Source organism: Elephas maximus, chromosome 3, assembly GCF_024166365.1.
Source record: "Elephas maximus indicus isolate mEleMax1 chromosome 3, mEleMax1 primary haplotype, whole genome shotgun sequence".
NCBI lineage: Eukaryota > Metazoa > Chordata > Mammalia > Proboscidea > Elephantidae > Elephas > Elephas maximus.
Window position 1 is genome coordinate 154,705,575 of NC_064821.1, and position 55,641 is coordinate 154,761,215.

Sequence of the window (55,641 nt, forward strand, 5' to 3'; positions counted from 1 at the left end):
AGCATTTAAGACCCCGGACGCCACATCTCAAAGTGGAATGCAGAATGTTTTCATAATAGAATTATTTTGCCAATTGACTTAGAAGTCCCCTTAAACCATGGTCCCCAAACCCCCACCCTTGCTCCGCTGACCTTTGAAGCATTCATTTTATCCCGGAAACTTCTTTGCTTTTGGTCCAGTCCAATTGAGCTGACCTTCCATGTATTGAGTGTTGTCCTTCCCTTCATGTAAAGCAGTTCTTAGATAGTAATTAATCAGTAAAAAACCCTGTCCCTCCCTCCCTCCCTCCCTCCCCCTCATAACCACAAAAGTATGTGTTCTTCTCAGTTTTTACTATTTCTCAAGATCTTATAATAGTGGTTTTATACAATATTTGTCCTTTTGCCTCTGACTAATTTCGCTCAGCATAATGTCTTCCAGGTTCCTCCGTGTTATGAAATGTTTCACAGATTCTTCACTGTTCTTTATCGATGCGTAGTATTCCATTGCGTGAATATACCACAATTTATTTACCCCATTCATCCGCTGATGGACACCTTGGTTGCTTCCAGCTTTTTGCTATTGTAAACAGAGCTGCAATAAACATGGGTGTGCATATATCTGTTTGTGTGAAGGCTCTTGTATCTCTAGGGTATATTCCGAGGAGTGGGATTTCTGGGTTGTATGGTAGTTCTATTTCTAACTGTTTAAGATAACGCCAGATAGATTTCCAAAGTGGTTGTACCATTTTACATTCCCACCAGCAGTGTATAAGAGTTCCAATCTCTCCGTAGCCTCTCCAACATTTATTATTTTGTGTTTTTTGGATTAATGTCAGCCTTATTGGAGTGAGATGGAATCTCATTGTAGTTTTAATTTGCATTTCTCTAATGGCTAATGATCGAGAGCATTTTCTCATGTATCTGTTAGCTGCCTGAATATCTTCTTTAGTGAAGTGTGTGTTCATATCCTTTGCCCACTTCTTGATTGGGTTGTTTGTCTTTTTGTGGTTGAGTTTTGACAGAATCATATAGATTTTAGACATGAGGCACTGGTCGGAGATGTCATAGCTGAAAATTCTTTCCCAGTCTGTAGGTGGTCTTTTTACTCCTTTGGTGAAGTCTTTAGATGAGCATAGGTGTTTGATTTTTAGGAGCCCCCAGTCATCTGGTTTCTCTTCGTCATTTTTGGTAATGTTTTGTATTCTGTTTATGCCTTGCGTTAGGGCTCCTAGGGTTGTCCCTATTTTTTCTTCCATGATCTTTATCGTTTTAGTCTTTATGTTTAGGTCTTTGATCCACTTGGAGTTAGTTTTTGTGCGTGGTGTGAGGTATGGGTCCTATTTCATTTTTTTGCAAATGGATATCCAGTTATGCCAGCACCATTTGTTAAAAAGACTATCTTTTCCCCAATTAACTGACACTGGGCCTTTGTCAAATATCAGCTGCTCATACGTGGGTGTTTTTATATCTGGGTTCTCAATTCTGTTCCATTGGTCTATGTGCCTGTTGTTGTACCAGTACCAGGCTGTTTTGACTACTGTGGCTGTATAATAGCTTCTGAAATCAGGCAGAGTGAGGCCTCCCACTTTCTTCTTCTTTTTCAGTAATGCTTTGCTTATCCGGGGCTTCTTTCCCTTCCATATGAAATTGGTGATTTGTTTCTCTATCACCTTAAAATATGACATTGGAATTTGGATCGGAAGTGCGTTATATGTATAGATGGCTTTTGGTAGAATAGACATTTTTACTATGTTAAGTCTTCCTATCCATGAGCAAGGTATGTTTTTCCACTTAAGTATGTCCTTTTGAATTTCTTATAGTAGAGCTTTGTAGTTTTCTTTGTATAGGTCTTTTACATCCTTGGTAAGATTTATTCCTAAGTATTTTATCTTCTTGGGGGTACTGTGAATGGCATTGATTTGGTTATTTCCTCTTCGGTGTTCTTTTTATTGATGCAGAGGAATCCAAGTGATTTTTGTAAGTTTATTTTATAACCTGAGACTCTGCCAAACTCTTCTATTAGTTTCAGTAGTTTTCTAGAGGATTCCTTAGGGTTTTCTGTGTATAAGATCATGGCATCTGCAAATAGAGATAATTTTACTTCCTCCTTGCCTATCCGGATGCCTTTTATTTCTTTGTCTAGCCTAATTGCCCTGGCTAGGACTTCTAGCACGATGTTGAATAAGAGCGGTGATGAAGGGCATCCTTGTCTGGTTCCTGTTTTCAAGGGAGATGCTTTCAGGTTCTCTCCATTTAGAGTGATATTGGCTGTTGGCTTTGCATAAATGCCCTTTATTCTGTTGAGGAATTTTCCTTCAATTCCTATTTTGGTGAGAGTTTTTATCATAAATGGGTGTTGGACTTTGTCAAATGCCTTTTCTGCATCAATTGATAAGACCATGTGGTTTTTGTCTTTTGTTTTATTTATGTGATGGATTACATTAATGGTTTTTCTGATATTAAACCAGCCTTGCATACCTGGTATAAATCCCACTTGATCGTGGTGAATTATTTTTTTGATATGTTGTTGAATTCTATTGGCTAGAATTTTGTTGAGGATTTTTGCATCTATGTTCATGAGGGATATAGGTCTGTAATTTTCTTTTTTTGTAATGTCTTTACCTGGTTTTGGTATCAGGGAGATGGTGGCTTCATAGAATGAGTTGGGTAGTATTCCGTCATTTTCGATGCTTTGAAATACCTTTAGTAGTAGTGGTGTTAACTCTTCTCTGAAAGTTTGGTAGAACTCTGCAGTATAGCCATCCGGGCCAGGGCTTTTTTTTTGTTGGGAGTTTTTTGATTACCGTTTCAATCTCTTTTTTTGTTACGGGTCTATTTAGTTGTTCTACTTCTGAATGTGTTAGTTTAGGTAGGTAGTGTTTTTCCAGGAATTCATCCATTTCTTCTAGGTTTGCAAATTTGTTAGAGTACAATTTTTCGTAATAATCTGATATGATTCTTTTAATTTCAGTTGGTTCTGTTGTGATGTGGTCCTTCTCGTTTCTTATTCGGGTTATTTGTTTCCTTTCCTGTATTTCTTTAGTCAGTCTAGCCAATGGTTTATTAATTTTGTTAATTTTTTCAGAGAACCAGCTTTTGGCTTTGTTAATACTTTCAATTGTTTTTCTGTTCTCTAATTCATTTAGTTCAGCTCTAATTTTTATTATCTGTTTTCTTCTGGTGCCTGATGGATTCTTTTGTTGCTCACTTTCTATTTCTTCAAGTTGTAGGGACAGTTCTCTGATTTTGGCTCTTTCTTCTTTTTCTATGTGTGCATTTATCGATATAAATTGGCCTCTGAACACTGCTTTTGCTGTGTCCCAGAGGTTTTGATAGGAAGTATTTTCATTCTCGTTGCATTCTATGAATTTCCTTATTCCCTCCTTGATGTCTTCTATAACCCAGTCTTTTTTCAGGAGGGTATTGTTCATTTTCCAAGTATTTGATTTCTTTTCCCTAGTTTTTCTGTTATTGATTTCTAGTTTTATTGCCTTGTGGTCTGAGAAGATGCTTTGTAATATTTCGATGTTTTGGACTCTGCAAAGGTTTGTTTTATGACCTAATATGTGATCTATTCTAGAGAATGTTCCATGTGCGCTAGGAAAAAAAAGTATACTTTGCAGCAGTTGGGTGGAGAGTTCTGTATAAGTCAATGAGGTCCAGTTGGTTGATTGTTGTAATTAGGTCTTCCGTGTCTCTATTGAGCTTCTTACTGGATGTCCTGTCCTTCTCCGAAAGTGGTGTGTTGAAGTCTCCTACTATAATTGTGGAGGTGTCTATCTCACTTTTCAATTCTGTTAAAATTTGATTTATGTATCTTGCAGCCCTGTCATTGGGTGCATAAATATTTAATATGGTTATGTCTTCCTGATCAATTGTCCCTTTTATCATTATGTAGTGTCCTTCTTTATCCTTTGTGGTGGATTTAAGTCTAAAGTCTATTTTGTCAGAAATTAATGTTGCTACTCCTCTTCTTTTTTGCTTATTGTTTGCTTGATATATTTTTTTCCATCCTTTGAGTTTTAGTTTGTTTGTGTCTCTAAGTCTAAGGTGTGTCTCTTGTAGGCAGCATATAGACGGATCGTGTTTCTTTATCCAGTCCGAGACTTTCTGTTTCTTTATTGGTGCGTTTAGTCCATTTACATTCAGCGTAATTATAGATAAATACGTATTTAGTGTTGTCATTTTGATGCCTTTTTATGTGTGTTGTTGACAATTTCATTTTTCCACATACTTTTTTGTGTTGAGACGTTTTTCTTAGTAAATTGTGAGATCCTCATTTTCGTAGTGTTTGACTTTATGTTTGTTGAGTCGTTACGTTTTTCTTGGCTTTTATCTTGAGTTATGGAGTTCTTATACCTCTTTGTGGTTACCTTATTATTTACCCCTATTTTTCTAAGTAAAAACCTAACTTGTATTGTTCTATATCGCCTGGTATCACTCTCCATATGGCAGTTCTATGCCTCCTGTATTTAGTCCCTCTTTTTGATTATTGTGATCTTTTACATATTGACTTCCCTGATTCCCTGTTATGAGTTTTTTTTTTTAATTAATCTTAATTTGTTTTTGTGATTTCCCTATTTGAGTTGATATCAGGATGTTCTGTTTTGTGACCTTGTGTTGTGCTGATATCTGATATTATTGGTTTTCTGACCAAACAATATCCTTTAGTATTTCTTGTAGCTTTGGTTTGGTTTTTGCAAATTCTCTAAACTTGTGTTTATCTGTAAATATCTTAATTTCGCCTTCATATTTCAGAGAGAGTTTTGCTGGATATATGATCCTTGGCTGGCAGTTTTTCTCCTTCACTGCTCTGTATATGTCGTCCCATTCCCTTCTTGCCTGCATGGTTTCTGCTGAGTAGTCTGAACTTATTCTTATTGATTCTCCCTTGAAGGAAACCTTTCTTTTCTCCCTGGCTGCTTTTAAAATTTTCTCTTTATCTTTGGTTTTGGCGAGTTTGATGATGATATGTCTTGGTGTTTTTCTTTTTGAATCAATCTTAAATGGGGTTCGATGAGCATCTTGGATAGATATCCTTTCGTCTTTCATGATGTCAGGGAAGTTTTGTGTCAGGAGTTCTTCAACTATTTTCTCTGTGTTTTCTGTCCTCCCTCCCTGTTCTGGGACTCCAATCACCTGCAAGTTATCCTTCTTGATAGAGTCCCACATGATTCTTAGGGTTTCTTCATTTTTTTTTAATTCTTTTATCTGATTTTTTTTCAGCTATGTTGGTGTTCATTCCCTGGTCCTCCAGATGTCCCACTCTGCATTCTAATTGCTCGAGTCTGCTCCTCTCACTTCCTATTGCGTTGTCTAATTCTGTAATCTTATTGTTAATCTTTTGGATTTCTACATGCTGTCTCTCTATGGATTCTTGCAACTTATTAATTTTTCCACTATGTTCTTGAATAATCTTTTTGAGTTCTTCAACAGTTTTATCAGTGTGTTCCTTGGCTTTTTCTGCAGTTTGCCTTATTTCGTTTGTGATGTCTTGAAGCATTCTGTAAATTAGTTTTTTATATTCTGTATCTGATAATTCCAGGATTGTATCTTCATTTGGGAAAGATTTTGATTCTTTTCTTTGGGGGGTTGTAGAAGCTGTCATGGTCTGCTTCTTTATGTGGTTTAATATGGACCGCTGTCTCCGAGCCATCACTGGGAAACTAGTTTTTCCAGAAAATCCGCTGACTGGGACGCTGGCTCCAGGCTCTGAAAACAATCGCTGCTTCCCCGTATTTGTTCGTTTTCCGTCTCTAAATCTGTGTTTGTTGTTCAGGGTTCGTAGATTGTTATGTACGTGATCGATTCACTTGTTTTTCCGGGTTTCTCTTGCAAGAGGGATCCGAGGTAGCGTCTACCTAGTCCGCCATCTTGGCCCCGCCTCCCGGAGTTGCTTTTGCCAAGTGTTTTTCTTTTTTCCACTTTGTTTACTTCTACTATTATTTATTGAAACCCTGGTGGTGTAGTGGTTAAGTGCTACGGCTGATAACCAAAAGGTCGGCAGTTTGAACCCACCAGGCGCTCCTTGGAAACCCTGCGTGGCAGGTCTACTGTGTCCTATAGGGTCGCTATGAGTCGGAATCGACTCAACATCAACAGGTTTGGTTTTGGTATTACTTATTTAACCCTTTCCATATACTTTGGAAATTAAGTTGAGTATATGGTTTTATGGACAAAAAGAAAGTTGTAATCACCATTAGCTATCTGTTTACAATCCCTCGTTCTGTGTCTTTAGCAACCCTGACTTACACTCCCATTAATTTCAGAAATCCCAGGAAATGGCAGCGGTTCCCACCGTCCTTCATAAAATCGCCACCACAGAATGCTTGGAGGATGCAAGGACAGTTCCCATAAGTCTATTTCTCACAGACTTGTTGAAGGTTACGTCTTCCTGATAATACCTGGGGCTATAGATGTGGGTGAATGACCATGTCTTACACGGTCAATTTACTGTAGCTTTCTAATCCCCCTGAGGCTTTAGATATTTTCCACTACAAGAAATGTATCAAAGACGTTGTGCCATTTCAAGTTCATTTACTGTAGGCCTCCTCTGGGTGCACGTATTTAGTGAAGTGGTTCAAGTGAACAATGTAGAATTGCCGACAGCTGCTCAAACTAATACAGTGGCTCCAGAATTTCTACCTAGTGCACCTGTATCAATCAGTAAACCTGGCCGTATCCATTACTACATTCCTTCCGCCCTGCTTCTACTCCCTTAGGATCCATTTCCATAGACGAACCCTAGGATTTAGGTTCATGTAAAGTGACAAAAACCTTGCAGTACTTCTGGCGGTATTGCACCTTCCTACCGGTCATCACAGTTTGTGCATTTCCCTCTGGGACTTTCCGGGACTCGTGTCTGATTCTAGATCTAAAGCAATGGGGAAAAGTAGCAATGGGCTCTGAGGAGTAAAACAAGCAACTGTTTCCGCCCGGTTTCGAACCGGGGACCTTTCTCGTGTGAGGCGAACGTGATAACCACTACACTACGGAAACCCTGAGGTGCACATAATCTAAGGAACATCCATGAAAACTCTATGGTGGCCTTCTTGACCTTTTGTGACTTTCAATGTACCAAATTCAATCCCATTTCGAAATTGGACTGGCAGCAGCAAAGTCCTGGAAAGGGCCTCAGTAAGCACCAAGCGAACCAAGGCTCACTGCATTTGCCTTGACTGGTCATTTCTCTCAAGACTTAGCTTTAACGCCTTTCTTATCTCTTTCTCTTGTTCCTGCCACTTCAGTTTGCTTTTGATGTGAGATGTCAAATCCAGCGTGTGGGGCCCCATGGTCCTTGTTTCCAGGGTAGGCGAGGGACCCTAAGCCAGGGCATATCGGGAGTCTCAGTCTCCTTTGCCTGAAGGGTTCCCTCGGTGCTTCCTGAGGCCGTTTTCTTCTTCAGTGTCAGCCTGTGGAGAAGGTTCAGGTGATAGAAGAGAACAAAGAGAACCTTTACAACTCTCTGGAACTAAAACTAACATAAAGCATGTCTAGTTTGGTGCCCCGCCTCCCAAGAACCAGATGAGAATTGTGTCCTGGTCTCCCATCTGACTTAACGCAGAGAAATGAGGTCTGGCTTAGGTGCTCCGTAATGAAGTCCTCCTGTTATTTTTTTTTTTTTCTCCTTAAAGGCTATTGGCAAACGCTTAACCCTTCAGGAAAAGAAACCTGTTTTAGCCCGCCTTCTAAACAGGGACCCTTCCCGCCTGAGCCGAACGTGAGAACCACTACCCTACGGAAACCACGTGACTGAGCTAGCCTAAGAATTTGTCCAGGAAAATCGTAAGCCCTGCAGTCTCCAAGTACTTTGGCTTGCAACATCCGAAATTCAACTACATTTGAAATTCCACTGCCAGCAGCTGGAAAAAGCCCTCGGGGAAAACACCAACAATCCCTTCAGGCAAAGGAGCCTGTGGCTTCCCTTAGACCTTAAAGTAGTTTTCTGCACCTATCCCGGAATTTTTTTTTTTTTTTTATCCCGGAAGCTAGGACTTCGGGAGGGGGAGTGGGGTGGGGTGCTCCACCGAGGTTCAGGAGCCCAAAGTTCGCTAGAGCTCCCATTTCCAGAACTAAGCTCCTCTCGGGCTCTCCAGCTCCCCACAGCCCAGGAGCTGTGAAGGCTCTCACCCTGGGGCTTCGGACCAGCGCCTCCGTGGCCCCTTTAAGGGCGCTGGTGTTCCAGACAAATGATCCGTGTTTCCATGAAAAGATGTTCAATGTCGTTACTCCTTATTCATCCCCCCACTTGGTGTTAGTTGCCATGGAGTTGATTAGGACTCATGACCATCTCATGAGTGCAGTGCAGAACTAACTGCTCCATAGGGTTCTGAAGGCTGTGACTTGGTGGTGCACTGGCTAAAGCGCTCGGCTGCTAACCGAAAGGTCAGCAGTTTGAATCCACCAGCCCCTCTGTGGGAGAGAGATGTGGCGGCCTGCTTCTGTAAAGATCACAGCCTCGGAAAGCCTATGGGGCAGCTCTACTCTGTCCTGCAGGGTCGCTATGAGTCAGAATTGACTAGATGGCAACGGCTTGGAGTTTTGGATCTTTCAGGAGCAGATCGCCAGACTTGCCTTCCGAGGCGCCTCTGCGTGGGTTCCAACCACAAACCTTTCAGTTAGTAGTCGAGTGCTCAACCTTTTGGCATAAACCAGAAAACAAGCATTGCTGAGGATGTGGAAAATTGGCACCCTCACCCATTGCTGGTGGGATTGTAAAATGGTACAGCCTCTGTGGAAATTCGTTTGATGGTTCCTCAAAACAGTTAACCATAGAATTCCCAAATGACCCAACACCTCCATTACTAGGTATATACCCCCAAAGAATTGAAAGCAGAAAGGCAAACAGATCTTTGTACACCAATGCTCATTGCAGCGTTATTCACAAGAGCCAAAAGGTGTAAACAACCCAAGTGTCCATCAACAGAGGAGTGGATAAACAGAATGTGGTATATCCATACAGTGGAATATTATTCAGCCATAAAGAGAAAGGAGATCCTGATCCATGTTAAGACATGGATGAACCTAGAAAAATTATGCTGAATGAAATAAGCCAGACCCAAAAGGACAAATATTATATGATCCCACCTACTTGGAATCTCTAGAACAGCAAATGCAGAGAGGCCAAAGTTTACTAATGGTTACCAGGGGCAGGTGGGAGGGAAAAGGCAGGAATGACGGCTTAAGGGGCACTGGATTTCTGTTAAGGGTGATGAAAAACTTTGGAAACGGATCGTGGTGATGGTTCCACAACATGGTGAACCTAAGCACTCTCATTGAAGGTTGAAATGGCAAGTGTTTTGTTTCCTATTTTATCACACACACTCAAAATGATCCAGACTTCCCGTCCACCCAGGAACAGTAGAACCCTCCCTGCAGGCCCTGCCGCGTACTCTCCCTGGGGCCTGACCTGCGCTCTCTCCTCTCAAGCCCTTTTGCCTCAGCACCTCTCCACTGCGCGGCTGGATTTCAGTCCACTACTTTAATCACGCCTTCATGTTTTAGCCGTGCCTTATTTTTTAGCAAAGGCTAAAACATGTGTCTTAGGACATTTGGCTCTTTGAAAATATCGAACAACCAACACATACCAAGCCAGCCTTGAAGGCCTGCACTGGATTCCTTTGGACACCGGACCAAGAAGCCGAGTATAAACCGCAGGACCCAGGGGAAGTTCATGCAGAATTCACAATTGCTTGATTTCTTCCTCCTCGCTCTTGGAGATTCTTTTTCAAGGGAAGTTTTATTTCAATACTGGAAACTCATCTCCGTTTGCCTTTTTTTATTTTTCTGCTCAACAGATCATGGAGTGCGAAAGTTAACGGAGGCGGTTTGCGCAGGTTTTTCACCTTCGCCTCAGGGCAACCGCCAATAGGCAAAGAGTTTCTGTAGCTCATAGGCTTTAATGTTATTCTCCATAGGATTTCCTTTAGAAATCAAGTTAAAAAAAAAAAAAGTTTGGGGGCAAGAATGTGCCCTTTTCTCCTGCAGTTGCTGCTCTACGTGCTGCGGTTACAGCGCTGCCGTCACACCGGAAGTTCAAGTGCTCCCCAGGCCTGGGGAGAGCACAGATTACTTGCTGGACTTTGTTTTTTGGCTCGAAGTAGAGATGGGGACACGCTCTTCAGCGACCTAGGGCCCTGTTCCAGACGAGGCTGCCTTCCCGGTAGCTTTAGATCAGGAAATTTCATAACGTGCGTTTCCCCTTCCCTTCTGGATCAATCTCCCGCCTCCCCGCCCACCCAGAGGAGAGGGTTCACCGCCTTTCTGTCGGGTCACGACCCTTTGAGATCCCCCCTGAATTGGACAAAGAGGGCGGTTGTCCTTCCCTTACACAGTGGGGAGAGAAGAGAAGGCTACTGGAGAACCACAAACTCACCGCGTGCGCCCCCGCGTATCGCACATCTGGGCGCGCGCACTTCAAGACTGGGAAAAAAAGCGCCTTCGGATGCTTCTCTGCAGGAGGAACCCGAAGGGCGTTGGTTTCTTAACCTGCAGGGAGGAGAGGAGAGGAGGGGTCCCAGGCATGTCCGCAACTCTTCAAGACAGGCCAGAAACAGGCTGATTTTGAGGGACAGAGCCAAAGAAAAGGGGCAAATGCAGCCGAATTCCACGCCCGGAAATTAAGGGTCTCGAACCCTAAGGTCTGAGCGAGCCGAGGGCTACGCCTTAAATTGACCTCCCGCCTTTATCAGGAAAGTCGTCGGTGCAGATTCAGAGCTCAGGAAAGGGAGGAACTGCGTAGACCAACGTCCACATTTGACGGACAAAAACCAAAAGATCCGTTGCGGTCGAGTCTATTACGACTCAAAGTGAGCACAGTAGAACAGCCCCATAGGGTTTCCACGGAGCGGCTGGTGGATTCGAGCTACCGACTCTTCACCATTGTACTACCAAGGAGAACACGTAAATCCCTGAGTAATTAGATATGTGGTCTGAGGAAAAGACCGTTGCCAAGGAGAACTCGCAGTTTTTTGCCTGAGCACAGGGAAGGATGGAGTGGCCATCAACAAAGACCGGGAAATGGCAGGGGCAGAGGACTTTAGGGGGGAAAATCCGGAGTTCAACTCGGGGTCCCGGGGCGCTGGTTCCAAGAGTTATTCATCCAGGCTGCCTCCGTTTCTGCATCCGTCTGAGCCCTTTTTGATATTGGAGTTTTCGGGGGCTCGTGCTCCGTCCCCTTCCCACCTTGGGCGCCTCCTCCCTGCAGACTTGTCCCTTGCGCTGGACCCGGCCACCGTCTTTCCACACGCTGCCGCGCGCAAAGGCGCATCTCTAGGTTAGATCTGAGGTGCGGCAGGGCAGAGCCGCCTCGCTCCGAAACTTGGGAAGACCTGACAGCGCTCGGCGTGTGGCAGGCTGTCTCGCGTTTTGGAGAAGGCGAGGAGGAAAGGGCCTTGGGGGAAGATCGCTAAAGGAGAGGGCAGCATGCAGGAAGGTAGGCGCGTCCAGGCTTCCCCGAGTTGGGTGCAAAGAGATGTACGGTCTGGAGGCCAGAGATAAGAGGCCTCTGGGAGTTCCCTGGTGGTCTAGTGGCTAGGATTCGGCGCTTTCACCGCTGCGGCCCGGGTTCGATTCCCGGTCAGGGAAAGCTGTTTTGCGACATCTCCCCTCCGCAGGAATCTTCTTTACCCTTGTTTGATGCAGAAGAGTCCCCAGCATGGCCCAGGCTTGGAGAGGTGAGAGGCGATGAGCAGCTCTTCAGCGGCTTGGAGCCCCCAACAGCTGTATTCTGCTCTGAACCAGGAGGAACCGTCAGCGCTCCTGTGGTCCTCATCTTTCAGAATGTTCATCTCAAGAGAACAAAGTAAAACCTGCCACAAGAGCTCCCAATCTTCCTTTTCAAAACAATTATAAACATAAAAAAGTTGAAAGAGTAGTGACTTTATCTATTCTTCATGTCCATTTACCAATGAACATTTTCACATTTGCCTTTTCCATCTCTCCATATATATGTATTTGCTACCCAATTTCAGAGTAACTTGCTGATATCTCAAGATCCTTTGGTTACTCCTTTCTTTTGGCAATATCCCTCTAAACCAGCCTCTTAGGGACTTTTCCTCTTTGTCCTCTCAATCAGGCCCCCCTTGCCCCTTCAGCATAAACTCTCAGGTGTGACCTGGAGCCCCTCCAGAAATTACAAAGACTCTAGTCACTGGGAAAATCTCAGGTGTTTAGAGACTACCTCTCAGAAACCAGGGGAAAAGTCCAAATCCTTTGAGTAAAAATTAATTGTATACTCCACAGACATGGTCTTTCGCCCCTACTTTTATCCCCTGGAAAGGTCCAGAAGACACTACCTTCAACAAGGCTGTGAGAAATAGATCCTACAGAACTATTTTCACATCCTCAAAGAACTCTGTGGTGGCTATTTTATGAAAGACAGTGGGAACTGCTACCATGGAACTGGGATCATTGAAATGAAGGGGGATGAGGGGAAGACGGGATTGGAAGGGTCAAGTCACAACAGTTAAGCCTAAAAGACAAGGTGACCTTACTTCCTACATTGAATACACAGCTGAAGCAGTAATCAGAATGGTCTGTCCATCAGACCTCTTTGGCATGAACTCCTCAGTCAGTGTCTCTAGAAATGCAGTACATGGACAACTTACTTGATTTGTATAAGCAGAAACACTCTAGGTCTGGTGAACATAGTCTGACTTGAATCACAGCAATAGACAGTCGCAGACCCTCAACAAATTCACAAGCACAGAGCTCTTCGAATGAAAAAGAGGTAGATCCCCTCAAGGAAGAACCTGTTATACAGTCAGAAAGAAATTGTCTCAGGCCTTTAGCCAAATGGTATTCTCCCACCAAAGTTACCTGAGTAAAATGTCCTCTTATTAAATATCATTTAATACCAGAATATTTGGAATTTACACCATAATAGTATAAACACTTAAACACTTAGATGTGTTATTAGCTCATTTTCATAATCAAAAAATATTTCAGAAGGATTGTCATCAGGGTAGATCATCAGTGAAACCAGAATGAGGCAAATTTAGAATGTGAACATCTATTTGACTTCGACTGTCATGAGATTTACCTTTCCTAGGAAGCGAAGGTAGAGTAGATGAATGTATATTTAAACAGGACTTAACACTTTCAGAGGAGTGGATAAAATTATTTGTAGGCTGTTTTAGCTACCGGTTGGGAAAATTATTAAGGTAATCACTGGGCTTGTAACGTGTGGTGGTTAACGTTGTGTGTCAGCTTGGCTGGGCCATGATTCTCACTGGTTTGTCAGTTATATAGTGATGTAGTCATCCTGCATGATGTGATCTGATATGATCAGCCAATCAGTTGTAAGGGGATTTTCCTCGGGGGTGTGGCCTACATCCAATATATGTATAGAAGTTTTGGCAAAGTTTACTGGATTGCTCTGGATCCTGCATCCAACTGGTTATCATGTGACCTCCAGTTCTTTGGACTTTAGCCAGCAGCCTGCTTCCTTTTCTGCCGAACTTGGGTTCCTCTGCCCCTGCAGGTACGCGAGACGGGAGAAGGGAGAAGTCTTCAACCTGATGTCTGACCCTTGGACTTGGGACTTGCTAGCTCTACAAGCATGTGAGCAATTTACTTGACATAAAGCTCTCTCTCTCTGTATATACATATACGTAGTTATATGTACATACATACATAACACACACGAACACACACACACATTCGTACATACGCTCCACTAGTTTTGCTTCTCTTGAGAACCTGGCCCAAGACTCTTGTTACTGAGAGTGATTCCAGAGAAACAGAATCATAAGGATGAGTTTTGTCAATTGGTTCTCAAGTTTGACTAGTCCTAAAAGTGCTGACGACTCTACCTCCAGTGTAAAAAGGGTGCTGCTAATCCATGGCAATTTTAATATGCCAAATATTATCAGAAACACATCAAGTATTGGTGAGAAGCGAGTCTTTGGGTGATCACATGTTTGGAAATTTTCCACAATTTTGTCAGGAAAGAAGGAAGCTGGTTGGTTGGTCCTACCTTCATTAGACAAAGTGGTGAGAGAGATGAGCTCAGGGCTTCAGAGTCACAGTACAAGCGCCTTGTAAAATACCTCAAAGTTGCAACTTGTACCCTAAAAGAAAGCCTTATTTCTTGTTGTAACAGAGCTGATATTGGTGAAAATCTAACAAAGAGTCTTACTGTAACAGTGTCTGAATAACAATGTAATTGACTTCCCAACCTCGAATGGTATCTGAAGTTAAAGCGAGGCCATTGATTGAGGAGAAATGAGACCCCAAAACTTGGAATGGGAACATATAGGCAGATAATCAGAGAGCTGCGGACACCAAGGCTCTAAATTCTGCTGAATCATTGCTGCCAGGAGAATCAGCACTCTTACTCCCATCTGAAGAGATTACTCCATCTTCTTCTGCTAAGCCACCAAAACAAATAAAACAAACAAACAAAAAATATTTCCGGCTAATAGGGTGATTCCGACTCATAGTGACCCCATACAACAGAATAGAACTACCCCACAGGGTTTTCAAGGAGCTTCTGACAGATTTGAACTACTGGCCTTTTGGTTAGCAGCCAACTCTTAACCACTGTGGCCCCGGGGTTTTGGCGAAGCCACTGCCCTCCAGTAAAACAGTTATACCTTCCACCCCCGTTTGATGAGAATAACCCAACTGTGTCTGAAGAGTCTTCGAGATATCACCTGAGGAGGCAGCTGGTCTTTGCCTGAGGCATCAGCTTAGGTAGATGTCTCTCAAGACATTTCTGAATATTCCCGTGACTCACCCCCACTACCTATTTTTGTTCTAGGTCTATAACTAGACTGAAGTCCCAAATCGTGAAGTACAAAGTGTGAACAAGGAGGAGGCACGCCACACTCCAAAGGAACTGCTTGACTTTCCTAATATGTACAAACAGAAACCTGGGGAATATGTGTGAGAATGGCTATTAAGGATGTGGGATAGTGGTGCAAGGAACATAAACATGGATCAGTGTGAGTTTACTGATATGGGCCCACTAAGCACAGATTCTTCATTCAGTGTTTCTGCTCAAGAGGTTAGGAAAAGATCTAATAGTTTATTTGGTTGGGTTGATGAAGTACAGATTACATGGTGGCCTAGAGTAAATCAAGTTGAAGTACAAGACCTGCCCTGGTATACTGTAGAAGAAGGTATTCAAAGACTTAGGGAAATCAGGTTAGACCCACATGCCCACACATGGAGTGCCAGAGGACACACCATTTACCGCAACAGTGAGAAACAAATTTGCGAAGGGAGTCACGGCATCCTTGAAGACTGCTGTGATTGCTCCTTTACGTGAGTAAGTTTCGACAGTGAGAACTGCCCTAACTGAATTAAAACACCTAACTACAATGGGGCTGATTGGCCCAGTGGTGTTAGGGGCCAAGTGTCAGCATTCGATTGATAAAGAGAAGGTGGGAGTGGTTAGCGGTTACCACAATGGACAGCAGAGTCAAAGCAGTAATCAGAATAGTCTGACTTGTATGGAATTATGGTGTTGACTAATGAGTCAAGCGTCCTCGGGGTGAAATAGACAAGAAACCTGCTAAATGTTTACTTGATCTCTACAAGCAGAAGAATTCCAGGCCAAGTGAATGGTAATCTATCTCGAATCACCAGAATAGAGAGTTGCAGCCTCTCAATCAATTCCCAGCCTAGAGCTAGTTTACTGACCCACAACCCCTTGAATGAAGGGGAAGCCAGGTCCCCTTGAGGAAAGACCCCCTACACGGCCAAAAATTTATGCTGTGAAATTTCTCCCAGCCTCCCCCAAAGTGATCTACAGGCTTTTATGAGAGGGACTGTTCATTGGGGAAAGGAAACAATCAGAATTTTCTGGCATTACTGGATACTGGGTCTAAACACACACTAATTCCAGGAGACCCAAAACATCACTGAGGCCCACCAGTCAGAGTAGGGGCATATGAAGGTAAGATTCTTATTGCACTCTTAGCTCAGATTGGTCTCACAGTGGGTCTCGTGTGTCCCCAAACCCATCCTGTAGTGATTTCCCCAGTTCCAAAATATATAATCAGAATAGATTTACTCAGCAACTCCTGGAACCTCCACACTGGATACGTGACAAGAGGAATAGGGGCTCTCAGGGTACGAAAAGCCAAGATGAAGCCATTACAACTGCCTCTATCTAGCAAAATAGTAAACCAGAAGCAATACTGCATTCTTGGAGGAACTGCAGAGAGTACTGCCACCATCAAGGGCTTCAAGAATGCAGGGGTAGTGATTCCCACCACAGCCCCATTCTACTCTCCTATTGGGCCTGTGCAGAAAACAGACGCATCTTGCTGAATGGCAGCGGATTACCGTAAACTTAACCTGGTGGTGACTCTAGTTGTAGCTGCCATTCCAGATGTGGTTTCATTGCTTGAGCAAATTAGTATATCTCCTGGTTCCTGGTATCCAGCTATTGGTCTGACCAATGTTGTTTTCCTATTTTCAGTTCTGAAGAAACATCAGAAACAGCTTTTCCTCAGCTGGAAAGGCAAGCAATACACCTCCACTGTCCTGCCTCAGTGATATATCAGCTCTCCAGCCCTATGTCTTAATTTAGACCTCAGGGACATTGATTGCATTTCCATTCCTCAGGCCATCATACTGGACCATTGCATTAATGACTCTATGCTGATTGGACATAGTAAGGACGAAGTGCCAAAGACTCTGGACTTATTGGTAGAACACTTGCGTGCAAGGAGTTCGGAAATAAATCCCACAAAAATTCAGGCTCCTTCCACCTCAGTGAAATTTCTAGGAGTTCAGTGGTGTGGGGCAGTGGTGTGGCCCATGCAGGAAGAACTGTCCTTGCCAGTAGTCCCTGGTATCTCCTGGCGTTCATTGGTCTGTGAGAGACTCTCACATGTTGTCTACCTCCCAAGCCTGACCCTCTCTACATGTCTCTTCTCTTTTATGAAACAACACTCAGAAAGGTTTAGGACTAGGACCCACCCTTCTCTGGTATTACTTAACTGATGCTCTCCCCAAAGAGCAGGAGAAAGATGTGGCAGTTGGCTTCTACTCTGTCCTATAGGGCCGCTGTGAGTCAAAATTAAGTCCACCCACAGTGGATTTATCTTCAATGAAAAACTCTATCACTCCCAAAAAGGCCACATTCACAGGTACAGGAGTTAGCAGTGTGATCTTTCCCTTTGGGGGACACAATTCAATCCCTAACACTAGAGGGAGAGAGAATTCCATGGCTCATGCTCTTTTTTTTTTTTCTAATTAATTTTTATTGTGCTTTAAGTGAAAGTTTACAAATCAAGTCAGTCCCTCACATAAAAACCTATATACATCTTGCTACATATTCCCAATTACTCTCCCCACTATGAGACAGCCCGCTCCCTCCTTCCACCCTCTCTTCATGACCATTTTTGATGATCTTCTTAATGTTGGTAAAAAAAAATTCCTGTGTTTTCATAGCCAGAAGATCCTGAAAGAACTTCTAGTTGACAAGAAGGCATTTCTTCCCCGGCTGTGAGTGCCCCTATCGGTTTTATCTGATTTTTCATCGCCTATATTGGTGCCAAGAGTTTTATCTTTGATATCACTAATTCTGACCTCCGTTTCCTCAATTCTGCTCCTCTGATTTTCTTTGAGTTGTCTAATTCCAGAATTTTATTGTTAATGTTCTGACTTTCTGATTGCTGTCTCTCTATGGATTCTTGCAGCCTGTTAAATTTCTCATTATGCTCTTCAATAACCTTCTTATTTTCCTCGAGTGCGTCATCTGTGTGATCCTTCTTTTGTTCTGCATTTTGCCTGCTCTCCTCCCTGATCTCTTGAAGAGTTCTGTATATTAACTTTTTGTATTCTACCTCTGGTAATTCCAGGAATATATCTTTGTCTAGAAGATTCCTTGATTCTTTGTTTTGGGAGCTTGTTGAAGCGAACATGTTCTCCTTCTTTATGTGATTTGATTTGGACTATTGTTTCTGAGTCATCTATAAGTTATTGTCTTAATTTATTTTATGCTAGCTTACCGTGTCTTATCTTCTTGCTTTGTTTTGTTTTCATATGCCCAAATAGGCTGCTCAAGTGAGCTAGCTTGATTCTTGGTGCCTTTGAAGCTCTAACGTCCTGTCACCAGATGGCTAGAGCTGTTGCAGGGTATATAAGCCTAGGAGTCCATTCACTTTTTTTCTTGTATGGATTCAGCTGAGGTGTCCAAGTAGTTGATGCAGGCTCTCACCTACAGTCTTAGAGGAGCAAGGGTGATCGGTGTAGGTGCAGATATCTGGTTGCAGCAGGGGGTCACACTCTGAGCAAGGCAGGGGCTGGCAACTGTCCCCCGAGTGTCTGTGAGGAAAGGGAGTCCCTGTGCCCTAGAGCTCACAGTTCGGTGGGTTCTGTAGCTGGACAATGGGGACCCAGTCCTTTTGGCTGTGAGGATTAGCACGCAGCACTTATCCTTGGGCCCCTATTGTGGGTGGCTAGGTGCTGTGGGTGAGCCACCAATCCTTGGGCCCCTGATATGGATAGGTGAGGACCCTGCTTAATAGGCAGAGCGGTGTCAAATGTCAAAATTCAGCCTCTCTGCCCCACAGCTGAAACAGTTGAAGTCAGACCTCAGGCACGAGCACTGTTGCACTATGTCAACAAGGGCCTAAGCTGCTGAAATGGGCCCACACAGGTCCACCCAGTGGGAAAGGCATTCAAAGTCCATAGACTGCTTGTGCCTGGATAGGAGCTGCTTCCGCCCTGAGTTCCCAGGTTAGGGGAACTGGCAGTTTATTTTTCCTCCATTTGTTAATTTATTCCTTCTCCAAGGCCAGGAGAATGGCTCATGGTGCACAGCAGGACCTATCTCAGGCCCAGGGAAATTGGCCACCACTGAAGCCAGCTCAAGGGCTGGGGTAGTGGTGGGAAGGACCAAATAAATGGGAGAGGCTTCTTTCAAAAGGGGTGCTTTTTTTTTTTTTTTTAGTTTTCATGGTGTTTTCAGTAAAAGTTTACCAATTCAAGTCAGTCTCTCATAGAAAAATTTATAGACACCTTGCTATATCCTCCTAGTTGCTCTCCCTGTAATGACACAGCACACTCCTTCTTTTCACTATTTTCGTGTCCATTCGGCCAGGTTCTGACCCCCTCTGCCCTCTCAACTCCCATCCAGACAGGAGCTGCCCACATAGGCTCATGTGTCTACTTGATCCAAGAAGCTCACTCCTCACCAGTATCTTCTTCTATTCTATAATCCAATCCAATCCCTGTCTGAAGAGTTGGCTTTGGGAATGGTTCCTGTCTTGGGCTAACAGAAGGTCTGGAGACCATGACCCCCGGGGTCCCTCTAGTCTCAGTCAGACCATTAAGTCTGGCCTTTTTACACGAGTTAGAAGTCTAAATGCCACTGCTCTCCCGCCCCTTCAGGGGTTCTCTGCTCTGTTCCCTGTCAGGGCAGTCATGGGTTATAACCAGGTACCGTCTAGTTCTTCTGGTATTAGGCTGATGTAGTCTCCGGTTTATGTGGCCCTTTCTGTTTGTGGGGCTCATAATTACTTTGTGTGTTTGGTGTTCTTCATTCTCCTCTGTTCTAGGTTGGTTGAGACCAACTGAAGCATCTTTGATGGCCCTGTGCTAGCATTTAAGACCCCAGATGCCACTCTCCAAAGTGAGATGCAGAATGTTTTCTGAATAGATTTTATTATGCCAATTGACCCAGATGTCCTCTGAAGCCATGGTCCCCAAACCCCCTCCCCTGCTACTCTGGCCTTGGAAGCATTCACTTTATTCAGGAAACTTCTTTGCTTTTGGTTTAATCTTGTTGTGCTGACCTCTCCTGTATTGAGTAGCATCTTTTCTTTCGCCGAAAGCAGTTTTTGTCTACTATCTAATTAGTGAATACCTCTCTCCCTCCACACTCTCGTAAGCATCAAATAATATCCTCTTCTGTATTTAAGCTTTTTCTTGAGTTCTTTTTAATAGTGGTCTCATACAATATTTGTCCCTTTGCAACTGAATACTTTCACTCAGCATAATGCCTTCCAGATTCCTCCATGTTAGGAAATGTTTCACAGATTCATCATTGTTCTTACCAAGGCATAGTATTCCATTTTGTGAATATACCATAATTTATTTATCCATTCATCTGTTGATGGGCACCTTGGTTGCTTCCATCTTTTTGCTATTGTAAACAGTGCTGCAATGAACATGGGTGTGCATATATCTGTTCATATAAAGGGTCTTATTTCTCTAGGCTCTATTTCAAGGAGTGGGATTGCTGGATCGTACAGTAGTTCTAGTTCTAGCTTTTTAAGGAAGTGCCAAAAGGATTTCCTACGTGGTTGTACCATTTTCCATTCCCACCAGCAGTGTATAAGTGTTCCAGTCTCTCCACAACCACTCCAACATTCATTGTTTTGTGTTTTTTGGATTAATGCCAGCCTTGTTTGAGTGAGATGGAATCTCATTGTAGTTTTGATTTGCATTTCTCTAATGGCTAATGATCGTGAGCATTTCCTCATGCATCTGTTAGCTACCTGAATGTCTTCTTTAGTGATGTGCCTGTTCATATCATTTGCCCATTTTTTAATAGAGTTATTTGTCTTTTTGTAGTTGAATTTTTGCAGTATCATGTAGCTTTTAGAGATCAGATGATGATTGGGAATGTTATAGCTAAAAACTTTTTCCCGATCTTTAGGTAATCTTTTTATACTTTTGTTGAAGTCTTTGTATGAACATAGGTGTTTGATTTTTAGGAGCTTGCAGTTATCTAATTTCTCTTTTGGTGTTTGTGCATTGTTAGTAATGTTTTGTATACTGTTTATGGTGTGTATTAGGACTCCTAGTGCTGTCCCTATTTTATTCTTCCATGATCTTTATCATTGTAGATTTTACATTTATGTCTTTGATCCATTTGTAGTTAGTTTTTGTGCATGATGTGAGGTATGGGTCTTGTTTCATTTTTTGCAGATGGATATCCATTTATGCCAGCATGATTGTTAAAGAGACTGTCTTTTCCCCATTTAACTGATTTTGGGCTTTTGTCAAATATCAGGTGCTCATATGTGCTTGAATTTCTGTTTGGAATCTCGATTCTGTTCCATTGGTCTATGTGTCTGTTGTTGTACCAGTAGCAGGCTGTTTTGACTATTGTGGTGGTAAAATAGTTCCTAAAATCAGGTAGAGTAAGGCTTCTCACTTTGTTCCTTTTTTTTTTTTCAGTAATGCTTTACTTACCCGGGGCCTCTTTCCCTTCAATATGAAGCTGGTGATTTGCTTCTCCATCTCATTTAAAAACTTCATTGGAATTTGGGTGAGAATTGCATCGTGTGTATACATCACTTTTGGTAGAATAGACATTTGTACAAGGTTAAGCCTTCCTATCCATGAGCATGGTATGTTTTTCCACCTATGTAGATGTCTTTTCGTCTTGGAGGAGCGTCTAGCACTTTTCTTGGTATAGGTCTTTTATGTCTCTGGTACGATTTATTCCTAAGCATTTTATCTTCTTGGGGGCTAATTTAAATGGTATTGATTTGGTGATTTCTTCTTGGATGTTGTTTTTGTTGGTGTAGAGGAATCCAATGGATTCTTGTATGTTTATCTTGTATCCTGACAATCTGCTGAACTCTTAGCTTCAGTAGTTTTCTTGAGGATTCATTAGGGTTCTCTGTGTATAAGATCATGCCATCTGCAAATAGAGATACTTTTTCTTCTTCCTTACCAATCTGGATGCCCTTTATTTCTTTAGCTAACCTAATTGCTCCAGCTAGGACCTCTAGCACACTGTTGAATAAGTGTGGTGATAAAGGGCATCCTTGTCCGGTTCCCAATCGAAAGGGGAATGCTACAGGCCCTCTGCATTTAGGGGTGATGTTGGGTTTGGGGCTTTGTATAAATGCTCTTTATTATGTTGAGGAAGTTTTCTTTTATTCCTATTTTTCTGAAAGTGTGTATAATGAATGGGTGTTGGACTTTGTCAAATGCATCTGCATTAATTGATAAGACCATGTGGTTCTTCTCTTTTGTTTTATTTGTATGATGGGTTACATTAATTGCTTTTCTTGTGTTGAACCATCCCTGCACACCTTGTATGAATCTCGCTTGGTCATGGTGAATTATTTTTCTGATATGTTGTTGAATTCTGTTGGCTAGAATTTTGTGGAGGATTTTGGCATCTAAATTTATGAGGGATGTAGGTGTGTAATTTTTTTTTTTTTTTTTTTTGGTGTCTTTACTTGGTTTTGGTATCAAGGATATGCTGGCTCCATACAATGAGTTTGGAAGTGTACCGTCCTTTATGGTCTGAAATACCTTGAGTAGTAGTGGTGTTAACTCTTCTCTGAAAGTTTGGTAGAACTCTGCAGTGAAGCCCTTCGGTCAGGCCAGGGTTTTTTGTCATTGGGAGTTTTTTTTTAATTACCTTTTCAATCTCTTCTTTTGTTATGGGTTTATTTAGTTGTTCTACCTCTGTTTGTATTAGTTTAGGTAGGTAGTATGTTTCCAGATATTCATCCATCTCTTCTAGGTTTTCAAATTTGTTAGAGCACAATTATTCATAGTTATTTGATATTATTCTTTTAATTTCAGTTGGGTCTATTGTAATATCGCCCATCTCATGTCTTATTTGGGTTATTTGCTTCCTTTCCTGTTTTTCCTTGTCAGTTTGGCCAATGGTTTATCAAGTTTGTTAATTTTTTCAAAGAACCAGCTTTTGGTCTTGTTAACTCTTTCAATTTTTTTTCTGTTGTCTATTTCATGTAATTCTGCTCTAATTTTTATTATTTACTTTCTTCTGGTGCCTGAGGGTTTCTTTTGTTTCTTTCTTTCTATTTGTTCAAGTTGTAGGGGTAATTCTTTGTTTTTGGCCCTTTCTTCTTTTTGTATGTATGTCTTTATTGATATAAATTGACCTCTGAGTGTTGCTTTCGCTGTCCCAAAGGTTCTGACAGGAAGTGTTTTCATTCTCATTGGATTCTATGAATTTCTTTATTCCATCCTTAACGTCTTCCATAACCCAGTCATTTTTGAGCAGGGTGTTCCTCAGTTTCCAAGTGTTTGATTTCTTTTCCTTGTTTTTTCTGTTATTGATTTCCACTTTTATGGCCTTATGGTCAGAGAAGACACTTTGCAATATTTTGATATTTTGGATTCTGCTAAGGCTTGCTTTATGACCTAATATGTGGCATAGTCTAGAGAATGTTCCATGTGCACTAGAAAGAAAAGTATACTTGGCTGCTGTTTAGTGGAGTGTTCTGTATATGTCTATGAGGTCAAATCGGTTGATTGTGGCATTTCGATCTTCTGTGTCTTTATTGAGCTTCTTTCTGGATGTTCCGTCCTGTACCGAGAGTGGCGTGTTGAAGTCTCCTACTATAATTGTGGAGCTGTCTATCTCACTTTTCATTGCTGTTAGAGTTTGTTTTATGTATCTTGCAGCCCTGTCATTGGGTGCATAAATATGTAATATGGCTATATCCTCCTGGTATATTGTCCCTTTAATCATGATATAGTGTCCTTCTTCATTCTTTGTGGTAGATTTAACTTTAAAGTCTATTGTTTCAGAAATTAATACTGCCACACCTGCTCTCTTTTGATTGTTGTTTGCTTGATATCTTTTTTTCCATCCTTTGAATTTTAGTTTGTTTGTGTCTCTAAGTCTAAGGTGTGTCTCTTGTAGGCAGCATAGAGGCTCATGTTACTTTTTAATCCATTCTTCCACTCTCTGTCTCTTTATTGGTGCATTAATCCATTTACATTCAGCGTTATTATGGATAGGTATGAGCTTAGTAAAAAGCACAGATCTTATGTACACAGTCCAATGGATTTTGATAAAGATAACCATCACCTCGATCAAGTTACAGAAGGTTTCCATCAACTCACAAAGATCCTTTGAACATTTTTCCAGTCATTCCCTACCTCACTCCCTCTTAGGCAATCACCATTCTGTTTTCTCTGTCCATAGACAAGTTTTGACTCTTGAAATTTACATAAATGACTATACTTTTGGTGGTTGTCTTTTTTAATGCAACCTAAGGTTTTTGAGCTATATCCCTGCATGCATGTGTGTGTGTCATTTTGGTGTTATTGATGAGTGTAATTTCAATGTGTGAACAAGAGACAGCTGATGAACAATTGGGTCATTTCTAGTTTTGGCTACTGTGACTAAGGCTGGTATGAAAATTCTTGCACAAGTCTTTTTATGGATATGTGGATTCATTTCTTTCAGGTATGTACCTATTATTGGAATTGCTGGGTTTTGTAGTTTTCCCGAATGGTTGAGCTGTTTTGCTGCCTCAACATGAACAAGAGATATAGTGATCTACATTCTTGTCAGCACTTGGTGTTTTTGTTACTGTAAATCGTGGATTCGAGCCGGCTGCTGCAAAGCCAATACTGAGACAGGAGGAGGTAAGCAGCAAGAGGCCTTTAATGAACACCGGTGTACGAGAGAAAGAGGGGATTAAATTTCTCTCAAATTCTGTCTAAACCTAGACGACTAATTGGAGGGTTTTTATAGGGTGAAAGTCAGGGTTTAGAGGTTTTCAGGAATGTTGGTTTTTCTTTTATGTAGACACGATGATAAAGTGATCTATTATTGACGTCCTGCAAGTCTTTTCATGCCATCCTGGAGTTCTGCAAGTCTCTTCATGCCGTCCTGGTTTCTATCACAAGATGATGTAAGCTTTGTTCAGCTACCTCGGTTTTGGGTTGTTTTTTTCCTTGGGAGAGCAGCATAGCTTAATCAGCAACTAAAAATTGATTACCTTATTTTTCTTTAAAGTACCAATCATGAGACAGACTTTAGAAGAAGGAATTATGTTTCAAGAACTAGAAATTAATCAGTTTATACAGCTCTACTAAAACACTAGAAAAATATGTTTTCTCTATTCCAGTACTAAAACACCAAAGGAAATATATTTTTCTCTACTTCATCTTCTGTGTTTTACGTTTGACCCATTCTGATGGGTGTATGATGGTATACCATGGTGTCATCGGTTCAATTGTATCTCCCCAACAATGTGTGTATCAACTTGATTAGGCCATGATTCCCAATGTTGTGTGGTTGTCTTCTATTTTGTGATTGTAATTTTATGTTGAGAGGATTAGGGTGGGATTGTAACACCACCCTTACTCAAGTCACCTCCCTGGGGTGTGGTCTCCACCACGTTTTATCTTTCAAGAGATGAGAGGAAAGGGAAGCAAGCAGAGAGTTGGGGACTTCATACCACCAACAAAGCAGCACTGGGTATAGAACTTGTCCTTTGGATGCAGGGTCACTTTGCCTGAGAAGCTCCTCAACCAGGGGAAGGTTGAGGACAAGGAATCTTCCTCTAGAGCCCACAGAGAGTGAAAGCCACCCCGTGGAGCTGACACTCTGAACTGGGACTTGTGACCTGCTAGACTGTGAGAGAATATACTTCTCTTTGTTAAAGCCATCCACTTGTGGTATTTCTGTTACGGCAGCACTAGACAACTAAGACAGAATTTTGTACTGAGAGAGTGGAATGCTGCTCTTTCAGATACGAAAATGTGGAAGTGGTTTTGAAACTGTGAATAGATCGAGTTGTGAAAGCAGCAGAGGACCAGGACAGCAGAGAACCTGCAGCAGCAGAGAAGGGGCAACAGCAGAGAACCAGCAGCAGCAGAACCTGGAGACCAGCACGAGAGGGTGTTGGAGCCGACCCACAGAGCCAGAGAGCTGAGCGCCTGGGCACAGGAGGCTTCCTGGTGGAGTGGGGGTGCCTCCAGGCACTTATAGGTGGGGCTACAGAGCTTTGGAACACTTGCCCCAGTAGGGCAGATGTGAGTGTGAGGCCCAGGAGGCAAGAGGCCAAGAGACCAGGAAGCAGAAGCTGAAGAGACAACACAAGAAGTTGAGCTGCCTCAGTCTCAAAAGGTACGGGGTGGACGCATGGCCTCTGGTGTTTGTAAGGGTAGAGTTGCCACTCAGATGGTTGAGGAAAAGGGTGCGCCTACAGCCAAGGGAGCAGAGTTGCTGTCCCAGTGGGCCTGGAAGGCAGAGTTGAAGCCCAGGGTCGAGGGGTCTCCATTCAGAATCCGGAGAGTGTGGCCAATACCTAGAGGCAGGAGGGCAGGGTTATTGTGGAAGTTGTCTTAGAGAACGGAGGATTATTTTTAAAGCTTTGAGGGCTAATGTAGTGTGTTCTGTGACTTACTTGGTGCCTGTTATCCCTTCTTTCCTCCAGTTTCTCCCATTCGTAATGGAAATGTCTGGCTTGTGCTTGTTCTGCCCTTGTACCTTTGGAAGCAGATAATTAGTATTCTAGATTTCACAGATGAAAAGGAATGCTTGGGTTTTAGACTTGGAGTTAAGACTTTTGCTATGATTTGTTGGAATAGATATGATTTGTTTGCTGCAAGGATGTGATTTTTAGGGGCTCAAAGGGTGGAATGTCGTGGATTGAATTGTGTTCCCCCCAAAATATTTATGTCAACGTGGTTAGGTCATGATTCCCAGTATTGTGTGGTTGTCCTCCATTTTGTGATGGTAATTTTATGTTGAGAGGATTGGGGTGGGATTGTAACACCACCCTTACTCAGGTCACCTCCCTGCTCCAAGGTAAAGGGACTTTCCCTGGGGTGTGGCCTGCACCATCTTTCATCTCTCAAGAGATAAAAGGAAAGAGAAGCAAGCAGACAGCTGGAGACCTCATACCACCAGGAAAGCAGCACCGGGAGCAGAGCGCGTCCTTTGGTCAGGGAGTCCCTTCGCCTGAGAAGCTCCTCGACGATGGCAAGATTGAGGACGTGGACCTTCCTCCAGAGCTGACAGAGAAAAAGAAAGCCTTCCCCTCGAGCCGATGCCCTGAACTTGGACTTATAATCTACTAGACAGTGAGAAAATAAATTTCTCTTTGTGAAAGCTATCCACTTGTAGTATTTCTTTTATGGCAGCACTAGATGACTAAGACACATGGTGACCTAAATTTTTGTTTCCATTATGAGTAATGATGTTGAAGATTTTTTCGTATGCCTTTTGGGTATTAAAAAATCCTCTTTTGGGAAGAAGGCCATGTGAAGATGCATCCACAAGCCAAGGGATGTCAATAAATACTTGGGGCTACCCGAAACTGAAAGAGAGACAAGGATGATTTTTTACTAGAGCCTTCAGAGAGAGCTTGGCTCTGCTGACACCCTGAATTTGGGTTCTTAGCCTCCAGCACTGTGAAAGAATAAATTTCTCATCCTATAAAAAAAAAAAAAAATTCCTGTTTTGTGAAGAGAGCCTCTTTATTTTTAACTGACTTAATTTTTATTTTTTTAACTTTTTAAATAAACATTTTATGTACAGAAAATTTGAGATGATACCACTGAAATTTCACAACCAGTTTCCCCTGTTGTTAATATCTTAGATGGTACATTTGACACAATTAATGAACTAATATGGATACATTATTATTAACTGAAGTACATATTTTATTCAGGTATCTTAGCTTTTGCTTGATTTCATTTTTCTCTTCCAGGATACATCATTATATTTAGTTGTCATGTCTCCTTAAGCTCATCTTAACTGTGACAATCCCTCAAACTTCCCTTGTGTGCCATGGCAATTCTGAGAAGTACTGGTCAGGTATTCTGAAGAATGTCCCTCCAATGGGATTTGTCTGATGTTTTTCTCATGATTAGACTGGGGTTATGGGTTTGGGGAGGTAGAATGCTATTCCATCACATGATATCAACATGACTTAGCACTGTTGATGTTAATTTTGGTCACCTGGTTGAGGTAGCGTTCCTCAGGTCTTTGTTGTAAAGGTGCTCTCCGCCCCCCCCCCCCACTTCCAGGCTGTTTCTTTGGAAGGAAGTCACTATGGGTAGCCCCATTTAAGTAGTGGGTTTTTTACCACACCTCTTTGAGCCCAGAGTACCAAAGTTATTTGGGATTCTTCTGCAAGGGATGTTAATCTATTCTGATGAAAATGGGGGGCATTTATATTTATTTATTCAAAATTTTTTTATATTAATATGAACTTGTGAATGTGTATTTTATACTTTGGGGTAATCTAATATTACTGTGTTTATATTGTTGCTGAAATTATTTTAGTTTGCACATTAGGAGCTCTTTCAATGGACTCCTGTGTCGCTTTGATCTACCCCCATCATTTTGTTTTTCTTTAACGGAGTCCCTGGTTGGAACAAAGAACTAAGTGTTCAACTAGGCAGTTTGAACCCAGCCAGAGGTACCTCAGAACACAACTGATCTGCTTCCCAAAGGTCACAGCCTTGAAAACCCTATGGAGCAGTTCTACGCTGCACACATGGGGTCGCCACGAGTCTTGATCAACTCCACAGCAACTAATAAACACCTTACTTAAAGTCAATATTTATATTTACTCCCGTTAAAAGCCTAATTTAGATTTCTACCTACAAACATGAACTGACAATTTAAATAAATGCATTTGTGGTATGTGGTGTACAGTTCCAGGCAGATTCTCACTGCTTCTGCCCACCCTTCTCTCCCGCTTTGTCTCTGTACATTCTTATTTCTGTCTAGATCCCGGCCACTACAGCTGCCAGCGCTTTGCTCAGCTTCACACCTACTTGGATGTCCCACTGCTTTCTGGCATTAGATGACACTGCTGAGGGCAGCTGAGCACACGAAGCTGGTGTAGTTGAAGATCACAGGATCTTGATTCATCCAGGCTCTAGCCTAAGGGTCCTACTGATTGCTTCCTGCCAACTCTGTTCGGATTGTTACCCACAATCCTCACCCTTCCTGGGAACCTAAGGCCATGGTTGCTAACATCTTTACCACCACTGGGTATCTGTACCACCTCAGAGCTACTCTTTTCCTGGAGGTTCAGTTGCTTGATTCCCCACTGTGTGGTGAGCCAGTGCCCAGTCCAAGGCCCAGCATGCAAATCACAGATCAACAGTGATGTTATGATTCTTTGCCTGGGCTCCTCACATATGCCAGAAAAATAGGGAAGTGTGACAAGAATATTATTTCTAAATGTTCCATACCACTGTAACACAGCAGAACTTACTTCCCAGCTTGTAAGACATGCTGCAGGGGTGGTTATTGCACTTATCGCTTTAGTGATACGTTCAACATGGAACGGAACTAGGTAAATAGTTTAGCCCTTTCAGTGGCTTTAAGGAAAACTATTTGTAAGTAAGTAATTGTGGTTTTTTCCACCACCCCCCATCTAGTTTTCTAGTTCTGTGCCCAATTCTGGTCTGAGGGTACAAAGATGGCACTATAATCTGTGCCTTCAAAAAGGTCGCACTCTAGTGATTGAGGTGTAAGTTGAAGAACGTGGTCTTTGCTCCCCAAACCGTTTATTATACAAAACTCCACATGATTCTTTAATTCATGTGTGCTCTGGAATTACCAGAGTGTTTTTGGGAGAAATTCCTGGGCTCCAGTTCCAGTGATTTCATAGCCGTGAGGCCATAGAATCTGCATTTTCTTTTTAATTTATTTCATTTCTTGGTGGTGGTGAGAATATATACAGCCAAACATATACCAATTCCACGGTTTCTACATGTACAATTTAGTGACACGGGTTACATTTTTTGAGGTGTGCAATCCTCCTTTCTGAGTTGTTCCTTCCTCATTAACGTTAACTCACTGCCTCCCAAGTTTCCTATCTAATCTTTTAAGTTGCTCTTGTCAATTTGTTTCCACAGAAATGGATCTTAAAAGAGCATAATGCTCAAGGCAGACATTCTTTACGGGTTAAGGTAAACTATTTTTTGGTTTTAAGAAGTCTTCAGGGGATAGTTTTATTGAAGTTTTAAAGATGATCTGAGGGCAATAGTTTCAGGGGTTTATCTAGTCTCCTCGGTTCCAGAAAACCTGAACCATGAGAATCTGAAATTCTGTTCTGCACTGTCTTAGTCACCTAGTGCTGCCATAACAGAAATACCACAAGTGGATGGCTTTAACAAAAGGAAATTTATTTTCTCACAGTCTAGTAGGTTCCAAGTTCAAATTCAAGGTGTCAGCTCCAGGGGAAGGCTTTCTCTCATTGTCGGCTCTGGAGCAAGGTCCTTGTCCTCAATCTTCCCCTTGTCAAGGAGCTTCTCAGACGCAGGGACCCGGTGCCCAAAGGACGTGCACTTCTCTTGGTGCTGCTTTCTTGGTGGTATGAGGTCCCCAACTCTCTGCTTGCTTCCCTTTCTTTTGCTCTCTTGAGAGATAAAAGGTGGTGTAGGCCATACCCCAGGGAAACTCCCTTTCACTGGATCAGGGGTGAGTCCTGGGTAAGGGGGGTGTTATAATCCCACCCTATTCCTCTCCACATAAAATTACAATCACAAAATGGAGGACAACCACAGAATACTGGGAATCATGGCCCATCCAAATTGATACACACATTTTTGTGGGGACATAATTCAATCCATGACATGCATTTTCCCCCTGTGATCGGAATTCTTTTATACAATCTTTGATCAAAATGTACAATATAGCTAGGCACAATCCTTTTCTTCTGGTCTCAATGCAAAGGAGGCAGTATGTTCATGGAGGGAATTAGCCACACATTCTATTTTGTCCTTTTTCCTAACTCTCCTTTTTCCTATGTTGCTGCAGGCAAATAAAGACCAATTGTTGTGCCTGGAATCTTTACTTTTTACCAAGCTGTCTGGTGATTGTGATGCATGTAGACAGCAGAGGAGTTTGAAAAAAACCTAGCTTTAGGGAATTTATTCATGGGTGGCTAAATATAATCATTATTTTTTAAATTAAACTGAGAAGCTTTTATTGAAAATTGCATGATAGATACTCAATAATATTGTTTGAGGAAAATTAACCGTGTTTTTGCCTTCTAGAAATAAATCTGAAATCAAAAAACCAAACATGTTTCTGTCAAGTCAATTCTGACATATAACTACCCTGTAGGAAAGAGTAGAACTGCCCCGTAGGGTTTCCAAGGAGCAGCTGGTGGACTTGAAGTGCCAACCTCTGTTTAGCAGCTGAGCTCTTAACCTCTGCGCCACCAGGGCTTGAAAATAAAGCTACTACTCCCTAAGTCTTTCCTAGATACCGTCATAGAAAAACCAAAAAATTGAAAGAATAAAAAGAAAACCCATCAAATACATAGAAATATGTCTATCAGCAAACTAATAACTTAGTTATAGTTGGACTCCCCTTTAACCCTATACCCTCAGCTATTCAAACACTGACTTGAATGGGACTTCAGTTATCATATATAAATGAAACCATAGACATAAACTGCTAAGTGAGTGCGTCCAGCTGCCTCTCTCCCCACTACACGGTTCTTAAACTTTTCCGGGTTTCTCTCTTTCTTTTCTTCTTTTGTCCCTGCTCCTCCTCCTACTTCCTTCTCTGGCTCTTCTTCCCCACACACTAGTGCAAGCCACCAGACTATCTGAATACACTGCCAGGATCTGAGAGGATGAGGAACTAGTTTTCACCAGTGGAAGTGCATTTTTCTCTAGGCAGGGCTTTTTATTTAGAGCTTCCCTCCGCATTTTTATTATAGCACTTCCCTCCCCAATCTTAGATTCTATGAACTCGTGGCTTAATTTTTAACTTCAATGTGTTGTTATCCATTACCATTATTGTTTTGGATGCTCAAATTGTCTCAATTTGGACCAGTTCGGATCTGTTCAAGTTGGTTCCTGTGATCTTTTGACTTGCTTCCAAGCATCAAGGAGCACTTTCTTCCTTTCTGGCACAAGAAGTTCCAAGCTCAACTTGTGATTTCCTTTTCCAAAATCAGTCATTTCTCCTAGGAATCTGGTTCTTTTGGTGGAGAATGGCATTCGCAACAAAGATGTAGCCACTAGGTAGCATTGCTTCTAGGCCCTGTAAATGGACATAGTGAGCAAATATTCATATTGAATTCATGAGCTTATACTGTCACTTTCAATCCCAATCCAACATGAAGGGGTTCTTCCTCCACTTTCCCTAGTCCATATTTTTATCTCTTCTCTCTCATGTTGATAACCCTGATTCCAAACAATTTTTAATACATTTACTCATGTGCTCTCTTCTAAAATACACAGAGAACTGTTTCCAAATTATTCCATCAATATGACTACCAACAACAAATCTACAAAGTAAAGTTCAAAATCTCTTTGTAGATGCTTCTGACATAAGAACATACACCTCTATGGGTCACAGTCAGAGAACTGCGTTTAAAATTCACATGAATATTTTCTATGTGATTATATTATCATTTTGACATACGGTTCATTTTAAATTTTTGTACTTCTTTTCATCAATTGTAGTGTTTTCTTTTTCTTCGAAAATGTAAAACATCACATGGTTTAAAAATCAGAACTATATAAAAAAGATAATACTTAGCAAAGTCTCACTATCATGTCTATAGCTTAAACCACATTCTCTAGATGAAAACATTTTTATTACCTTTTGGCTTGTCCTTCCTGAAAAATCAGCAAGTATTAATAATGAGTAGAAACATGTCTATCCTCTCGTTTCTTAAAGAAAAGGTTGAATACTGTATACATTTTTTCACTTCTTGCTTTGCTTTTTTTCACGTAAACTATCCTAGCAATAATTCAGTAGCAGTCCATAGAGACCCTCACATTTTGGCCACATAGAACTCCATTACGTGTATGCATGACCAGGTAATTCTTTAATGTAGTCTAAGCATTTTGAAATCATTAGGCCAAGCAATCCAACTCACTTTTCAAAGGCACAAACTAGCCTTAGGAAGAAGAGGTAATTTTGAGTGCCAAAGGAATGTATGATAATAATCTCTTTGTAAGGTATGAAACTGTGTGTATAATTTAAAGACAAAGTTTACATCAATTATACACATATTTAGTGTTGTGGTATTTTGTGCACATAAATGAAATAACGAGACAATACTGTAAGGCAACTTGGATACACCTACCCTGTGACACAAATGGGTGTCCCTGGATATCTTGATATATTTACATGTTGTAAGAGCCGAAATCAATTCCCACTTCTCTAACACCAAATATTTATTGATCGACCCAAATCTACCTACATCAATCCAATTCTCTTCCACACTTGTTGTGACACCAGGTGCACATGCAGCTTCTTCCACTGACCCTAAACTTCTGGAGCTAGGGCAGACCTCACAAGTAAAGGGCACAGACACCAGCTGCAACCTTGGGAGTCCTCGTGACCCACTCACTTCTGACCTGCTGGCTACATACTCAGAAGTTCCCTCTCCCCCTTCAGGATACCAGCCATAACCTCAGAGATGCTCATTCCCCTCACTTCTGACCTGCTGGTTCTCACTACTCCCTTGGGTTTCATAATTGACTGGAATGACTCACAGAAAATCCTATACTTACAATTACAGTTTTAAAGCATAAAGAATACAAATGAGGAGACACATAGGGCAAGGACTGGGAAGGTTCTAAACATGGTGAGTCCTTGTCTCATAAAGGGCTGCATTACCCTTCCATGTGCATAGACGTCTCTCATCAACAAGGAAGCCTGTGGAGCTTTTCTGTTCAGAGCCTTTTCCTGATCCTCTTTTCTTAGGCATGACTGAATGAAGTTTTCCCCAACCTCTGCACCCCTCGCCCTAGGTTGCCCTACACAAGAAGGTCCTCTTTTTAGCCTTGCCAGCCCCCACTTGAGTCATCTTATAAACCCTCAAGTGTGGTCTGGAGGCCTATACAAAACAAACGCACCTCTATTACTCAGCAAGTTCCAAGCATTTAGAGTTATCTCAAGGAGGACTGGAGACACAGCTTTTAAGTGCTGGGCTTCTAAGCAAAAGCTCAATGATTTGAACCCACCAGCCACTCCAAGGGAGAAAGATGTAGGAATGGGTGTCTGTAAAGATTTCCATCCTTGGAAGCCCTACTAGGCTGTTCTATCGTGTCCTATAGAGTTACTATGAGTCAGAATCAACCTGAGAGCCAAGGGGCTTAGTGTTTTGGTTTTTTTTTTTTTTTTTTGAGTTATCTCTGAGAAACAAAGAAAAGATGAATTTCTTTGGATGGAGTTAAATCTTTACTGCACTTCAAAAAACAAATAAAAAACTGTGAAGTTTCTAGGTCATGATACATTGAGAAATTGGAATGTAATGGACATGGCCAAGCTCTCAGAAGACAGACTGGGGCTGAGTAAGTGTCAGACCCCTGTCTTGTAGCCTTAACAGCACGTGGTCGATTTTGAGTCACTGCAGATGAGGTTAGTCTGGTTTCTCAGAGTGTATAAATGTTAAAGAAGGTTAATTGTTTTTTGTTGTATATCTAACAAACACATGTTTTTTGTAAGAAAAACTTACCAAAAAAAGAAATCTATAAAGAAGAAAAAGAGAGTTCTCCTGCCTTCAGAACTCACTCCCCAGATAGAATACTGTGGAGACACCTTTCTACATTACACATGGGAAGCTGTGGTGGCTTTGGAGTGTAGTAGATGCTATTTGGACAAGGCACCCTGGAAGTCCCAGGTCCTGCCCTGACAATTATCTGCCCTCCCTGGGCAATGAGCAATGGGTGAAGGCAAGGAAAAGGAAAATAACACTGTTGTTTGCAGAAATTTCACCTTGGGGCAGGAAATGCTGGTAAATGAGGCCACTGTGTGATTTATGACAGAGACTTAAAGAGCTGTGCTATACGCTAAACCCAAAGTGGATTTTACCACAATTTCTTGAGATGCAAATGAAATGATAGAAGTCAATAAAAAGAGAGGTGCAGAGAGAAAGCAAGATGGATGAGTCCACTCACACAGGTCAATGGTCATCAAGTCCTGACTGATAGAGGACTGCCTTGAGATTAGTCGTGGAAGCTATGGATGCTACATGAGTATTCACACACCTCTATTGAGATGCTCATACAGGGTCCCTAGAAGTCAGAATCCATTGGACAGCAAGAGGTTTTTTCTTCTTCTTTTTAACGGAAATGATCATAGATATGAGTCAGAATCGACTTCCCCTGGGCAGTGGACTTGGGGATTCCTACCGCCATACCGGTGCAAAGACTTGTGGTTCCATGGTGTAATGGTGAGCACTCTGGACTTTGAATCCAGCGATCTGAGTTCAAGTCTCGGTGGAACCTTAGTGTTTCCTTTAAGTGAAGGATTGAAAAAACACCTCAAATTGTGAATGAAACTTGTTACTCCCCTTTCCGCGTCCCGCCTCTGATCCTCATTAAGGAGTTAGAAAGGTTTCGGGCCTCCAAGGAAGAAGGGCGAGCTGCTGCAGATCCCTGCTCACCTCCTGCTCCCTGTGGCCTTTTCCGCCTGGCGGCCCTGCACCCTTTTCCTCACGTCTCCTCTTCAGGAACTGAGGTCCCAGAAACCCTCAGAAAATACCTGAGGAAGGAGGAGAGACTGGAAAGAACAGAGAAGAGAATTGGAAAGAAAAAAGGAGGAAGTAGGGAATGGTACGCCGAGGAACCGGGCGTTCACAGCAGGGGTTTCAGTTGCTGGGTGTGGACCACCTATGCTCCTTACTCAGGAGCGCCCCCATCGCTTCCTGTCCCACCGGAGAACCCGTTCCACCGATAAACCTCAAAGCTGCTTGCCTGGCTTTTGTTCTTGCAAAGTTTCCTTTAACTGTGTGGACTCGTGAAGTGGATTAAGTTGGTTGGCAAGTGAGTGGAAGCCAAGTGAAGGGCCTTGTGGACTCCCTTGATATTGACTAGTAGGTGGTGCACCCATGCACCCATATGCACAGCGTTTTTCCCTTTGCAGGCAGTCTGCAGGGCCTGCAGTGGAAAACTGGAATATCAAGGCATAACAATGTTTCTTTAGAGGTAAAGAGAGATCGAGACAGATAATTGGTTATATGGGTTGAAACTGGTTATCTCCGGAGAATAGGGAATGTAGCAAATGATCAGGGCACTTACTGTTTTTCATAAAAAAAAACCTATTGGGCATATAATAGAGTACTTTGGTAAAAAATACATACAAAATAAAAATAGCTTCTTTGTTATGTAGAGTGTTTTTTATTTGAATTTAAATTTTGATGTACTCCTATGTACCATCACTCTAAAGATTCTGGGGCTTGTGTCACATTCTTCAGTCCTTTCACCGTAAGATTATAAAAATGTTATTGGGCCAACTTTGAAGCAAATGACCAACCATTGTTCCCCTTTTCATGAGCTGAGCAGATGGACTAATAGACTTGAAGATCTTTCCACATATAACTGTCTCTATAGCTCATGCTCTGAAGCATCAGCAACTGAGAGGACTGGACGTGATTTAGTGTAAACAGTCCTGAGACCAAGGAAATCCATTAAACTCTGCAAATCTCAGCTTCCTCATCAGCAACTCGCTAAACCTTGCCTTCAGTGTTGGCTCAGATATAAGCGGGCAATATTCCATGCTAAGGAGAAGAGCAGCTCTCAGCTCTTACTCATCAAGGTAGCTCAGTCCATAGGCCATACAACTTCTCATTTTAAGGTCCTGCACATTGCCTAGTTTTCTTTGTATCTACCCTTGATCCACCTCTTTGCTACCCTCTTTGGTATGGGGTGGCCCCTCAGGTTGTACTGATAGATCCTTACCTGCTGTCTCCACAGCGGCCACAAGGAGGAGCCAGGACCTTTCCCCTTGGGACTATTGTTACCTCTTCAAACACTTTTTCTGCCACTCCAGCTGCTCTGTTGCAAGGACTCTAGTTACATGGACATTAGACCACTTGATGTTTTCTCACAGGTCAATGATGCTCTGTTCTTTTCATTTTTAGTTCTTTTTTCCCTCTGGGTTTCATTTTAGATAATTTATGGTCTACAGTGTCCAATTAACTGATAAAGTCATTTAGTGTGTTTTTCAATTCTAGAAGTTCTATTTGAGTCATATATATGTGTCTTTCATTTCTCTCCTCATCAAGCTCATGCTTTCCTCCATTTTTCTAAATGAATACAGTCTGTTCATAATAGCTTTTTAAATATTTTGTCTATTGATTCTATCAACTAGGTTATTTCTGTGTCTGTTTCTGTTGACTTTTCTCATGGTTATGGATCATATCATCTGGCAGCAGGACTCCAGTATTGGCATACCTAAAAATTTTTATTAGATGCCAGACATTGTGAATTTTATGTTAAGTATTTTAAAAATATTTTTGTATAATCCTTTAAATATTTTGTGGACTTTGCTCTGGGATGCCATTAAGCTTCTTGGGCACAGTTTGATTCTTTCCAGGCTGGTTTTTAAGCTTTGTTTGGTGGGTTCAGAAAATCCTTAGTCTGAGGTTAATGTGGACACAGTGTTCAGGTATTACCCTTCTGAAGACTCTCCTTCATGCCACATGTGTTAGATGCTCTTTCCATTCAGGCTGGTGGGAACACACACTCTTAGGGGCTCAGTCTGAGCTCTGTCCTACACTTCCTGTGGTTCAGTTTCTCCAGAGAGCTCTTTCACATATATTTTATCTGGTCTTATAGTGGTTTAAGGTAGAAAAGTAAATGCCATCTCTGTTACTCCATTATGGCCCAAAGCAGAAACATGTACTCTTTTCTTATATTCGAACAATTAAGGGAGAAAAAACTTATCTTCGATGTTATTTCCTATCTCCCATACCTAATATTCAAGGTGTGGTGGCGTAGTGCTAAAGTGCTAAGGCTCCTCACAAAAGGGTCCACAGTTCAAATCCACCAGGTGTTCCCTAGGAACTTTATGCAGCAGTTCTACTCTGTCCTATAGGGTCACTACGAGTTGGAATCGACTTGATGGCAATAGGTTTGGATTTTCTTTGGTATACCTAATATGTGCCATACACTATGTTATGTGTATTATTATATCATCCCATTAATCTATACAATAACTCTACGAGACAGTTAATATGATTATTTTCATATCAGACTTGAAACATTGAAGGACTTGGGCCAAGGTCAAACAGAAGGCAAGTAGTGGTGCCAGGACTGGAAGGGAGGCCTTCCCAGAGGTAGTGCCCCTAGCCACAGACCAGACCGAAGATCTTTGTAATAACCTTGGGATATCTGATATGCCTGGAACCCAGTATCTAAGCAGTTCCTAGCCACTGTGTGGATAGGCTCCTTTAGGTCAGAAACTCCTCCCTCAGGGAGCCACAGCATAACTTCGACCTTACGCTCGGACTGAGGAAAGCCCTTAAACTCTCTGCAAAGCCATGTTTTTTCATTGGAAAGGCACAGAAAATAGACTTCCTTCTTAATTCAGGTATTTTATGTTTGGGCAAGGAAATCCCTTGCTCTGGGGAGAAAAGTTCACAGCTCTTCTTCATCGAGCTGTATCACTCTGTAGGATGCACGGCTTGTAGTTCAATGTCGTGAACAATCACTTGGCATCTTTCACGTTTTAGCTGGTTTTCTTTGACCCTGCCCTTGTCTTCTCCCGCCTCCCAGCCACTTACCGCCCCCCTCCCCCAGCATCTAATGGGGCCTTGCAGATCTCTCTGTGCTGTGCCCACAGTAGCCACCAGGGGGCGATATGGCCCTTCTTCCCTTTTCTCAGTTTAGATAGTGAAGAAGGATTCCAGGTTATTTCAATTTACTAGGACACTGTGGCTCAGAAGGAGAGAGAGGTGAGCACACACCCTGGGAACTGGTGGCAAAACGCCCACACCTGCCAACACAAGATCTCGGGTTTTCTTCTATAGTTTAACATTCAGCATTTTCAGAGAAGGAAAAATCTAAACTTATTTCTGACAGTGAGAAGATAATGTCCTTTTTATTTAAATTCCTGGAGGCCCTGGATGGTAAAAACAGTCAAACCCTCAACTAGTAGCACAAAGGTTGGTGTTTCAAATCCACCCAGAGGCATCTTGGAAGACACACCTGGCAACCTGCTTCCGAAAGACCACAGCTTTGAAAACCCTATGGAGCAGTTCTACTCTGCACACAGGGGGTCGTGATGAGTAGTAATCGACTTGACAGCAATTAGCAACAACAGCATTTACAGTCTCCACCAGCATTGAAAGAGAGGGCAGCTGAAGGGATCTTCCTAAGTTTCCAGTCTCCTGACGCATGTCAGGTGCAAATCCGAGGCACACGGAGAGCTAATGCTGTCTGCCCATGAAGGAGGTAAGAGAGGCCTTGAGAAAAGGGATGGGGAAAGAGGAAACTGAAGCCATCAACTCACAGGTTCTTGTCAAGCAGGCTAGCCAATTCAAGTCAGCCGGACACAAGGTTGAAAGAACAGAAAGTTTTCTTCACAGTTGCAAACTGGGAGATAGGCAGAGTCTCCTGACCTAAGGCTGCCAGCTCCCTGACCCAGGGCAGATTTGTTCCTCTTATAAGGAGTGACATACATATGTATGAACAGTGAGGGGAGGATCCTCAGTCTTTCGATGCATGCTCAGTCCACATAATTTTAGGGAATTGTTTTTTGCACAGGGCTCTAAAAATACTACACATAACCCTGAAAAAATGGCGATGGCTGGCTACTGCCACCCCGGGAAGGTCATACAGCGGATAGATTCAGAGTCAGTGCGCCTGCACCTTGGTCTCCTGCCAAGAGAAGACAAGAAACCTGGGAATTTGACGAATCATGGTCCAGTGCTGTAAAAGTTTTGACAGAAATGTAGCAAGAGTAGGCGTTTCTGAAAAAAACTATTATGGGATGGTTAATAACCCTTAATAACCCTTTCACGATTGCTTGTTTCAAAACCGGAGCCGCAAAAAAAAAAAAAAAAAAGAGGCTGCTTTACAGGCCACGGATGTTGTAAAAAGGTGGGAATACTAGCATTGGCGTCAGAACCTTTCAGAATTCATGGGGGATAATGAGCAGGATCAGCCCAAAGCTGATTCCCATGAAGAGGCAGTCAGATATATCTCCACCCTCCAAACTTTTCACCAATTCTAACACCAGCCATCCCTCCCACGGCACGCTCTACTTCTTTTCTGGGGTCAATGATCTGTTCCCATGTCCACATAGAACCACACTTACAGTTTAGTGGTTTATTAAGGAAGTAACAGGATACAATTCAGGATCAGGATCAACAGGCTGCAATTCAGGGTCAAGATCAGGAACCATGTAGGCAAGACTCCCTTCTTCAGAGTAGGGCATCTCTCTCAGCTCCTCTCAGCCATTGAAGGATCCTCTCGGCCCCCTCAGGACAGGCTCCTCTTGGCTCTGCTGTGTATCACCATTGAGTTTGCACTGGGCCCCTTCCAGGCCTGTCACCATGTTCAGTGTTACAGCCCTTGACCTGTGTTACAGCTCTTTTAAGAACTTCTTTACCTCTTCTCTCTCTCTCTCTGCTCCTTCTCTCTTCTTTCTTCCTTCTGCTTCTTCCTGTCCAAAAAACCTCTGAGGGGTTTAATATATATATATATATATACACACAAATTCCTCATCAGTTTCAAGGCATGGCCCTCCCACCAAGGCCATGAATTGAACAACCCCTCTTGGTAGACCACAGACACTTCATTTGTATAGTAGCCTACAGCTACCCCATTTGCATGGTAGCCTATAGATACTCCATTTGCATAGCCTATAGTCACTGCATTTGCGTGGTATATTGACCAATCCAGGAAGGTGCATACTAATTACAGGATAGACTGCAAGCAGCTCAGGGCCAGACAAAAAGTATCAAACATCAAGTTGTTTACAGCTTACTCAGGAAATGTCAATCAGCCTGAAAAGAAGTAACAAACCCTTTGGGGATAGAAAACTTGGTTTTACCAAAGCACCAAGGCAAAAGGTCACTTAAAGGATCTCATGTCACCACAGGTGTGTTGGGGTGGTATCTGGGGAAGCTGCATGACAATAGATGTAGAACTTGGGAGCAAGACATCAAGCAGGACAGCTGTCACCCAAGGAGAGAAGTCCAAGGAAAGTTTAGAGGTGGAAAGAGCATCTGACGAAGTGTTGCCACCAGGCTCATGATACCAATGCTATTTCTCATCTCTACAAAGAAGGCATCAAAGTGGGCTTGATGTGCTTGTTATGCATGTTAGGTATGAGTATGGAATTAGATACATACTTATTCATATTAAAATACTCATCATTCATCCTTGTACCACCTAAAATTATCTCAAGTACTACCAGTGCTACCCATACCACATACAGGGAAACTGGCTATTGAAAAGTAAAAAAGGAGTCCCACCTGGGGGTAAAAACTTATTTGTTGTGATGGAATCTCCTAATGCACTCTCTCAGGCCAAGGGCACAAAAAACACACTAAGTCCCAAGGAAACACAGCCAATCATAGTTCTTCAGAGAATTATTAGAGAGCCTGAGGAATCTCTAGAAACTATGGCAGACACCCTCTTATTTACAGACAGAGAACATGGTTCTGAGTTGAGGTCCAACTCTACCCCAAGACATGTGTCAAGGGTGACGCAGATGGAGCAGGTTCTTGGTCCCCCAGAGTCTGGGAAGATGCAGCTCAGAGGCGTATGAATTCACTCAGGACAAGGCCACAACATGATAGCCTACTGGTGGGACATGTGAATGAGGCCCAGGGCTATATATTTCCAGAGTGATCCTACCAGAGAGTCCATTGTTATACTCTTAGGTCAATAAGGAATTCCAGGTCTTTATCCTTTTACTACGTTTGGTGTTCCAATCTCCAAATCCTGGCATTTTTCCTACCTTACACCTCTTTCATTAGGTTTTTAAGCTGATTTTGGTATGTGAAATTCTCAAGCATAAAGGGAGTGCAGCTAATTTACTTCTACATCGATTGAATTCAACTGATGTCTTCACAGGCTGGTTGGGATCCCCATTCTTTTCTTTTCTTTCTTTCTGTATCTTTTTGCCTGACTGTAGGCTGAAACCCTGGTGGCGTAACGGTTAAGTGATACAGCTGCTAACCAGAAGGTCGGCAGTTTGAATCCCCCAGGAGCTCTTTGGAAACTCTAGGGAGCAGTTCTACCCTGTCCTATAGGGTCACTATGAATCGGAATCGACTCGATGGTGACGGGGTTTTTCTGGGTAAGTAGGCTGCAACTCCACAGTAATATCAATATCAATTTCTGTGCGGAAAAGAATAGCTAAGCAATCTAGAAATGGGCATAAACTGCAGGACTTTAATGGAATAGAAGTCTCACAAGGAAAAAAATGCTTTGACTGTCCAGAAACTGACCACCAATCTCTGAGTGTCTTCATGTGAGTTGGGGGTCTGGAATTTAATTCAACAGGAGCTGGAGTTATTGAGGCGGGAAATCTTGTGAAGAATGAATCTCTTCCTGCTACTGAGGACTGTGGGTCCCAGGTAAATTAAAAAAATAGAAGCCCCAAAGTCATTGACTAAGTCCGGATTGAAATAATGCATAAAGTCAGAGACCACACGTCTCAATTAGTAGTTAATGAGGACTTTGGAAGAGAGTGAAAGCTGTACGCGAAGGTATTATCCACCTGTCATCTCCCATAGGCTCTGGTTCTCTGGATAGTCGTGTTGTGTGGAGGCTTCTCTACTCCCTGAGGGTGTTTGAACTCTTATTGGCACCTGGCCTTGGACCCTATACAGGACTGACTTCATGGGCATGTGACCTGTACACTCACAGATGGCCCTACGCTCAAAATTCTCACACTTAATTTAATGTTCTGCTGTCACCGTCTTGGAATTATTTATGATTTTAACTTTGAACATATGTTTTGTAAGTGAAATTCAATGGGAAAAGGAAGCATGCATGCAAGAAGAGGAAATGTGCACAATACATATGTCCGCTGCAGTTCCTTGCTGGTTCGTTACATACCACATTCTTGATAACCCCATGAGCGCAGAATTAAAGAAAACTGAAAATGCATGGAGGTTCACCAAGAATCAAAGTGAGTACAAGATGTCAAGCACAAGAGAAATTAAAGTCAAAGCATAACAGATTCAGATGGTTAAAAAAAATTCTTTTTTGGATTTAGATACTTTATTACTTACAGAAGCAGTAAAAGGAAGAATTGTCAAAGGTGCCGACCCCTCATGGCTGTCTCACCAGACAACACTAAAAGAGGGCCAGATGAGTGCAACATAATTATTAGGACACTGTTGCAGAGGAGGCAATGCCTTGCTTCAGCTAAGCTGTTTTATATCCTGTGGCAGTGCCCTAAGGAGAGCTAGGTGAAAAATTCCACACCTCACTAGAAACAGGGAGGTGAATGTAAAAACTGTCTAGTGGCAGCCCCCCACAAGAAAGAGAGGCAGATGTGAAAGTGTCAAGCTCCTCACAAGACCATCTATCTTATATTCCTGGGCGGAATTGCACCAAGACATGGGTTCTGACCTGCATGGCCTATGCAGATATGTAGGAGATAGCCCGAACACCATGGCAGAGCCGTTTCCCTGCAAAAGGTATGTCTAAAACTGACAGGGGGAGGTGGGGCCAGGATGGTGGAGTAGTCAGATGCTTCTGGTGGTCCCTCTTACAACAAAGACCCAAAGAAACAAGTGAGTCAATAATATATATGAAAAGCTAAGAGCCCTGAACATCAAAGGCAAAGTTAAGAAATCAGACTGAGCAGCATGGAGAAAGAGTGACAGTTCAGAAGAAGTGAGGAGTTGCCGGAACTGACTCGGTAGACACCAGCACCCCTCAAACCTGATCCCCTGGTAGGACCGCGGCGGGGTTAGTAGTAACATCTGAGATACATTTTCCACAGTGAGAGAGAGAGAGCGCAACCGGCAGAGACTACTCACATCTCCAAAATCAGGGAAGAACAGCGCTCTCAGCAAAAGATAAGCGCTTGTGTCTAATTTACCCTGTGGATCAAATAGCACAACTTGGAGGTGGGGCCAAGATGGCGCAGAGTATTCAGACCCTTCCAGTGATCCCTCTTACAACAAAGACCTGAAAAAACAAGTGAAACACTTATATTTATGACACGCTAGCAGCCCTGAACATCAAAGTCAAAGAAATCAGACTGAGTGGCAGGGGGAGGGAGATATGATTCAGACGCGGAGAGGAGTTGCCGGACCTGAATTGCCTGGAAGCTTCAGGTACCATTCCTGGAAGTGACTGGGGCGGGCCGGTGGTAGCATTCAGCTACAGCTTCCCCAGGGAGAAACAGCCAGCCACAAAGCCTACTCACACCTCCAGAACCAGAGAAGAATGGTGCTTTCAGCAAAAGCTAAGTATTAAAGAAATAAAGGGCATCTAGATTGGTAAGGAAGAAGTAAAAGTATCTCTATTTGCAGATGACATGATCGTATACACAGAAAACCCTAAAGAATCCTCAACAAAACTGCTGAAACTAATACTTCCGGAAAGTATCAGAATACTAGATAAACATACACAAATCAGTTGGATTCCTCTATACAAAAAGAAAGAACATCAAAGAGGAAATCACCAAACCAATAGCATTTACACTGGCCCCAAGAAAATAAAATACTTAAGAATAAATCTTACCAGAGATGTAGAAGACCTATACAAGGAAAACTACAAGACACTACTGCAAGAAACCAAAAGACACCTATAGAATTGGAAAAAAATACCTTGCTCATGGATAGGAAGACTTAACGTTGTAAAAATGTCCGTTCTGCCAAAAGCAATGTATAGATACAATATTTCTGATCCAAATTCCAAAGACATTTTTTAATGAGATGAAGAAACAAATCACCAACTTCATATGGAAGAGAAAGACGCCCTGGATAAGTAATGCATTGCTGAAAAAGAAGAACAAAGTGGGAGGCCTCATTCTACCCAATTTCAGAACCTATTATATGGCCACAGTAGTTAAAACAGACTGCTACTAGTACAACAACAGATACATAGAACAATGGAACAGAATTGAGAATCGAGACATAATTCCATCTACCTGTGAGCAGCTGATGTTTGACAAAGGTCCAAAGTCAGTTAAATGTGGAAAAGACAGTCTCTTTAACAAATGGTGCTGGCATAACTGGATACGCATCTGCTAAAAAATGGAAACGAAACCCATACCTCACACCATGCACAAAAATGAACTCAAACTGGATCAAAGACCAAACTATAAAATCTAAAACAATAAAGATCATGGAAGAAAAAGTAGGGACTATGCTAGGAGCCCTAATACATGGCATAAACAGTATACAAAACATTATTAACAATGTACAAACACCAGAAGAGAAACTAGATAACTGGGAGCCCCTAAAAATCAAACATCTATGCTCATCCAAAGACTTCACTAAAAAGAGTAAAAAGATTACCTACGGACATGGAAAAAATTTTTAGCTATGACATTCCTGATCAGCATCTGATCTGATCTCTAAAGTCTACACGATACTGCAAAAACTGAACTATAAAAAGACCAATAAGCCAATTAAAAAATGAGCAAAGGATACGAACAAGCACGTCACTAAAGAAGACATTCAGGTAGCTAACAGATACATGAGGAAATACGATCAGTAGCCGTTAGAGAAATGCAATTCGAAATTATAATGAGATTCCATCTGACCCCAACAAGGCTGGCATTAATCTAAAAAACACACAATAATAAATGCTGGAGAGGTTGTGGAGAGACTGGAACATTTATACACTGCTGGTGGGAATGGAAAATGGTACAACCACGTAGAAAATCAATTTGGCGCTTCCTTAAAAAACTGGAAATAGAACTACCATAGAATCCAACAATCCCACTCCTTGGAATATATCTAGAGAAATAAGAGCCTTTACATAAACAGATATATGCACACCCGTGTTCGTTGCAGCACTGTTTACAATAGCAGAAAGATGAAAGCAACAAAGATGCCCATCAACGGATGAATGGATTAATAAATTATGGTACATTCACACAATGGAATACTATGCATCCACAAAGAACAATGATGAATCCGTGAAACACTTCATAATGTGGAGGAATCAGGAAGACATTATGCCGACTGAAATTAGTCAGTTGCAAAAGGAAAATATTGTATGAGTCCACTATTATGAGAACTCAAGAAAAGTTTAAACACACAAGAAAATATTCTTTGACTGTTACAATAGTGGGGAGGGAGGGAGGGAGGGAGAGGGGTATTAACTAATTAGATAGTGGACAAGAACTATTTTAGGTAAAGAGAAAGACAAACACAACAAACAAGGGGTCAGCACAACTGCATTACACCAAAAGCAAAGAATTTCCTGAATAAACGGAACACTTTGAAGGCCAGCATAGCAGGGATAGGAGTTTGGGCCATGGTTTCAGGGGACATGTAAGTCAATTGGCATAATAATATCCATTAAGAAAATATTCTGCATCCCACTTTGAAGAGTGGCATCTGGGGTGTTAAACACTAGCAAGGGGCCATCTAAGATGCATCAATTGGTCTCAACCAACCTGGATCAAAGGAGAATGAAGAACACTAAGCACACAAGGTAATTAGGAGCCCCAGAGACAGAAAGGGGCACATAGACCAAAGACTACATCAGCCTGAGACCAGAAGAACTAGATGGTGCCCGGCTACAACCGATGACTGCCCTGACAGGGAACAGAACAGAGAAACCCTGAGGGAGCAGGACAGCACTGGGATGCAGACCTAAAATTCTCATAAAAAGACCAGACTGAATGGTCTGACTCAGACTAGAAGGACCCCGGAGGTCATGGTCCCCAGACCTTCTGTTAGCCCAAGACGGGAACCATTCCCAAAGCCAACTCTTTGGACAGGGATTGGATTGGACTATGGGATAGAAAATGATACTGGTGAGGAGTGAGCTTCTTCAATCAAGTAGACGCATGAGACTATGTGGGCAGCTCCTGTCTAGATGGGAGATGAGAGGGCAGAGGGGTCATAAATTGACCCAATGGACACAAAAATAGACAGTAGAGAGGAGTGTGCAGTCTCATGAGGGCAAGAGCAACTAGGAGTATATAAAAAAAAAAATAGCAAGGTGTATATAAATTTTTGTATGAAAGACTGACCTGATTTGCAAACTTTCACTTAAAGCACAATAAAAGGTTAAAAAAAAAAAAAAGCACCCCTTTCAAAAGAACACTCCCCTTTATCTGATCCCTCCTCCCTCTGCCCCAGGCCTCAAGCTGGCTTCAGTAGCATTTGATTTGCCTGGGCCTGAGACAGGTTCTGCTGTGCACTCCAAACCATTCTCCCAGACTTGGAGAAGGAACAAATTAGCAACTGGGGGGAAAATGATCTGCTGGCTCCCCTAAGCTGGGAACTCAGGGCAGAAGAAGCTCCTATCCAGGCAGAAGCAGTCTATGGACTTTGAATGCCTTGAACCCCTGCATAGACCTGTGTGGGCCCATTTCAGCAGATTAGGCCCTTGTTGGTGCTCGGCTTGGGTGTATGTGCCCCAGGTCTGACTTCAACTGTTTCAGCTGTGCAGTGGAGAGGCAGGTTTTTGACATTTGACACTGCTCCTCATGTTGTCCATTGCCTTAAAATCAGTGCATTGGGTGAGTCTGAAGCTAGGAGGGCAGCTGAATGGCCTTCACCCCTCCTTGCTCCTCGTCCGCCTCAGGTGCCAGCGACCCCCAGAGACCCCCGGGTCTCCAACCTTCCCTGAGCCCAAGGAGACACACGACACAGCTGCTCTGCCTTAGCCCACCTGCCCGTGTCATGGACGCCCCACATTTGCCCCGGTTGCGGTTGGTGGGGCGACCGTGGAAATTAAGTGAGGAATGGGGAATGGTGAAGAAGAGCAAAGGAAGGCAGGGAGGCGTGGGTTAGAACGAGACCTCCAGGAGGCCGTGCAGAGACTCAAGCGAGGTGCTGGGGAGCAGAGAATGGTTTCTATTGTGTAGCACAATGGGGAGGGAGGAGCCGAGAGACCCCAAGAAGTGGGACAAAAGCAAAGCAGCAGTGGCTGTTCAAGAACAAAACAGTAAATTAAGACAATAATTTATAGATGGATCAAAAACAATAGTCAATATCAAGCCACATAAAAAAGCAGAACATGATCACTTCAACGAGCTCCCAAAACAAAGAATGAAGGAGTCTTCTGGACGAAGATATATTACTGGAATTACCAGAGGCTGAATACAAAAGATTAATACACAGAACTCTTCAAGAGATCAGGAAGGAGATCAGGCAAAATGCAGAATGAGCCAAGTATCACACAGATAACGCAGAGGAGAAAATTAAGAAGGTTAGGAAGAGCATAATGACAACTTTAATAGGATGCAAGAATCCATAGAGAGACAGCAATCAGAAATTCAGAAGATTAACAATAACATTTCAGAATTAGACACCTCAATAGAAAGTCAGAGGAGCAGAATTCAGGAAATGGAAGTCAGAATTAGTGAGATCAAAGATAAGACACTTGGCACCAATACATTTGAAGAAAAATCAGATAAAACTGATGGAGGCACTAACAGCCCTGGAAGAAATGCTTTCTTTTCAACTAGAACTCGTTTCAGGATCTTCAGGCTATGAAAACAGGATTTCTTCCCAATATTAAGAGGAGCATCAGCCGTGGTATCCTCTCTCCCTCTAGTGTTAGGGATTGAATCGTGTCCCCCAAAGGGAAATGTCCAAGTCCTAACCCCTATACCTATAATGTTACCTCCTTGGGGTAATAGAGTATTTCTTTGAAAATAAATCCACAGTGGGTAGACACAACTCCGACTCACAGTGACTGTATACAACAGAGCAGAAGCCGACTACCACATCTTTCTCCAGCTCTTTGAATAGAGTATCAGTTAAGTAATACCAGAGAAGGGTGGGTCTTAGTCCTAATCCTTTCTAAGTGCTGTTTCATAAAAGAGAAGAGACCTGCAGAGAGGGTCAGGCACGGGGGTAGAACACATGTGAGGCTCCCTCACAGACCAATGAATGTCAACAGATACTGGGGGACTACTGACAAGGATGGTTCTTCCTGCCTGAGCCACACCACTACCCCACACCACTGGACTCCTAGAAATTTCACTGAGGTGGAAGGATCCTGAATTTTTATGGGATTTACTTCCCACCTTCTAGCACACAAGTGTTTTACCAGTAAGTCCAGAGTCATTTACACTTCTTCCTTGCTAGGTCCAATCAGTGTAGGGTCATCAATGTAATGGACCAGTGTGACATCTTCTGGAATGGAAAGGTAATCAAATCCCTGAAGACTAAATTAAGACATAGGGCTGGAGAGCTGATATATCACTGAGATAGGACAGTGGAGGTGTATTGCTGGCCTTTCCAGCTGAAGAAAAGCTGCTTCTGGTGTTTCTTCAGAACTGAAAATGGGAAAAGAGCACTGGTCAGACCAATAGCTGCATACCAGGTACCAGGAGATATATTAATTTGCTCAAGCAATGAAACCACGTCTGGAACGGCAGCTACAATTAGAGTCACCATTTGGTTAAGTTTACGGTAATCCACTGTCATTCAACAAGATGTATCTGTTTTTTGCACAGGCCCAATAGGTGAGTAGAATGGGGATGTGGTGGGAATCACTACCGCTGCATTCTTGAAGCCCGTGATGGTGGCAGTACTCTCTGCAATTCCTCCAAGAATGCAGTATTGCTTCTGGTTTACTATTTTCCTAGATAGAGGCAGTTCTAATGGCTTCATCTTGGCTTTTCCTAACCTGATAGCCCTTATTCCACTTGTCAGAGATCCAGTGCGGGGGTTCTGCCAGTTGCTGGGGAAATCTATCCCGCATTTTGGAATGGGGGAAATCACTACAGGATGGGTTTCGGGATGCACTGTGAGGTGAATCTGAGCTAAGAGTGCAATAAGAATCTCACTTTCATATGCCCCTACTCTGATGGTGGGCCACAGTGATGTTTTGGGTCTCCTGGAATTAGTGTCAGTCTAGAGCCAGTATCCAGGAATGCCCCAAAAGTCTGGTTATTTCCTTTGCCCCAGTGAACACTCACTCTCATAAAAGGCTGTAGATCACTTTGGGGAAGGCTCGGAGAAATTTAACAGCATAAATTTTTGGCAGTGTAGGGGGCCATTCCTCAAGGGGACCTGGCTTTCCCTTCATATAAGGGTTGTGGGTCTGTAAACAGGCTCTAAGATGGGGATTGATTGAGAGGCTGCAACTCTCTATTCTGGTGATTTGAGTTAGACTGCTGTTCCCTTGACCTAGAATTCTTTCACTTCTAGAGGATGAAGTAAATAATTGGTAGATTTCTTATTTCACTTCTAGGACACTATGACTCAGTAGCCAATGCCATAAGTCCATACAAGTCAGACTATTCTGATTATTGCTTTGACTCTGCTGTCCATTGTGGTAACTACTAACCACTCCCACCTTGTCTTTGTTGATTGAGTGCTGCCACTTGGCCCCTACGACCTCGGAGTCCAATCAGCCCCATTGTAGTTAGGTGTTTTAATTCAGTTAGGGCAGTTCTCACTGTCAAGCCTTACTCACATAAAAGGGCAATCACAGCAGTCTTCAAGGATTCTGCCCCCCCCCTTCGTAAATTTGTTTCTCACTGTTGTGGCAAATGGTGTGTCCTCTGGCACTCCGTGGGTGGGCATGTGGGTCTAACCTGATAAATACACTCTAATGTACCAATTTCCCTAAGTCTTTGAATACCTTCTTCTACAGTATACCAGGGCAGGTCTTGTACTTCAACTTGATTTACTGTAGTCCACCATGCAATCTATACTTCATTGACCCAACCAAATAAACTATTTGATCTTTTCCTAACCTCTTGAGCAGAAACACTGAATGAAGAATCTGTGCTTAGTGGGCCCATATCAATAAACTCAGACTGATCCATGTTTATGCTCCTTGCACCATTATCCCACACCCTTAATAGCCATTCTCACACATATTCCCCAGGTATCTGTTTGTACGTATTAGGAAAGTCAAGCAGTTCCTTTGGAGTGTGGCATGCCTCCTCCTTGTTCACACTTTGTACTTTACCTTTTGGGGTTTTCTAAGACTTAAGTCTACTTATAGGCCAAAAGCAAAAATGAATAGTGGCAGTGAGTCCTGGAAATATTCAGCAATGCCTTGAAAGGCATCTACCTCAGGTGATAAATCAGGCTAGGTACCAGGTGCCAGCTCAGGTGATATCTCAGACAAACACTCTTCAGGAACAGTTGGGTTAATCTCATCAGAAGGGGATGGAAGGTATAATGGTTTTACTGCAGGATGGCAGCTTCGCCTAAACCCTGGTGCCATAGTGGGTATGAGTTCAGCTGCTAACCGAAAGGTCGGTAGTTCAAATCCACGAGATGGGCCCCGGAAACCCTATGCGGTAGTTCTATTCAGTCCTATGGGGTCACTATGAGTCGGAACCAACTCCTATGAAACAGCAATGGGTTTTTTTTTTTTTTCTTGGCTTACCAGAGAAAGATGGGGTGTTCGTGTCAGTTGGGTGTAAGAGTGCTGATTCTGCTGGCAGGAATGATTCAACAGAATTTAGAGTCTCAGTGTCCCCAGCTCCCTGATTATCTGCCCATATGTTCCCATTCCACGTTTCGGGGTCCCATTTCTTCTCAATCAATGCCTCACTTTAACTTTAGACACCATTCGAGGTTGGGAATTCAATTAGCATTGTAATTCAGGCACTCTTATAATAAGACCCTGCGTTAGATTTTTGGCAATATCAGCTCTGTTACTACAAGAAATAAGGATTTCTTTCAGGGCGCAAGTTGCAACTTTGAGGAGTTTAATACGGTGCTTGAACTGTGACTCTGATGCCCTGAGATCATCTCTCTCACCACTTTGTGTAATGAAAGTAGGACCAACCAATCAGCTTCCTTATAATTCTCATTCTGACCAAATTGTGGAAATATTTCAAACATGTGATCACCCAAAGCCTCGCCTCTCACCAATACATGATCTATTTCTGATAATTTGCGTATTAAAATTGCCACCTCATGCCATGGATTAGCTTCACCCTTTTTGCTACTGGAGGCAGAGTCGTCAGTGCTTTTAAGACTAGTCAGACTTGAGAACCAACTTAGAAAACTCATCCTGATGATTCTGTTTCTCTGGAGCCACTCTCAGTACCAAATGTATCAGCAGGGTTCTGAAGAGATGCAAAACCAATGAAGTGTGTGTATGGATGTGTGTGTGTGTATAACTGTATGGTTATATATATATATATATATATATATATAGCCATAGAGTTAGACAGAGAGAGACACAGGGAGAGCTTTATCTCAAGGAAATTGCTCACATGGCTGTAGAGGATCGCAAGCCCCACGTCCATGGATCAGAGTTCTCCCACCTCACAGACCTACAGGGGCTGAGGATCCCAAGATCAGCAGGTAAGGTGGCAGGCTGCTGGCTAAAGTCCCAAGAACTGGAGGTCAGATGATGATTAGCTGGATGCAGAATCCAGAATAAGCAAGCATGCTTTCCCAAAACATCTATACATATATTGGATGCAGGCCACACCACCGAGGAAAATCCCCTTGCAACTGACTGGCTGATCATATCTGATCACTGCTTTACTATACAACTGCCAAATTACATCACTACATAACTGCCAAATCACTGAGAATGATGGCCCAGCCAAGCTGACACACAAACTTAACCACCACACGTTACAAGCCCAGTGACTACCTTAATAATTTTTTCAACTGGTAACGGAAAAAACCTGCAAATAAATCTATCTATTCCTCTAAAAATGTTAAGTCCTGTGTAAATATACATTTATCTACTCCACTTTTGCTTCCTAGGAAAGGTAAATCTCATGATAGTCGAGGTCAAATAGATGTTCGCTCTCTAAACTTGCCTCATTCTAGTTTCACTGATGATGAACCTTGATGACAATCCTTCTAAAATATTTTTGGATTTTGAAAATGAACTAATAACACACGTAAGTATTTATACTATTGTGGTGTAAATTCCAAATATTCTGGTATGAAATAATATTTACTAAGAGGTCATTCTACTCAGATAACTTTGGTAGGAATATGCCATTTGGCTAAAGGCCTAAGAGAATTGATTTTTGACTATATAAACGGGTTCTTCCTTGAGGGGATCTACCTCTCTTTCTTTCAAAGAGCTCTGTACTTGTAAATTTTTTGAGGGTCTGTGGCTTTCTATTGCTGTGATTCAAGTAGGACTATATTCACCAGACTTACAGTGTTTATGCAAATCAAGTCAGACTTTAATAGGTTGCCCATCTATGGCATTTCCAGATGCAGTGACCAAGGAGTTAATGCTAAAGAGCTTTGAGAGACAGACCATTCTGATTACTGTTTCAGCTCTGTACTCAATGTAGCAACTGAGGTCACCTTGTCTTTTAGGCTTAAATGTTGTGACCTGACCCTTCCAATCCCATCTTCCCATCATCCCCCTTCATTTCCATGATCCCAGTTCCATGGTAGCAGTTCCCACTGTCTTTCATAAAATAGCCACCACAGAGTTCTTTGAGGATGTGAAAACAGTTCTGTAGGGTCTATTTCTCACAACCTTGTTGAAGGTAGTGTCCCTTCTGAATCTTTCCAGGGGATAAAAGTAGGGGCGAATGACCATGTCTGTGGAGTGTACGATTAATTTTTACTCAAAGGATTTGGAGTTTTCCCCTGGTTCCTGAGAGGTAATCTCTAAACACCTGAGATTTTCCAAGTGATTCGAGTCTTTGTAATTACTGGAGGGGCCCCAGGTCGCACCTGAGAGTTTATGCTGAAAGGGCAAGAGGGGCCTCTTTGAGAGGACAAAGAGGAAAAGTCCCCAAGAGGCTGATTTAGAGGGATATTGCCAAAAGAGTAACCAGAGGATCCTGAAGTATCTGCAAGTTACTCTGAAATGGAGTAGAAAATACATATACCCCAAGAGACAGAGAAACCAAAAGTGGAAAATGTTCATTGGTAAATGTATATGAAGAATATATACATACAACTCTTTCAGCGTTTTTACGTTTGAAAGTGTTTTGAAAAGAAAGATTTAGAGATCTCCTCCCAGCTTCTACTTTGTTCTCTTGAGATGAACGTTCCGAAAGCCAAAGGATAGGTTTTTAAGATGAGGCCCACAGCAGCAGTGGAGTTTCCCGGTGGCCCAGAGCAGGATGTAGTTCTTGGGGGCCCCGAGCCGCTGAACAGCTCCTCATCGCCTCTCACCTCTGCAAGGCTGGGCGATGCTGGGACTCTTCTGCATCAAACAAGGCTAAAGAAGATTTCGTGCAGTGGGGAGACATGCGGTAACAGCTTTCCCTGACCGGGAATCGAACCACTGCTGAGGCGGTGAAAGCGCAGAATCCTAGCCGCTAGGCCACCAGGGACCTGCCTGGAAATCTGTAATCTCGTGCTTTGAGTAATTACATCTCTTTGCACTAAACTCGAGGAAGCCAGGATTCCTACCTTCCTGGATGTTTCCATCCCATCTAGGGATCGTCTCCCAAGGCCCTTTCCTCCTTGCCTTCTCCAGAACGCGAGCCAGCTTGCCGCACGCCGAGCGCTGTCAGGTCTCCACAAGTTTCAGAGCGAGGTGGCTTTTCCCCGCCTAACCTCAGACCTGACCTAGAGATGGGCCTTTGCGCGGCGGCACCGTATAGAGAGACGGTGGCCAGGTCCAGCCCAGGGGACAAGCCTGCAGGGAGGAGGCGCCCAGGATGGATAGGGGGCCAAGCATGAGCCCCCGAGAACTACAACATGAAAAAGGGCTCAGATGGATGCAGAAATCGAGACAGCCTGGATGAATAACTTTGAACCAGGACCCCGGGACCCCGTATGGAACTCCGGAATTCCCCCTAAAGTCCTCTGCCCCTGCCGTTTTCTCATCTTTGTCGGTGGCAAATCCACCCTTCCATGTGCTCAAGCAAAAAACTGCAAAATCTCCTTGCCTCAGGTCTTTTCCTCAGACTCCACATCTCATTGTTTGAGGACGAAAGCGTTCTCGTTGCTGGTACAGTGGTTGAGAGCTTAGGCTGCTATCTAAAGAATCCATAGTTCGAATTCACCACCCGCTCATTGGTGAACTCCAAGCGGGTGATCTACTCTGCTCGCTATGAGTCAGAATAGACTCGACCACAATGGACCTTTTGGTTTTTTGTCCGTCAAATGTGGACGTTGGTCCACGCAGTTCCTGCATTTCCTGAGCTCTGAATTTGGACCAACAACTCTCCTGATAAAGGAAGGAGATCAAATTAAGGCGTGTCCCTCCCCTCGCTCAGAACTTAGGGTTCCAGACTTAATTTCAGAGAGTGGGGTTGGGCTGCCTTTGCTTCCTTTCTTTGGCTCTGTCCCTCAAAATCAGCCGTTCCTGGCCTCTCTTGGAGAGTTGGGGACATGTCTGAGACCCCTCCGCTCGACTGGCCTCTCCGGGTCAAGAAACCAACTCCCTTCGGGTTCTATCTGCAGATAGGCTTCAGAAGGCGCTTTTTTTTTTCCGGTTCTTGAACTGGGCTTGGCCCAGGTGTGCGATATGCGGGGGCGCACGCGGTGAGTTTGTGGTTCTCCAGTAGCCCGCTCTTCTCTGCCTCTGTAAAGAATCCAGTGCAGGTCTTCAAGGCTGGCTTGGCCTGTGTTGCTTGTTAGACATTTTCAAAGAGCCAAGTGCCCTAAGGCACATGTTTCAGCCTTTGCTAAGGTAAGGCTAAAACGTGAGGACATGATTAGAGTAGTGGACTGAAATTGAGTGGCACAGAACAAGAGACTCCACAAGTGTCAGAGGGGGGACAGAGGGGAGGTGCTGAGGCAAAAGGGCTTCTGAGGAAAGAGCACAGGGTAGGGCCTGGAGGGAGGGTTCTACTGTTTCTGGGTGGACAGGAAGTGTGGGTCATTTTGAGAGTGTGTGATGAAATAGATAACAAAACACTTGCCATTTCAACCACTTTATGTGCACAGTTCAGTGACAGTAATTACGTTCACCATGTTGTGGAACCATCACTACTATCCGTTTCCAAACTTTTTCATCATCCTTAAACAGGAATTCAGTGCCCCTTAAGCAATCTTTTCTGCCTTTTCCCTCCCACCCGCCCCTGGTAACCATTAATAAACTTTGATCTTCATGCATTTGCTATTTCAGAGATTCCAAGTCAGGGAGATCATATAATATTTGTCTTTTTGTGTCTGGCTTCTTTCATTCAACATAATTTTTCTAGGTTCATCCATGT

The 55,641-nt window shown here is 42.8% G+C and overlaps 3 non-coding genes across 3 annotated transcripts; 2 read left to right on the forward strand and 1 right to left on the reverse strand.

Annotated features, from left to right (window-relative positions):
* Positions 1 to 6,907: 6,907 nt before the first annotated feature.
* Positions 6,908 to 6,980, reverse strand: TRNAV-CAC (transfer RNA valine (anticodon CAC)). The gene has a single exon. It is a non-coding gene; the product is annotated as a tRNA-Val (tRNA).
* A 4,515-nt stretch (positions 6,981 to 11,495) lies between these two features.
* Positions 11,496 to 11,567, forward strand: TRNAE-UUC (transfer RNA glutamic acid (anticodon UUC)). The gene has a single exon. It is a non-coding gene; the product is annotated as a tRNA-Glu (tRNA).
* Positions 11,568 to 34,835: 23,268 nt separating this feature from the next.
* On the forward strand, positions 34,836 to 34,907 carry TRNAQ-UUG (transfer RNA glutamine (anticodon UUG)). Its single transcript has one exon. It is a non-coding gene; the product is annotated as a tRNA-Gln (tRNA).
* Positions 34,908 to 55,641: the final 20,734 nt, after the last annotated feature.